Below are 72,089 nucleotides of genomic sequence, written 5' to 3'. Positions count from 1 at the left end.
CTGGCAAGGCGGGTGTCCCCTTCCTCCCTCATCAATCCATGTGTGTCCCTCCTGAAGCTGTGCACTTGGTTGAAGAGAGTGACAGGGAAAAAGAAAGATTTCCAACTTCATTATTTCTCCATCTGGATCATTTTATAATTCACTCCATTTTTTTTCACCTGCTTCAAGTATTAATCTAAGTTTCTATTACAGATGAACAAAAATAACAACCCCAAAAGAGTAATCTTGAGAAGTATACAACTTGTTCTTCACATATAATTGATTACATGACCACACATTTAATTTATCTAATTTTATCAATTTAAAAGTTATTCAAATCTGTTAATTTTTATGTTTGGAAGCTATTCAAAAGTGATTACACATAACCCTTTCTGTGCTTGCAACAAATCCCCACTGTTTAAAAACATTCACAAGGGACAGACTTGGAGCTAAGTACATAAGGTCCCTTCACCAGTTCCCCAGGCTTTGCAATCTTTCATCCCCAGTGCATAAAAATGAACATGATGACTTTGTTCCCTATTCCTTCCATTAATTGTTAATTGATGCTTATTACATTATGGCTATCTTCAAGTCTCTTTAGAGAGTCTAAAATACATGAAGTAATTCTATGGCTACCTGTAAAAAAGATGAAAATCAAGACCATGACTATCATGGACCCAAAGTACAAAATGGTGCTTATAATGCTCATGATTTAAAGATTGGTAAAGAAGTAATAAACTCTATTCATAAAAGGATAAATAGCTGTAAAACCACTAGTAAAAATGGTTCTCCACCACCAATGATAATCCTGCAAAAAAAGTAGGAAAAAAAACAACTTTTAGATGAACTTCTAATGCTAAATGTGTTAGCACTTATGGTAATAACAATATAAAGTAGGCTCTGTAAATTTATGGATTAGAAGAAATCAAGGGAGCAGTTTTAGAAGAAATTTAATATAATATTACTGTCTGATTAATCTATGTTCCACTTGGGGTGCCCTAAAAACTATAAACTCTTTTTATCTAGGACCATATCTGCACTTGAAGATTACACTTCTAAAGTATGCATCCTCTCTATCATGAGGCTGCCTCAACCCTGGAAGTTTCCAGGTCAGTTTTAATATACTCACCAGAATTGTGCTGAGCCTGAATTGATGTGTGCTAGGTAATGAAGGTTAGTATAGAAGCTTAAGATAGACATTTTATGGTTAATAGAATTCATTTTAACCATCTAAATTCAGGACCCACGGAAGCATGACTGAAGTCAATTTGCAAGTTAGTCTCATCCTGGCCCAATGGCTCCTGCGAATAATAGTTTTATTATAAGGGTACTGTGGTCAAGGGCCAAGGAGATAGACAGTATAGAAAACAGTTATCATAAAAGTTCTCAAGTGCTATTTTTAGAAGGACCTGCTTGCAAGGTAGACCCTTGGGTTACATCTGGGAATTTGAAATTTAGTCGTTCCCTGACTGATAAGACTGATCTGCTATACCTAGACTGTACAATGTGATTTATGGTGAATACTTGCTTTCCTTTTGAGAGTCTGGAATGTTATAGTTGCTAGGCAGAAGGTGCCTAACTGTAGATGCTGAGTCTCTAATGAGCTTCCCTGGGTAGAAACAATGCACATATATTGCGGTACTTTTTACTGCTGGAGAAAGAAGCACACTTGGTATGTCCCCTCATGGGAGAGAGAAAGCATAGGAAGACTGCATGGATTTCTTCAGAATCCACCTGTGTCTTTTTCCCTTGCTGATCCTGCTGTGTATTCTTTTGCTGTAATAAACCTTAGTCGTGACTACATCTATATGTTGAGTTCTATGAGTCCTTCTAGTCAATCATCAAACACGTGAGTAGTCTTTGGGTCCCCCAAAACATTTTCTAAGAAATAAAAGTACAGGCATTATATGCCTATTACTGTATGTCTCATTAAAGACTGTTGCAGATTTTCTTTCAGAAAATTTACCACAGAATTAATAAGTAGCTAAGTATGATTACATGTAATTATATTTTTTTACCTTTATACCTATAGCTCAAGAAGAAAATGCTCTAAGACATCATGTATTTAATAATCATCCCCTAAACCCTCTTTGTCACCTTTAGAGAATCATTTTTAACGGTCAAAATAAGAAGGATTTATAATATTTAAAAAAAAAAAAAACTTCACTCCCACCTCAGTTATCCAGAGAGATGTCAGTGAAAAAAGTGAAGATGGAGTGGGGTACAAAGAACTATTTATGCCCATGGTAACCAAAAGGCAATGAAAATAAGGTAAGAGAAACTGCCTTTAGCTGCAACCTCAAACCCATAAAAATACAACTCTTGTCTAAGCTACAAGAAAATTTTAATTGTTGAAAATGCTGACTGGCAAAATGGCAGAGGAGTGAATAGAAGTCACAGTGACATCCTCCCAGGAGCAATCTGGAATTACAACTAAATTGTGGGGAAATCACTGGGAACAAACATGTGAACAAGAGCAAGAAAGAAGGCTTACAGCTTTCGACAGCAAGAAGCATCTGTTTTAGCACAACCTGACCAGAAATGAGTGTGGTAGAGACTTGAAAAGGTGGGCTGGGTGCCCACGGGCAGCAGCACCAGGTGGACACTTAAACAGACAGTTGGATCCCTTTCAGAAGAGTGAGGTCTAACCCATAAGCGGGGATCTCCAGTCTACAGCACCAGAGCCCAAAAAGTACACAGGTAACAGCGAGCTGCGAAAAGCGGGAGGGTTGCTCTCTGCTAGAGATGGGTGGTAGGAGATGCAAAGAGCCATTTACAGGGCCAACACAAAAATTTTTATTTGCAGCCACTTACCCTGCTCTCTGGCACGTGGGGGCAGAGTGGATTAGAGACGCTTGAAGAGAGACTGGGGAAGGATGCTTCGGGGAGAGAACGGAGAGGAGTCAGTAGGATCCCAGTGCTAACTCATCCCCCATACAGCAGCAGCCATCTTGCTTGGGCAGACCACTCCCCAGAGCAGCAGAAGTGTGAGAGGAAACAATAGTCCGACTACCAGAAGGAACCCTACCCTGGCTCACTGATGCTTCAGCCTGACTGCTGAGTACAGAGTGGAAGCCACAGATACCAGATCCCTGGCCAAACGGGGTGCAGAGTGGTCTAGAGGAACTTTAGGAGAAACTGCTGACAGAGGCATTGGGGAGAGAACTGACAGAGTATCCAAAAGGATCCTGGTGCTGACTCCCACCCCATACAGCAGCGGCAATCTTGCTCAGACAGACCACTCCCTTGTGCAGCAGCAACATGACAGGACATAATAACCCCGCTCCCAGGAGGGTCTCTGCCCCACACAGCTGAGTGCAGCTGAGTGCTTAAACCTGACAGCTGAGTGCAGAGTGATTAGATAAACAACTGAAGGAGACCTCACAGACAGTAGATTCCTGGAAATCTCAAAAAGACTGCCAAAGGGCAGATGGAGTCAACATCTGACATCATCAGAGGCAAATCTAGAAAGAAAAAACAGCGGTCTCCTTCCATAGAAGTTCATACCACAAAGTCAGGAGGTCAAGATAGATCAATTTAAGAAGCAGAAGCAAAAGAGTCTCAAATAATGGGAAGACAAAGAAACACCCTCCAGTCAAAGGGAAAGGAGGAATCTCCAGAAAGAGAACTAAATGAAGAGGCAAGTAAACTATCAGATATTGAGTTAAAAACAATGGTTCTAATGAAGCTCAGTGAAGCTCAAATATTTTATATTTCTAAATATCAAATCAGTTTCCCATATTTTCTATGTTAACTGAGTATTATGCAGCATTTATAGCAACTAGCCAGAGAAAAATTTGCTTTATGTTTAAATTTTCCATCAAATTAGCATTAACTTGATAGCTGCATCAAAATCAAAATGTCATTATGAAAATAAAATATAAAACCAATCCCAAGCTGTAGAAACAATGCAGTTAATATTTATTTCCTTTCTCAATACAGACTTCTAATTCCAATAATGCGAGTTTAGAAAACTTAAGATGCATTTGTTTCTTATGTCTTTACCTCAGCACATAAATGATAATAACACAGAAAAACTGTGGCTTCTGAATAGGCAATCAGAAAAGTATAAAAACTAAGAAAAGGAAGCCAAACAAAGTATATCTGATGAGATCTGAAAATAAAAATGATAGCTTTAAAATAAACTTGAACTAATAACAATGGAGCATCAGTCCAAATCTATTCAAAAGACACATACTTCCCTACTAACCCTTAACTCTTCATTCCAAACCTTCATCTGTCGATCTAATATCAAAAAATATACATTCCCTTACCTATGCAGCTTCAGAATTACACCATATCTTCCTTGGTCAGAATCAATGTTACTACTTACCCATATTATTTGGCTCATATAATTTAGTTTTCATTTAAGACCCACCAATATCTCTATCATTTTCCTAATACACATTTGAAAACATGCTTTCTCTTTAGAAATGGAAGGTTGTAAATTCTATAAATACCTGTGACTACAATACACAACAGAAAACCACAGATTCAAATGCCATTTTACCTTTGAACATCTAATGACAAGCAGCTTCTTCAAGTAGGTCTTTATAGCATGGCACACATAATTCTATTAAATATATTTTCAAACATCCATTTAAAAAAATCTGGGAGAGAAGATGGCGGAGGAGTGAATGGGAGTCACGCTGACCTCCTCCCAAGACCAAACTGGAATTGCGACTAAATAGTGGAGTAATCACCTGGAAAACAACGGAACAATAGTGGGAGAGGAGCCTTGGTGCTGCGGACAGTGGATTCGACTCTCACACATCCCAACAGGTAAGAAGTGCAGTGGAGGCTCGAGAGGGTGGGCTGGGTGCCCACGGGCACCAGCACCAAAGGGACATTGAAATGGCCAGTTAGCTTCCCCCGAGAAGAACGAGGTCTGAATCATAAACAGGAACCTCTAAACTACAGCAGCTAAAGCCAAGAAAATACAGAAAAAACGCAACCCCGAGAAATTTAGGGGCGCTCTCTGCCAGAGACAGGTGGCTGGGGATGCAAAGAGACATTTAAACGGCCAATGCAAAAATTTCAGTGGCACCCACCCTCCTTGATCTCTGGGTAGAGGCGGCAGCAGGGTGGGCTGGTGCCTGGGAAGACTGGTGAGGAAAACTGTGTGAAGAGAACTGACACAGCGGCCAGTGCAGCCCAGGTGATAACACACCTCCCACTCTGCAGCTCCCATCTCACGCAGGCATAAGGGAATCAATTAACCTGCCTTTTTTGCGCTCCGCACACAGCTTGTATGCAAGTGAGCTGCAGGGACTGAGTGCAGACTGGCTGGGAGAGCCTTGATGAGAGACATTGGGGAAAGAACGGGAGGAGGAACCGGGGAGTCCCGACTCCCTCCCCGTCCTGTAGTCTCCATTGTGGGCTGGAAAGGCGCGACCCCAAAGAGGCAGAAGCAGGTTGCGCATGAGCCAGACTGCCTGCGATTGAAACGCAGTCCGCACAGGGTGTGGATCCTTGGCCGAAGGGGTCACAGAACTGCCCAGAGACCCCTGAGGAGAGACTAGAAACAGAGGCACTAGGAAAAGAATGGGAGGAGGAACTGGGGAGTCCCGACTCCTTCTTGCCGAAGTTGCCATTGCATGGGGAGAGGCCACACCCCCAAAGAGCCAAAAGCTGAAAAGCACACATAGACACCCCAAAAACACCCAGTGCAGCGGCGTACAATTGCGCCTACTTACCGGCGAGGGTTGGCGAGCGTGTGTGTGACTCGCGCGGGCTGGCGAATGCTTGCAACGGCCGGCAAGGCCTCCCACAGATTGGCACAAATACGGCCTGCGACGGAGTGCACAGAGCGGCAAGGGCAGGCATAAATTGAGCCGCCCGCCCGGGATTGCAGAGCGGCCCACAAAATTAGTAGAGCTGCCCAGAGTCCCTGGAGGAGAGACCCGAGACAGGATTAACCGGAGAGTCTTGGAGCTGACTTCCTCCCATTTCCGTAGTCCCCATTTGGCGAGGGCAAGCAACACACCCAAAGAGCCAAAAGCGGGGAAAATACACAATAGAAGACCCTAAACTGACCAGTGGCGTGGAGCTCGCCAGCCAGGGGACCAGATGAGTACGCGAGGTCTCGCATAAGCCCCCTGGTCCGGGGCAAGCACATGCCAGCCCAGGCTGGCGGGGGATCCTGCTGCGCTGGGAGCGCGCTCAAGGAGCCTGCATGAGAGTGCAGAGAGATCCCAAAATATAGCCCACCCTGACCGAAGGGGTCACAGAGCTGCTCCAAGCAGGAGTCAGACACAGGCATTAGACTCCTGGAAGGCTCAAACAAACAACCCAAGATCCTATAGGGTCAACAACTGACATCATCAGAGGCAAGCCCAGAAAGAAAAGTAAAGGACAAAAATATTTAACAGACTCTCACAAAAATGGGAAGAAAAAGAAGTTCCCCCCAAATGAGTGGAAAACGGGACTCCTCACAGACAGAGCTAAATGATATAGAGGCAAAGGAACTATCAGATACTGAATTCAAAACAATGGTTCTACGGAAGCTGAATGAGCTTAGCTAGCTGAAAGATAACTATGAGAAACTGCAGAGAAACTATCAGGATCTTACAGCAAATTATATCAGCCTGGAAAAGGACATAGAAACTATCAAGAAGACACAAGAGGATATGAAGAATACCGTTTCTGAATTGAAGGACACAGTAGAAGGAATCCAAAGCAGGCTGGATGAAGCCGAGGATCGAATCAGTGAGATGGAGGATAAGGTAGAAAAAAGCTCCAAGAAAGAACAAGAAATAGAAAAAGACTCAAAAAGAATGAAGAAGCATTTAGGGAAATGCAGGACAACCTGAAAAACAATAATATCCATATAATAGGGATACCAGAATGAGAAGAAGAGGAGGAAGGGATAGAGAACTTCCTCGAAAAAGTAATGATGGAAAATTTCCCTAATTTGAGGAGAGAAAGGCTCTCATGGCTCCAGGAGGCACAGAGGACCCCACACAAGAGGGACTCAAGTAGGTCCACTCCAAGACACATCATCATTAAAATGGCAAATGTCAAAGACAAAGAGAGAATCTTCAAAGCAGCAAGGGAGAAGGAGAAAGTAACATACAAGGGGGCCCCGATACACCTAGGAGCTGACTTCTCAATAGAAACACTACAAGCCAGAAGGGAATGGCAACAAATATTCCAAGCCATGAAAAGCAACGGCCTACAGCCAAGGCTGCTCTACCCAGCAAGGCTCTCAGTAAAATAAAAGGGGAAATACGGAGTTTCCCAGACAAGAGAAGACAAAAACAATACATCTCTACCAAACCAGCACTCCAAGATAAGCTAAGGGGACTGTTTTAAGCAGATGAAGGAAAAGAATGAGACAGAGAGGAACACAGGTACAAAGAGAAAAGATGAGTAAGTTTCTATCAGTAATATCTCTCAACGTGAATGGACTAAATGCCCCAATCAAGAAACAGGGTAGCTGAATGGATAAGAAAACATGACCCACACATATGGTGTCTAAAAGAGACCCACCTCAGAGCAAAAGACCTACACAGATTAAAAGTAAAGGGACGGAAAAAATATTCCAAGCAAATGGGCATGAGAAAAAGGCCGGGATTGCCATACTTGTATCAGACAAAGTAGATTTCAAAACAAAGGCAATAAATAGAGACCCAGAGGGGCACTTTATAATACTTAAAGGAAGAATCTATCAAAAGACATCAACATTGTAAACTTATATGCTCCCAATATAGGAGCCCCCAAGTTTATAAAGAAATTGTTGGATGGCTTCAAAAAAGATATAGACAGCAACACACTGATAGTAGGGGATTTCAACACCCCACTGTCAAAAATGGACAGATCTTCCAAACAAAACATTAGTAAACATATTGTGGTGCTGAATGACACACTGAATCAAAGAGACTTAACTGACATATATAGAACTTTACATCCCAAAGAAGAAAAATACGCATTCTTTTCAAATGCTCATGGCAGTTTTTCAAAGATAGACGACCTGATAGGACACAAAGCAAACCTCAGCAAATTCACAATAATTGCAATAATACAAAACTTTTTCTCGGACCACAAGGTCTTGAAACTGGAAATCAACCTCAAAGAGAAACTTCAAAAACCTGCAAACTCATGGAGACTCAACAGTACACTATTAAACAATGAATGGGTCAATAATGAGATAAGAGAAGAAATCAAAAAATTTCTGGAAACCAATGAAAATGAACAGACAACAGTCCAAAACCTATGCGACACAGCAAAGGCAGTCCTGAGAGGGAAGTTCAGAGCAATACAGTCTTACTTAAAAAAGATAGAAACATTTCAAATAAAAGACCTAACCCTACAAGTTCAGAAACTGGAGAAACAACAACAAATAAATCCCAGAGCAAGGAGAAGGAAAGAAATAGTCAAGATGAGAGCAGAACTGAATGACATAGAGACGAAAAGAACAATTCAGAGGATCAACCAATCCAGAAGCTGGTTCTTTGAAAAGATTCATAAAGTTGACAAGCCTTTAAGCAGACTCATCAAGAAAAAAAGGGAGAGGACCCAAATTAATAATATCAGAAATGAAAGAGGAGAAATAACAACTGATACCACAGAAATACAAATGATCATCAGAAACTATTATGAATAATTATATGCCATGAAATTTGAAAATCTTGATGAAATGGACAAATTTTTAGAAAAGTATAATCTTCCAACACTGAAGGAGGACGAAACAGAAAGCTTGAACAGACTGATAACAGCTGGAGAAATTGAAGCAGTAATCAAAAAACTCCCGGCACACAAAAGCCCAGGGCCGGACGGTTTCCTAGGAGAATTATAGAAAACATTTAAGGAAGAGCTAACCCCTCTCCTTCTCAGACTATTCCAAAAAATTCAAGAGGAGGGAAGACTCCCAGACTCTTTCTATGAGGCCAGCATCACCCTGATTCCAAAACCAGATAAAGACCCTACAAAGAAAGAAAACTACAGGCCTATTTTGCTGATAAACATAGATGCTAAAATCCTCAACAAAATATTGGCAAACCGCATCCAGCAATAGATTCAAAAGATTATCCACCACGATCAAGTGGGATTCATCGCAGGCATGCAAGAATGGTTCAATATACGCAAATCAGTAAACTTTACACATCACATAAATAAAAGAAAAGACAAAAACCACATGACCATCTCGATAGATGCAGAAAAAGCATTTGATAAGGTACAGCACCCATTTATGATCAAAACACTCAGCAAAATGGGAATAAATGGGGCATTCCTCAACGTAATAAAGGCCATATATGAAAAACCTACAGCTAATATCATACTCAACAGGCAAAAACTGAAAGCTTTCCCACTAAGATCGGGAACATGACAAGGATGTCCGCTCTCACCACTTCTTTTCAACATCGTATTGGAAGTCCTAGCCACAGCGGTCAGACAAGAGAAAGAGATAAAAGGCATCCAAATAGGAAAGGAGGAAGTAAAACTATCATTGTTTGCAGATGACATGATAGTGTACATAGAGAACCCTGCAGACTCTACCGAAAAACTTCTCAACCTAATAAGTGCATTTGGCAAAACAGCAGGATACAAAGTCAACATTCAGAAATCAAAGGTATTTTTGTACACCAGCAATGAAATAGACGAAAAAGAAATCATAAAAAAATACCATTCGATACAGCAAGTAGAAAAATAAAGTACCTAGGCATAAATTTAACCAAAGACGTAAAAGACCTGTACGCAGAAAACTATACAACATTGAAAAAAGAAATGAAGGAAGACACAAATAAATGGAAGCATATACCATGCTCATGTATTGGAAGAGTTAATATCATCAAAATGTCCATACTACTCAAAGCAATATATAGATTCAACGCTATCCCTATTAAGATACCAATGACGTATTTCACAGAAATAGAACAGACATTTCCAAAATTTATATGGAACCATAAACGACCCCGAATAGCCACAGCAATTTTGAGAAAGAAACACAAAGTAGGAGGGATCACAAGACCCGACATCAAACTCTACTACAAAGCCACTATACTCAAAACAATCTGGTACTGGCACAAGAACAGACCCATAGACCAGTGGAACAGAATAGAAAGCCCAGAAATAAACCCAGGTCTCTATGGGCATCTAATATTTGACAAAGGGAGCAGAAGCATAAAATGGAGCAATAATAGCCTCTTCAACAAATGGTGTTGGGAGAGCTGGACGGCCACATGCAAAAAATTGAAATTGGATCATGAACTGACACCATACACAAAAATAAACTCAAGATGGAGAAAAGACTTAAATATAAGTTACAATACCATCAAAGTCCTAGAGGAGAACATGGGCAGGAAACTCTCAGATATCCCATGCAGCAATTTTTTCACTGATATGTCTCCTAAAGCAAGGGACATAAAGGAAAGAATAAACAAGTGGGACCTCATCCAAATAAGAAGCTTCTCCACAGCTAAAGAAAACATCAGCAAAATTAAAAGGGAGCCAAACATATGGGAAAATATATTTGCTAATGATACATCAGATAGAGGCTTGATCTCCAAGATATATAAAGAACTCATTCAACTCCACTCCAAGAAGACAAACGATCCAATCAAAAAATGGTCAAAGGACCTGGCCATACGCTTTTCTGAGGAGGAGATACAGAGGGCCCGGAGGCATTTGCAAGGATGCTCAGCATCACTAGCCATCAGAGAAATGCAGATCAAAACCACCATGAGGTACCACCTCACACCGGTCAGAATGGCCATCAGAAACAGATCCACAAACAACAGGTGCTGGCGAGGCTGTGGAGAAAAGGGAATCCTAGAACACTGCAGGAGGACCATTGCAGGAGACAGACACACACAGTAGATTCCTGGAAGTCTCAGACTGCCTAAGGTCAGACAGGGTCAATAACTCACATCATCAGAGGCAGACCCAGAAAGAAAAGAAAAAAATGTGACCTGCCTACTATGATAGAAGTTTAATCCACAAAGTCAGGAAATTGAGACTGATCAATTTAAGAAGCAGAAGCAAAAAAAAGAGAGAGAGAGAGAGAAGATTCTCACAAATAATGGGAAGGAAAAGAAACACTCCCCAACTAGGTGAAAAGAGGAATGCCCACAGAGAGAATTAAATGAAATAGTGGCAAGTAAACTATCAGATATTGAATTCAGAACAATGGTTCTAAGGAAGCTCAATGAGCTTAACAAGCTCAAAAAGAACTATGAGAAATTCAAGGAAACTATCAGGAACTTACTGCAAACTATATCAGCCAGGAAAAGGACATGGAAGTTATCAATAAGACACAAGAGGAAATGAAGAATACCATTTCTGAATTGAAGAACACAGTAGAAGGACTAAAAAGCAGGCGTGATGAAGCAGAGGATCGAATCAGCAAGCTGGCTGACAAGGTAGAAAAAAGCTCCCAGAAAGAGCAAGAACTGGAAAAAAGACTCAGAAATACTGAAGAAGCATTTAGGAAAATGCTCGAGAACCTGAAATGTAATAATATCCGCATAATAAGGATACCAGAAGGAGAAGAAGAGAAGAAAGGGATAGAGAACCTGTTTGAAAAAGTAATGATGGAAACCTTCCCTGATTGGAGGAGAGAAAAAGTCACACAAGTCCAGGAAGCACAGAGGGTCCCATTAAGAGGAACCCAAAGAAGCCCACTCCAAGACACATCATCATTAAAATGGTAAATATCAAAGACAAAGAAAGAATCCTAAGGCAGCAAGAGAGAAACAGGTAGTAACATACAAGGGAGTCCCAATACAGCTAGCAGCTTTCTTCTCAACAGAAACACTACAAGCCAGAAGGGAATGGCAAGAAACATTCCAAGTAATGAAAAGCAAAGGTCTTATAGCCAAGAATTCTCTACCCAGCAAGGCTCTCAATTAAAATGGAAGGTGAAATGAGGAGTTTCTCAGACAAAAGAAGGCTGACAGAATACATCTCCACCAAACCAGCACTGCAAGATATGCTAAAGGTACTGAAGGGACTAAAAGGGGTTTTAGGAGATGAGGAAAAAGAGTGAGAAAGAAAAGAACACAGGTACAAAGGGAAAAAATGAATAAGTTCCTATCAATAATAACTCTAAATGTAAGAGGACTACATGCCCCAATCAAAAGACACAGGGTAGCTGAATGGATGAAAAAGCATTACCCATACATATGCTGCCTACAAGAGACCCACCACAGGACAAAGGATCTACAAAGATTGAAAGTAAAGGGATGGAAAAAATATTCCAAGCAAATGGACAGGGACAAAAAGCAGGAGTAGCAATATTTATATCAGAAAAAAAAATTTCAAAACAAAGGCCATAAAAAGAGACTCAGAGGGAGACTTTATAATACTAAAAGGAAGAATCCATCAAGAAGACATAGACATTGTAAACTCATATGCACCCAACATAGGAGCCCCCAAATATATCAGGAAAACCTTGGAGGACTTCAAGAAAGATATGGGCAGCAACACACTGATAGTAGAAGATTTTAACACCCCACTGTCAAAAAATTAATAGATTTTCAAAACAAAAAATCAACAAGGATTTTTTTTGGAAGCAAATAATGCATTATATCAAATGGACTTAACTGAGATGTATAGAACCTTTCATCTCAAAGAAGCAAAAACACATATTCTTTTCAAATGTGCATGGAACTTTTTCAAAGAGAAACCACATGATAGGACACAAAGCAAGCCTTAACAAATTCAGTAAAACTGAAACTATAACAAGCATTTTCTTGGACCACAGGGCTTGGAACTGGAAACAAACCTCAAGGTAAAATTCAAAAATATCGCAAACTCATGGAGACTGAACATCACACTATTAAACAATGAATGGGTCAGTAATGAGACAAGAGAAGAAATCAAAAAGTTTCTGGAAACAAATGAAAATGAACATACAACAGTCCAAAACCTATGGAACACAGCCAAGGCAGCCCTGAGAGGGAAGTTCATAGCAGTACAGACTTACCTTAAAAAGATAGAAATATTTCAAATAAATGACCTAACCCTACAAGTTCAGAAACTGGAGAAACAACAACAAATAAATCCCAGAGGAAGTAGAAGGAAGGAAATAATCAAGATCAGAGCAGAACTGAATGACATAGAGACTAAAAGAACAATACAAAGGATCAACCAACCCAGGAGATGGTTCTTTGAAAAGATAAAGAAAATTCACAAGCCTTTAAGGAAACTCATCAAGAAAAAAAGGGAGAGGACCCAAATAAATAAAACAAAACAGGAGAAATAACAACTGCTACCACAGAAATACAAAGGATTGGAGTGGGAGAGGAGCCTTGGAGCCGCAGACAGTGGATTCAACTCTCACACATCCCAACGGGTGAGAAGTGCAGTGGAGGCTCGAGAGGGTGGGCTGGGTGCCAACGGGCAATAGCACCAGAGGGACATAGAAATGGCCCGTTAGCTTCCCCCGAAAAGAACAGGGTCTGAATCATAAACAGGGACCCCTAAACTACAGCAGGTAAACCAAGAAAATACAGACAAAACGCAACCCAGAAAAGCTTAGGGGCGCTCTCTGCCAGACACAGGTGGCTGGGGATGCAAAGAGACATTTAAAGGGCCAACGCAAAAATTGCAGTGGCAGCCACCCTCCTTGATCTCTGGGTACAGGCGGCAGCAGCGTGGGCTGGTGCCTGGGAAAAGACTGGTGAGGAAAACTTTGTGAAGAGAACTGACACAGCGGCCGGTAGGCCCCGGTAATAATGCACCTCGTAAGCCGCAGCTACCATCTCACTCAGGCATAAGGGAATCAATTAACCTGACTTTGGTGCACTCCGCACACAGCTTGAGCATGTGAGCTGGGGGGCTGAGTGCAGACTGGCTGGGAGAACATTGAGGAGAGACTGGAGACAGAGGTGTTGGGGAAAGAATGGGAGGAGGAACCGGGGAGTCCCGACTCCCTCCCCATTCCGTAGTCTTCATTGCGGGATGGAAAGGCGCTCCCCAAAAGAGGCAGAAGAGGGGCGCGCATGAACCAGACTGCCTACGACTGAAACAAAGTCCGCACAGGTGGTGGATCCTTGGCCGAAGGGGTCACAGAACTGCCCAGAGACCCCTGAGGAGAGACTAGAAATGGAGACGTTGGGGAAAGAATGGGAGGAGGAACCAGGGAGTCCTGACTCCTTCTCCTTTCCCTAGTCTCCATTGTGCAGGAAGAGGCCACACCCCCAAAGAGCCAAAAGCCATAAAAGCACACATAAACACCCCAAAATCACACAGTACAGGCACGCACACTTGCGCCGAATGACTGGCGAGGGTTGGCGAATGTGTGTGTGACCCACGCGGGCTGGCGAACGCTTGCACCGGCCAGCAAGGCCTCCCAAAGATTGGCACAGATATGGCCTGCAAGGGAGTACACAGAGCAGCAAGGGCAGGCATAAATAGACCCGCCCGAACCGCGATTGCGGAGCGGCTCACAAAATTAGTAGATCCCGGGCCGGAGGGGTCACAGAGCTGCCCAGAGTCCCTGGAGGAGAGACCGGAGACAGGATTAACCAGAGAGTCCGGGAGCTGACTTCCTCCCATTTCCATAGTCTCCATTTGGCGAGGGCAAGCAACGCAATCAAAGAGCCAAAAGCGGGGAAAACACACCATAGAAGACCCTAAACTGACCAGTGCCGGGGAGCTGGCAGGCAAGGGAGACCACACGAGTACGCAAGGTCGCGAATAAGCCCCTGGTCTGGGGCAAGCACTCGCGAGCCCAGGCAGGCGGGGGATCCTGCCGCTCCTGGAGCGCACTCAAGGAGCCGGTGTGAGTGTGCAGAGAGATCCCAAAAACTAGCCCAGCCCTGACTGAAGGGGTCACAGAGCTGCCCCAAGTAGGAGTCAGACAGTAGACTCCTGGAAGGCTCAAACAAACAACCCAAGGTCCTATAGAGTCAACAACTAACATAATCAGAGGCAGGCCCAGAAAGTAAAGGGAAAAATAAATAAATAAATAGATAAATAAATAAATAAATAATTAAAAAGGCCCACCTACTACCCGAGAAGTTCAATCCACAAAGTCAGGAAATCTAGACAGCCAATTGAAGCAGAAGCAAAAATAAATAAATAAATAAGTAAATTACTTAACAGACTCTCACAAAAATGGGAACAAAAAGAAGTTCCCCCCAAAAGAGTGGAAAAGAGGACTCCCCACAGAGAGAGCTAAATGAAATGGAGGCAAGGGAACTATCAGATATTGAATTCAAAACAATGGTTCTAAGGAAGCTCAATAAGCTTAGCCAGCTCAAAGATAACTACGACAAACTGCAGAGAAACTATCAGGATCTTACACCAAACTATGTCAACCTGGAAAAGGACATAGAAACTATCAAGAAGACACAAGAGGATATGAAGAATACCATTTCTGAATTGAAGGACACAGTAGAAGGAATCCAAAGCAGGCTGCATGAAGCCGAGGATCAAATAAGTGAGATGGAGGATAAGGTAGAGAGAAGCTCCCAGAAAGGACAAGAAATGGGGAAAAAAATCAAAAAGAATGAAGAGGCATTTAGGGAAATGCAGGACAACCTGAAACGCAGTAATATCCGCATAATACGGATCCCAGAAGGAGAAGAAGAGGAGCAAGAGATAGAGAACCTCCTTGAAAAAGTAATGATGGAAAATTTCCCTAATTTGAGGAGAGAAAGGCTCTCATGGATCCAGGAGGCACAGAGGGCCCCACTCAAGAGGGACTCAAGGAGGTCCACTCCAAGACACATCATCATTAAAATGGCAAATGTCAAAGACAAAGAGAGAATCTTCAAGGCAGCAAGGGAGAAGGAGGAAGTAACATACAAGGGGGCCCCGATACGCCTAGGAGCTGACTTCTCAATAGAAACACTACAAGCCAGAAGGGAATGGCAACAAATATTCCAAGCCATGAAAAGTAAGGGCCTACAGCCAAGGCTGCTCTACCCAGCAAGGCTCTCAGTTAAAATAAAAGGGGAAATACGGAGTTCCCCAGACAAGAGAAGACTAAAAAAATACATCTCTACCAAACCAGCACTCCAAGATATGCTAAGGGGACTGGTTTAAGCAAATGAAGTAAAAGAATGAGACAGAGAGGAACACAGGTACAAAGAGAAAAGATGAGTAAGTTTCTATCAGTAATATCTCTCAACGTGAATGGACTAAATGCCCCAATCAAAAGACACAGGTTAGCTGAATGGATAAGAAAACATGACCCACACATATGCTGCCTACAAGAGACCCACCTCAGAGCAAAAGACCTACACAGATTGACAGTAAAGGGATGGAAAAATATATTCCAAGCAAATAGGCAAGAGAAGAAAGCGGGGGTTGCAATACTTTTATCAGACAAAATAGATTTCAAAACAAAGGCCTTAAAAAGACACCTAGAGGGGCACTTTATAACAATTAAAGGAAGAATCTATCAAGAAGACATCAACATTGTAAACTTATATGCCCCCAAGATAGGAGCCCCCAAGTATATAAGGAAATCGTTGGATGACTTCAAAAAAGATATACAGAAACACACCAATACTAGGTAATTTCAACACTCCACTGTCAAAAATGGACAGATCTTCCAAACAAAACATTAGTAAACATATTGTGGCGCTGAATGACACACTGAATCAAAGAGATTTACCTGACATATATAGAACCTTACATACCAAAGAAGAATAATACACACTCTTTTCAAATGCTCATGGCAGTTTTTCAAAGATAGACCACATGAAAGGACAGAAAGCAAACCTCAACAAATTCAGGAAAATTGAAATAACACCAAACTTTTCTCGGACCACGAGGGACTGTAACTGGAAATCAACCTCAAAGAGAAACTTCAAAAACCTGCAAACTCATGGAGACTCAACAGTACACTATTAAACAATGAATGGGTCAATAATGAGATAAGAGAAGAAATCAAAAAGTTTCTGGAAACAAATGAAAATGAACAGGCAACAGTCCAAAACCTATGCGACACAGAAAAGGCAGTCCTGAGAGGGAAGTTCAGAGCAATACAGGCTTACCTAAAAAAGATAGAAACATTTCAAATAAAAGACCTAACACTACAACTTCAAGAACTGGAGAAACAACAACAAATAAATCCCAGAGCAAGGAGAAGGAAGGAAATAGTCAAGAGTAGAGCAGAACTGAATGACATAGAGAAGAAAAGAACAATTCGAAGGCTCATCCAATCCAGAAGCTGGTTCTTTGAAAAGATAAATAAAATTGACAAGCCTTTAAGCGGACTCATCAAGGAAAAAAGGGAGAGGACCCAAATTAATAATATCAGAAATGAAAGAGGAGAAATAACAACTGATACCACAGAAATACAAAGGATTGTCAGAAACTACTATGAACAATTATATGCCAGGAAATTTCAAAATGTTGATGAAATGGACAAATTTTTAGAAAAGTACAAGCTTCCAACACTGAAGGAGGAAGAAACAAAAAGCTTGAACAGACCGATAACAGCTGGGGAAATTGAAGCAGTCATCAAGAAACTCCCAGCACACAAAAGCCCAGGGCCGGACAGTTTCACAGGAGAATTTTACAAAACATTTAAGGAAGAGCTAACCCCTCTCCTTCTCAGACTATTCCAAAAATCCAAGAGGAGGGAAGACTCCCAGACTCTTTCTAGGAGCCCAGCATCACCCTGATCCCAAAAGCAGATAAAGACCCTACAAAGAAAGAAAACTACAGGCCAATTTCGCTGATGAACATAGATGCTAAAATCCCCAACAAAATATTGGCACACTGCATCCAGCAACATATTCAAAAGATTATCCACCACGATCAAGTGGGATTCATCCCAGGCACGCAGGGATGGTTCAATATACGCAAATCAGTAAACTTTACACATCACATAAATAAAAGAAAAGACAAAAACCACATGATCATCTCGATAGATGCAGAAAAAGCATTCGATAAGGTACAGCACCCATTTATGATCAAAACACTCAGCAACATGGGAATAAATGGGGCATTCCTCAACGTAATAAAGGCCATATAAGAAAAACCTACAGCCAATATCATACTCAACGAGCAAAAACTGAAAGCTTTCCTACTAAGATCGGGAACACGACAAGGATGTCCGCTCTCACCACTTCTTTTCAACATCGTATTGGAGGTCCTAGCCACAGCGGTCAGAAAAGAGAAAGAAATAAAAGGCATCCAAATAAGAAAGGAAGAAGTAAAGGTATCATTGTTTGCAGATGACATCATACTGTACATAGAGAACCCTGTAGACTCTACCAAAAAACTCCTCAACCTAATAAGTGAATTTGGCAAAACAGCAGGATACAAAGTCAACATTCAGAAATCAAAGGCATTTTTGTACACCAGCAATGAGATAGAAGAAGAAGAAATCAGAAAAAAAATACCATTCGATATAGCAAGAAGAAAAACATAGTACTGAGGGATCAATTTAACCAAAGAGGTAAAAGACCTATATGCAGAAAACTATACAACATTGAAGAAAGAAATGAAGGAAGACACAAATAAATGGAAGCATATACCGTGCTCATGGTTTGGAAGAATTAATATCATCAAAATGTCCATACTACCCAAAGCAATGTATAGATTCAATGCAATCCCTATTAAGATACCAATGACGTATTTCACAGAAATAAAACAGACATTTCAAAAATTTATATGGAACCATAAATGACTCCAAATAGCTGCAGCAATTTTGAGAAAGAAACACAAAGTAGGAGGGATCACAATACTGGACATCAAACTCTACTACAAAGCCACTATACTCAAAACAATCTGGTACTGGCAGAAGAACAGATCCGTAGACCAGTGGAACAGAATAGAAAGCCCAGAAATAAACCCAGGTCTCTATGGGTATCTAATATTTGACAAAGGGGGCAGAAGCATAAAATGGAGCCATAATAGCCTCTTCAACAAATGGTGTTGGGAGAGCTGGACGGCCACATGCAAAAAATTGAAATTGGATCATCAGCTGACACCATACACAAGAGTAAACTCAAGATGGATAAAAGACTTAAATATAAGTCGCAACACCATAAAAGTCCTAGGGGAGAACATTGGCAGGAAACTCTCAGATATCCCATGCAGCACTTTTTTCACAGATATGTCTCCTAAAGCAAGGGACATAAAGGAAAGAGTAAACAAGTGGGACCTCATCCAAATAAGAAGCTTCTTTCTGCACGGCTAAAGAAAACATCACCAAAATGAAAAGGGAGCCAAACAAATGGGAAAGTATATTCGCTAATGATACATCAGATAGAGGTTTGATCTCCAACATATATAAAGAACTCAATCTACTCCACTCCAAGACGACAAACGATCCAATCAAAAAATGGTCAAAGGACCTGGCCATACGCTTTTCTGAGGAGGAGATACAGAGGGCCCAGAGGCATTTGCAAGGATGCTCAGCATCACTAGCCATCAGAGAAATGCAGATCAAAACCACCATGAGGTACCACCTCACACCGGTCAGAATGGCCATCCGAAACAGATCAACAAACAACAGGTGCTGGCAAGGCTGTGGAGAAAAGGGAACACTAATACACTGTTGGTGGGAATGCAGACTGGTGCAGCCTCTATGGAAAGCAGTGTGGAATTTCATCAAAAAGCTGAAAATGGAACTGCCTTTTGATCCAGTGATTCCCCTGCTGGGACTGTACCCTAAGAATCACAAAACACCAATTCAAAAGAACCTATGCAACCCAGTGTTCATAGCAGCAGAATTGACAATAGCCAAGTGTTGGAAGCAACCTAAATGCCCATCAGTAGATGATTGGATCAAAAAATTATGGTACATATACACAATGGTATACTACTCAGCAGAAAGAAGAAAAGAACTACTAAACTTTGTGACAGTATGGATGGAACTGTAGAGCATTATGCTAAGCGAAATAAGCCAGGGAGCAAAAGACAAATACCATATGATCTCACCTATATGTGGAACCTAACCAACAATACAAAGATGCAAGGAAAATAAGACCAGCAACACTGAAAGGAAAAGAAACCAACAGAGACAAGAGGGAAGGAGGGATTGGGGGGAGGGCAAAAGGAAGGGAAGGGGAAAGTCAAGGAACATATAGCAAGGACTCATGGACAAAACCGAAGGGGAAGAGCTGAGGGAGGGAAGTAGGGAGGGGACAAGGGAAAGTGGTGGGCAGTAGGCAGAGACAAATGTATTTGAAAAAATAAATTTTAAAAAAACACAAGAAATACAATTACCATATCAAGTTGTTCCTGCTGATGTGTGCTCAAATTCAAACTCTCAATAGCTTTCTTATAAAATACTCCTAATAGATGTGACCTTAACTGGTAGTCCCCAATAATTATTAAACCATAACTACACTGTATTAACTTCAAATTTATGACATGTTTGTAGCAAACAGAAAACAATGGTACAGAAGAGCAGCACTGTTTGAAATGACTTATTATTTAAAATTGGGTATTTTAAGTGCTTTTTTTCTGTAATTTGTGGGTAGGGTATGAGGAAAATAAATATATACTTTTTTAAAAGAAAAACAGGGAAAATCAATTTGGTGAAGGAATGAATGGAACTCACACTGACCTCCTTCCAGGACCAATCTGGAATTACAACTAAATTGTGGAGAAATCACCTGGAACAAAAAACAGAACTATAGTGAAAGAGGTGCCTCATAATCTCGGACAAACAGAAGAATTAGCTTTAGCACAACCTAACTGGTATAGACTTGAGAAGGTGGGTGGAGTGCCCACAGGCAGCAGCACCAGAAGGATATTGAAACAGCCAGTTGGATGTCCCTGAGAAGAGTGGGGTCTAAACCATAAGTGGAGATCTCCAGCCTACAGCTCCAGAGCCAAAAAAAGTGCAGATAACAGCCAGCTGTGAAAATCGGCAGAGTTGCTCTCTGCCAGAGACAGGCGGCTGAAGACCTAAGGAACCATTTAAAGGTCCAACGCATAAATTTTTATTTGTAGCCACTTACTCTCGTCTCTGGCAAAGACGAGGGCAGAGTGGGCTGGAAACACCTGAAGAGACACTGGGGAAGGAGGTTTTGGGGAGAGAACTGACAGAGTATCAAGCAGGATCCCATTGCTGACTCCTCCGCCATATGGCAGCAGCCATCTGGCTCAGGCAGACCATGGCCCTGAGGGGCAGCAGCATGAAAGGACACAGTAACCCTGCTCTCAGGAGGGATTCTGCCCCACCCTGTGGTGTCTAAGCCTGACTATTGAGTGCAGAGTGACTACATTAATAGCTGAAGGAGACAGCCACAGACAGTAGATTCCTGGAAATCTTGAATTGACTGCCTAAGGACAGACAGGGTTAACATCTGACATCATCAGAGGCAGATCCAGAAAGAAAAACAGCAGTCTCTTACCATATAAGTTCACACCACAAAGTCAGGAAATCAAGACAGATCAACTTAAGAAGCAGAAACAAAAGTGTTGGAAGCAACCTAAATGCCCATCAGTAGATGACTGGATCAAAAAATTATGGTACATATACACCATGGAATACTACGCAGCAGAAAGAAAAAAAGAACTACTAAACTTCGCGACAGCATGTATGGAACTGGAGAGCATCATGCTAAGCGAAATAAGCCAGGGGGCGAAAGACAAATACCATATGATCTCACCTATAAGCGGAACCTAACCAACAATGCAAAGATGCAAGGAAAATATGACCAGCAACACTGAAAGGAAAAGAAATCAACAGAGACAAGAGGGAAGAGGGGGCAGGGAAAGGGAAGGGAAGGGGAAAGTCAAGGAACATATAGCAAGGACTCATGGACAAAACCAAAGGGGAAGAGTTGAGGGAGAGGGGGGAGGGACGGGGCAAGGGAAAGTGGTGGGGGGAAGGCAGAGACAAATGTATTTGAAAAGTAAATAAATTTTTAAAAAAAGAAGCAGAAACAAAAAATAAGAGTCTCGCAAATAATGGGAAGACAAAGAAACACCACCCCAGTCCAAGGGAAAGGAGGAATGCCCAGAAAGAGAACTAAATGAAATAGAGGCAAGTAAACTGTCAGATATTGAGTACAAAATAATGGTTCTAAGGCAGCTCAGTGAGTTCAGTGACCTCAGAGAGAATTTTAAAAACTATAGGGAAACTATGAGGAACTTTCTGCAAACTATATCAACCTGGGAAAGGACATAGAAACTATCAATAAGACACAAAAGAAAAGGAAGAATACAATTTCAGAATTGCAGACCACAGTAGAAGGAATCAAAAGCAGGCTAGAAGAAGCAGAGGATCAAATCAGTGAGCTAGAGTATAAGGTAGATACTCTCCCAGAAAGAGTAAGAAAATAAAAGAGACTCAAAAAGAATGAAGAGGTGTTTAGGGAAATGCAGGACAACCTGAAACGTAATAATATCTGTATAATAGGGATACCAGAAGAAGATGAGCAAGGGATAGAGAACCTGTTTTAAAAAATAATGATAAAAAATTTGCCCAATTGGAGGAGAGAAAAATCACACAAGTCCAGGAACCACAGAGGGTCCCAATCAAGAGGAACACAAGGAGGCCCACTCCAAGATACCTCATCATTAAAGTGGCAAATATCAAACACAAACAGAGAATCCTAAAGGCAGCAAGGGAGAAAGAGGTAGTAACATATAAGGGAGACCCGGTATGGTTAGCAGCTGACTTCTCAACACAAACACTACAAGCCAGAAGAGAATGGCAAGAAATATTTCAAGTCATGAAAAGCAACGGCCTGCAACCAAGACTTCTCTACCCAGCAAGGCTGTCAATTAAAATGGAAAGCAAAATAAGGAGTTTCCTGGACAAAAGAAGGCTAAAAGAATACACCTCCACCAAACCAGCATTGCAAAATATGCTAAAGGGACTTCTTTATGAAGATGAAGAAAAAAGTCTATGAATACCCAGTTCCTTTCACAGTTGCCAATACTTGATATTACCAATATTTTAATACTTATTAATCTGATTGTGACAATGATGTGTTATTTGTTACTTCATTAGTTGTTAAAACTAAACCTGTTTTTGTGTATTCCTGCCTATTTCTATTATTTTTTAAAAGCTTTAAATGACTTTTTGGTATTCTTTATTTTTTTATTAAGTGTTTGTATAGTTTCCCCCCCAAAAAAAACTATTAAAAAAAAACTGACAGAGTATCAGTAATGTTTTAGATGTGTTGCAAATACTTTCATATTCTATTATTTGTTCTTTAACTTTTTTATACAGATATTACTATATCATGCTAAACGTTTAATATAGTCATATTGTCAATATTTTACTTTATAGCTTCTGGGTTTGAATATTTTACTTCAGGGTAAGAAAAATATTATTTTTTATTTTCTCCTAAAACTGCTTAGATTTTACCTATTGATTTTTAACTCACCTGAATATTTCTTGTATAATGTGTGAAATAGGGCTCTATATTTGTTTTATTTCAAGTAATAGTGGTCCATGCACCTTATTTATTGAATAAGCCTTATTTTCCCCATTGATTTGAAATATCAATTTAATCATATAGTACAGTGTTAGATATATACATTTGTTTCTAGAATGCTCATTTTATTTCATTGATCTACTTGATTATTTATGTGCTGGTGTTATGTTGTTTTAATTGCTGAGACTTTATAATAAATTTAAATTTTTAAATATTTTATAATGGATTGTGACATTTAAAAAATAAATAATAAAATCAATCTGCATACAAAAAGGAAAGAAAGGAGGAACTCCTACCTTTTGCGACAACATGGATAGAAGTGGAGAATATTATGCTAAGTGAAATAAACCAGTCAGTGAAAGACAAATACCTTGTGATCTCACTTATAAGTGGAAACTATTCAACAAAATAAACTAATGAACAAATTAAACCACAGGCAAGGAAACATGGAGCAGACTGAAAGGGACCACAGGAAATGGAGAAAGAGAACAATGGTGGAAAGAAGGGGAAGGGACTAGACAGAGAACATATATGAATGACCCATGGACATGGACAACAGTGTGGGTATTGACTGTGGGAGTGGGGGGTGGGTGGAGGAGGGCAAAGGGGGAAAAATTGAGACAACTGTAATAGAATAAACAGATTTAAATAAATAAATAAAAATTTAAAATAAACAAAAACTGTTCAATGATAAACTTGATTCTTTTTAAAGAGCCCTAACACACTTTTAGAACTTTTATACCAGAGCTCTGATAAATTTATAGACAATAAAAAAAAAATTCTAAGTTTTTATGAAAATGGGTTTTAATTTAACAATGGGCTTTAGTTAAAATCTGATGACCAGGTAATCATGGTAACATTACCAGTGACAGGGCAGGTTGATACCATGTGCCTCATAATGTAAGATATCACTTCTGCAGTATTCCTGCCAAGAATGAATGGCCTGAGCCTGATTGTGAAGAACCATCAGACAGACCCAGGTTCGTGATCATCCTACAGAATCTAAGATCCATACTTTAAAAATGTTAAGGATATGAAAGACAGAGAAAAACGAAAGAACTGGTCCAGATTGGATTAGACCAAAATCTAAGCACAACATGTAACCTTGGAAATGATAATGACTTAGAAAGGTGAAAAGTGACAATGTGTCCAGCTGACACATCAGATATGGATATGCATCATATGATAATATGATACCAATATTGATTCCTGATTAGGAAGGTTGTATAGAAGTTATGTAGGAAAGTGAACTTATTTTGTAGAAAGACACTCTGGAGTCTTTAGAGGTTATGGGACATTCAGCTCTCAAACAATTCAGGGAATGCTAATGATAATAGACACAGAAAATAATGAACAATGGAGTAAATGAGGTAAACTTAGCAAATGGGGTGTCTGGTTAAAGGAACTACGGGACTTCTTTGTATTATTCTGGCACTTTTTCTGTCCCCTGAAATTGTTTCAAAATAAATTTTCTTAAACCTATAAGGAAATCAGAATTTATAGAACTGATACATTCAGAGATAAATATTCATTGCATGAAAGGACCTACCTTAGCCATTCTATTGAAATATTGTTCCTGTAGTAAAACGTGACTTAATTTGTCAAAATTTGAATAGTATGCATTTCTTCACCAACCTATCCATTGCCTTAAGCAAGTTAACTTATAAAGTCTTTTTAAAAGGATACTTTCAGCCCTGGTTGGTGTAGTTCAGTGGATTAAGTGCTAGCATGTGAACCAAACTGCCACCAGTTTCATTCCTGTCAGAGCATGTACCTGGGTTGTGGGTCATGTTCCCAGTTGGGAGGCATGTGAGAAGCAACTAATCCATTTTTCTCTCCCTCTCTGTCTTCTCCCTTCTTTTCTCTCTAAAAATAAATAAAATATCTTCTAAAAATAAATAAATAAAAAGGATACTTTCAAATACACACTATGAAGTTTGAATTTTAATACAAAGAGAGTCTTGAAAATCTACAGTCGTGAACCAAGTAGTTTTTGCACCAAACATTGCCATCTGCTGGAAATAACAGAACATAATACATATTACTCTTCCTTAAGAAAATAAGAAATTATTTTAAAATCCTAAGGTACATTTAAGTACAAGATAATAAATGCAAAAATGATAACTAAGTGGTATAATGTATTTTCTAATCCACTTCAAATTATTCTGCATTTTCATATCTTAGAGTTTCAAAATTTTTATAAGACATGATTCTCATAAAATCCTAAGAGGCAAACAAACTGTTAATGTTGTTTATAACGAAGTCACAAGCAGTAAAAGTAGAAACAAAAACAGGACTTCTTGATTCATGACACAATAAAACTCCATGATGAGTCTCACTTAGTAAAAATACATAGACTCAAAGAACCAAGTTGGCAAGCAACTTGAACTTCTTCTAGTTCAGTTTTTTCAAGAGGGGAAGCAGCACCCGCTAAGGGGCATAATGAAAGTGTGTGGGGATGCTACTGGCATTTAGCAGCATAGTAGAATGCCAGACGTGGTATAATGCACTTTGAGACCCTCACAATGAATTAAGAACTTCCAAATGTCCCATCCAACATTTGTGTGAGTTAAAAACTGCTTATGACTACCTGAGCCTAAATTCTAACTTCATTTTACAGATAAACAAAGTATTTTTACACAGTTTTAATATACATTAATTTTTTTTCCTGGAAATCAACTACCATGGAAATTGAGGGAAAATGGTACTATGCATTTTACATGTATGGCTGTCAGAACTTAGCATAATTAACCACATTAGAAGATGATTGCTCTGTTAAGGCATTATAAACCTTTTAAAACTATCAAGTTGTTATTGCTGTTTCCATATTGTTCTCTTCAAGAGTTTTATTAATGCTACAGCTGTTATTCTAAATAATTTAGCTAATATTTAACTGCATTGGTGACCTGGGATTGTTAAAGATGTAATTAAAAGTGATCAGAACAATAAAAAATAATGACTAGAAAAAAAAAGAAAATGGTACCATGTTTGACTTGAAATTTTCCCAAAACTGATCAATACTTCATAAAATTATGTCATCATTTGGAAAGATGTGGTATTTGAGCCACCAATGTAAACATTCTTTTAACAACCTGCATTCATAGCTGTCACATTTAAAATGATGACATGCATAGGTACAAGCATCTGGTAACTGAAATATATATTATTTTATTAAAAGTCATTTTATTTTTCACTGTGTTGTGCACCTGAAACTAATATGATGTTGTATGTAAATTATACTTTAATAAAAAAACAAAAAAAGAGAAAAGCTCTTGCAAAAAAAAAGTTTCTTCTTATTTCTCCTTTATATCATAATTAGGATGTTATAGTGATCTTTATTATAACTATGTGTATAGACAGGTTTATTACCTAGAACATATTAATAGAATTTTACAATAAGAAAGGGAAATTATAAAACATTTGTTATTGAAGGAGAACATCAATCATATAGGGTTGATAACTGCTGATCCAGTTCAACTCCATCACTTTATTATGAAAAATCTGAGATCCAGAGACAAAAATGAATTTGCTCAAGGTCACAGTATGAGTCTGAGGCAAATCAGAACCAAAATTTTCTGATTATCAATCCATGCTGCCTGAATATCAGGAATGCATTTTGCACGAGGCAGGGGGCAGCTATAAATGTGGCTAGTGGCCTAAGGTAACCCACAAATAAAGCTTATATAACTATCATACATAGCTAAAATTAAAGTGATTAGACTTTGGTTGGTGGTATAAAAACAGTTTCTAAGTAAAAGTGTAAGTATTGTGAATGAAAACACTTTAGCCTAGCATTCAAGGCCATTCAAAATCTGGCTCATATCTATCTTTCTAACCTTTCTGCCATACATTAATTAAACCTTTTTGGCCTCTATATACCTCAGCACCTAATAGCTGACACATAGATTGCATTTATTATCTGTTGATGAATGAATAACCAAATGCAAAAATTTTGTTTCAATCAGACAAGTTTATTCCCTGTTCCTCACATATATCATGTATATTCTTACCTGGAAAACCCTACCTATAGCTCCTCTCTCAAATCCTAAAATCTAGCCAGGTAACTTAACTAAGTCCATAGGCCTTCTGAACAAGCATCACACACCTCTGTTCCTGCTATCCAAATTGTCCTCAGCATCCTTCAAGACCCAAATCAAGGCTCCTCTCTTATACAGCCTTTTTGGCCCACTATAATTCCTTCCCATTCTAAACTCACCCTATGTATTAAAAAGCCTGTGTTAAGAGCCTGGATTCTGCAGTCAAACCCACATGGGTTTATAATCCTTTACATATATGACCTTGAGAAAGTGACTTTACTTCTATGAGTCTCAGTTTTATTTGCTTTAAAATGGAGGTTTAAAATAGTACCTGCCTTCAGAGGGCTATTAGGAGAAGTAAAGGTAAACCAGGTATTTCATAAAAATTCCCATGTTAGGCACATAGCAGATACTCAGTAAATATTTGTCATGTAAATGGATGAATAAAAGGTCTTCAGTCAAATCAGTTTTAATCTTTATGACTATTCTTTCAATAACTTCTGAACAAAATTGTTACAAAAGCTCCAAACTTTATACCCATTTTGGAACATATATCATTTTCTGAAAGCATAAAATACAAAGATACTTAATTAAAAGTAAAAAGAGAAAACTTTTTAAACTAAAAATTATTATATTGCTTCTAAACCTTTCTGTAACCACAGCTCAGGCCCACAACTCAGCTGATGACCACAGGCTCTGCAAACAAACAGCAAGTTGCTGGTGGCTGCCCTAAGGTGGTAGAGAAGATCCAGGAGGATGGAGCTCACAACCCAGGTGGCTGAGGAGCCCCAGCTGCTCCCTGGAGCTGACATCTGTAAGTAATTTGATGTAAGTATGGAGTTTGGCTTTCTGTCTATGTCCTCTACCTTATCTCTATGTCAGGATTGTGCCTACCCATTTCCACCCCAAGAATGTCTTTGTGTTCCAGAGGCATATGGAATGTTTCCATCATCTGCAGGAGGGCAAGACAGTGTACTTCAACCAGCCAAGGATCTGGATTCAATCCATGTCACAGGACCTGGTGGGACTTTCTGTATTGGGAATGAGAGGCAGCAAAAGGAAAAAAACATGTAGAAGCACAGACCAAAGGGGAAAGGCACTGCAAATGAAAAGGTCTAGATCTTTGCCACGATTGCAGCTGCTAGTTACATGTGGCTCTTCAGCAGTGGAAATATGGCTGATACTGAGATAAGCCGTAAGTATAAGATACACACCAGATTTCACAGACGTTGTATAAGTAAAATAATTTAAGATATTTCTTTACCAAAAAAGCATAATCCAAACACTGTATTCTAGTTAATAAATTTGTTTCTCAAATTTAGCAGTTATGACAATACTTTGCATATATGTTAGAGTTGAACAAATAAGTAAATATATCAAAGATAATAGGAGCCAGGTTTCTCAATGTCAGAGAAATAAGTTAAAAATAAGGAAGACAGAGGGCTAGCATGAATGCTGCAGTACTGGATTATAGTCAAAGATATCAGCATGAACCCATTTTTATTTATATTTATATCTACTTACCTTTATACTTTCCCATTTAAATTAGCAGGTAATCTGTGGGGTGATACTTTGCCACCGTGAGACTAACCAGTTTCCCCACCATTCATTCACCTACAATATTAATATCCATTGATAATATTGACCTGAATCAATTATTTACTTGGAGAGTGAAAACAATAGTGATTTTCAATTTCTGTTTTTCCCACTAAGGCAATTCAATTAATAATGATTAGGTAACCAGCTATTGACAAAATTATTCATAACCTACAATGTAGTTTGTTATGTTATAGTTACACTTACCAACATATGAAGTTTTGCTTCTCATTTGTCCACTGAAAATTCAAACTATGTTATGGGTTCAATAGGACTTTGTGAGCTACACTAAGACACAACAACCATGTATACCTTGGATAACTAAAGTGGGATTAGCAATGCAATATAAATGTTACTCCATAGTCAGGTAGGGTTGTAAAATGCTGAGTTAGGCTCAGTCAAAAATTTTCTTTACTCGTGGGCTTTTAAATGTTTCACTAACATCCTTTGTGAAGCTAAGAGACAGAAGAAAGTAGCATATTCCAAATTTACTTGACTAGTGTTCTAGTGAATGTTCTTTAGGAGACTTTGATATGTACCATTATCACTGAGTTAAAAAAGCATTTTCAATTTAAGATGGAAAATAAAGGAACAGCACCATCAGAGATATACATCATCACTCTTCCTTGCACCTCCACTTATAACAGCAATTTTCTAGTATTTGTAGTAAAGGATTTTGTGGCTTGGTGCAGTCTCACTGCATAATACCATTATTAGCATGCATGAGCTACTATTGTGTAAGATGCTTGTAAATCAAGTGTTTCTGTATCTGAGAGAAGGAATAGGAAATCTGTGGGTCTATATTGGGCGAGGCACTATGCTAAAAATTTTACATGTTGGCTCACTTGTCTCTGATAGCAATCACGTGAGGTGATTATTTTATCCCCATCTTACAAATTAGGAAATAGTGGCTCAAAGTAATTTGCCAGAATTCACACAACTAGTAAATGTTTGAGCCAAGGTTCAACCAGTTATGTATGATTCTTTCCATTGCAACATTTTTGGAAGCCAAACGCTGTCTAAGAACCCTAAATGAGTTTCAGAGGGAAAGAGAAATTCTCTCTTCTGGTATAGTTTCCAGGATTTAGATATGACTGTTAAGGAACAAGCGGTTAATACCTAACCCTAAGTAAAATGATTCCCCAAATTCTCCCATTTGGTATAAGTGCATCTGAATTTGTGCTTCAGCTTTTTTGCTAGCCACACTTGCTTCCTGACAGGGAGACAGACCATTAACATCATACCATGTGGTCTCCAGGTATAAATATAAACTTAAATTTAAATGTGCTTTCCCCTGGCTTTTATTGTTAACATAGGTGTTCCTACAGTTAATGTTTTTTAATTTTATTCATTTTTAGAGAGAAGGGAAGGGATGGAGAGAGCGAGAAAAATATTGATGTGGGTGTGAGAAACATTGATCATTTGCCTCTTGTACACACCCCAACCAAGGACCTGGCCCACGACCCAGGCATGTGCCCTGACCAAGAATTGAACAAGTGACCTTTTGCTTTGTGGGACAATACTAAACCAACTGAGCCACACCGGTCAGGGCTACATTTAAAATTTTAACAGCCAACTAATAGATGATAAAAATGTAGAAGGACATCAGCACTTCAATCAAATCCTGATAACAGCTTACACTTTGAATAGTATTTTCAATCATTAAGGAAAGTTTATTTTCATTTCTTCAGGGTGTATTTTATTCTTTTCCCAGATTACACTTCTGCATTTCATCCAGAGCTTGTAAGTTTGGAATATACATATTGGACTAGTAAATTGCCTATTTTTGTCAACTGTACTTCGGGTAAACTACAGGATGTAGGATTAAATAATACTGACATCTAGCTGGATGATTCAAGGTACACACAAACATTTCTAACATAAATGTTTCTCATTTTCTTTACAGAAACTCTGTGGGAAGAAAATATAATAGACTTTTAATATAGAAAGTCTAGTGGAAAAACTGAGTTTGAGGGTCAGGCAGACCTGAGTTTGAATATCACTACCACCTCCTGCTAGCTATGATCCTGAGAAAATTACTTCAGCTCACTGGGTTTCAATATACTCATTTATAAAATGGAGATAAGAACCATAGGTGATACATAAGGACAAAAGCAAAGCATCCCCAATCTGGAATTACTTTCAGAAAAAGATGAGGAAAAATCATATTATTATGGCTGTTCAGACCATCTTTAGAAATGGTACAAACCAAGCAGAGTTTGTAAATGTTTGAAGAGATTTGACATCTAATACCAAATAAGGCGATCAGCATTTGGTCTCATGAAAGCACATCTAAAATTCTACAACATAAAGCCTCAGCCCTGGCTGGTGTGACTCAATGGATTGAGCGCCCTCCTGTGGACTGAAAAGTTGCTGGTTCAATTCTCAGTCAGGGCACATGCCTGGGTTGTGAGCTAGTTGGTCCTCAGTTGGGGGCATGTGAGAGGCAACCAATCAATATTTCTCGGGCACATCGATGTTTTTCTCTCTCTCTATCTCCCTCCTTCTCCCTCTCTCTAAAAATAAATAAATAAAATATTTTTAAAAGAAATAAGCCTTAACAAAATCAAATACAATCAAAGTTAAATTAAAAAAATTGTCTGAAAAAAGCTAAAAAGGGAAATATATAGATCTATATAGTCATAAAAGATTTTCCCTATAAAAGGAAAGCCCCGAAGTTACTCTTCATGTCGGTGAAGCACTTCTAATACTGTTCATGGCTAAATATACTAACTCATGAATACAAAGATTTGGTCCATAGGCAAGCATAACAATAAAGTGCTTGGTATTTTAAAAGGTGTTATGTTTTCTAATATAAATTCATCATAGAGTCCTTTTTTCACATAACATATTTTAAAATATAAGTAAATTAAACAATCAAATATGAAGCAACTAGTTCCCAGAAAACCCTTGGCAAACATGAGAGTCAGAGAGCTGGGAGATTATTCACCAGAATGTTAATAGTCAGTCTATCTACCAAAAATATACCCCATCTTTAAAAAAAAATAGCAATTTATGAAAGAAAAAAATTCCAGCTGTACAAACAATACTGATGACTGTCATATGTTGAGGACCTACTCTATGTCATGCTAAGGGTTTTACATGTTCTGAAAATTAGAATGAAATTATATGAAAAGAAATTATGCCTCAGAGACCACATGACTTACTTTAGCTCATGCAGCTAGTAAGTTGCCAAGCCTCAATTTAACTCATTAGTCTGAGTACAATATGTGTGCTCTATTGTATCTCTTCCACAAGATATTATTCCTTTAAGGTTTGACTTGAATAGCCAGCCTCTAACACTAAAATGATGCTCAACATACTACCCAAAATGCAATACTTAACCTGTGGGTATATTTTTAAAAATCCTTTTATTAACAAATGGATTTATTTTTCATCTTTCATCTCATCTCTCTTCTGTATGCTAAATAACTTACCTTGTAACCTTAGCTGTAGGGTTAAAAATCAAACAGATATAGCATAAATCATATTTACCAGCACCCAGAGATTTAAGGGTCTAATGTGCATAAAATACCATTCTCAGCAATAACGGGTACAAAGGACATAATCTATGTTAATCTCTTGTGCCTGAAAAAGAGAATGATTATTAAAAACAGAAGATGGAAAACAAAAACTAGAGAAGTTTGAAACTAGACAGAACTGATGAAGCCAGCAAATGCTTAGCCAAGAATAAAGACTCTTATATCACTTGAAAAGTAGAATAATAAAGGGGAGATAGAAAAATCTAAAGGTAAAACTGTTATGCTGTATTTACACAACATACAATTTATCTCTTTGCTTCTGCCTAAAGAATAATATACAATCTTTATGGGATTGTTATCTCCACATGTATATGCACAATAAAACCATTCACTCACAACTGTGAAGGTTATTAATATGCCCTTTTTTCTCTTCCTTTTTATAACCCAAGTGTCTTGAAGATAATATTCCCTTACTAAGAGTTTGTAGGATGAACATATTCTATTTAAAGTCAATATACATTTCAAAACAGTTAGAGATCAAAACTTAATACTAAAAAGAAAAATTAGACTGCCTCATAATGCATATCAAAGTTTACTGTTTAAGTATGAACCTTGAACCCAGTACAGAAAATAGATGCATTTCATATGAGAGAAATTGTGTTAAGATCTGTAACCAAGGTGGAAAGCAAGGTGGAAGCCTTATTTTAAACCACTAGCCTTATATATGGGTTATATAAAACCTTATAGGCAATTTTCAGAACTCTGGTTTTCTCTCTAAGTGAGATGGGAAGTCACTGAAAGTTCTGAGAAGAGGATTGACATGAGCTAACATTTTAAAAGGAACACTCTGAATGCTGTATGGAGAACAGACTGCTAGAAGACAAGGTGACAGCAGGCAGATCAACTACATTTTTGCAATAATCCAGGTGAGATATAATGATGTCTTGGAGCAAGTGATAGTGGTGGAGGTGATGAAAATTGATGGATTCTGAATATATTGTGAAAATAGAGCCACATGATCTGCCAGAGAATTGGACTGTATATAAGTTATAATTGAAGAATGATAAAGAGGAATCAGGGATAATGGCATGGTTCTAGGGCCTGAGCAAATGGAAGGATGCAACTGCCATTTTCTGAGACAGAAATGATAACATGAGAAGCAGGTTTGGAGGGAAGATTAGAAGTTCATTTTTGGACATGTTAAATTTGAAATGCCTGTTAGACATGCCTCACTGGACAAGGTGAACATGTCCAGTGAATAGCTACATATACAAGTCTAGAAATCTAAGTCATCATATTATTTAATGCCATGAGACAGGATAAAAATCACTAATGTGTGAGTATAATAGATTCTTCTATAAAAAGTTCAAAGACTAAGTCCTGGGCCCTCCAACATTAAGAGGATGGAAAAATGAGAAGAGTGATAAGCAACCAGTAAGATAGAAGAAAAGCAGGAAAATGTGATAACCCAAAAATCAAATGAAGATAGTGTTTTAAGGTGAAAGAAATGTTCATGACATCTCATGGTTGTCCACTTCTCTGAACTATGTCACGTGGCCTCCTGAAGGTGTTGCTCAGAGTCTCCTACTTGGAGCTGAGCCAGTACTGGGTCCAGAACTTCCGGAGTGACAATGAAGAACAGGAAAAATTAACAAGGAAAGTGGTGCATTGTATGTTGGAAATATTTCCTTTTACACAACTGAAGAACAAATCTATGAACTCTTCTGCAAAAGTGGTACCATAAAGAAAATCATTACCGGCCTGGATAAAATGAAGGAAACAACATGTGCTTTCTACTTTGTGGAATACTATTCAAGAGAAGACGCAAAAAAAAAAAAAAAAAAAAGTCATGTGCTACTTAAATGAAACTGGATAACCAGATCATTTACACAGACTGGGATGCAGGCTTTTAGGGTAGGCAGTACAGCCATGGATGGTATTTGGGACAGGTACATGAGTACTGACATAACTATAATGCTGGGAGAAGAGTCTATAGAAAACTGGCCCAAAACCAGTGAGCAATAAGAACCCCATCATGAAAAACTCACTCCTTTGGCCTGTTGAATTTTACATACATTACCCAGGGTCTGCAAACTTGCCATTTTTACCAAGCTTTGACTAATATCTCTGCTGAGCCAGAAGCTGCTTCATGGTTTTCCTCTGAAAATTATCAAAGGACAGAATCCAAAAAAAAAAAAAAATTGCTTTTAATCCTAGTCTTAGAATATTGGCCATGTGTCAGGTCACCAGAATGATTTTCTTACCAAGTCAGAAACTGCGTTCCTTGGCAATAGATTTTACCTAAATGGTCATCTATCTGCCGTAAACACCACACTTAGAAAAATAGGAAAAATTTTAAATTTTGTTTGCCATATGTGTGTCTAAGTAGGTTGATGGTCTACATTGGGGCCTGGAATTATTATTTTTAAAATTTTAAGTTTCCTTGAAATAAAGTTCAATAAATGGAATTTTGTGATATTGTATATCTTTGCTCTAAATTAAGAACAGATGTTTGACAACTGAATTTGTTCCTATGTTGAAATCTAATCTCTAAAGGCAAACTTAGAAGTCAAGAGAACTTTCGAAATAGTTGGTATAAAAGTAAGCCTTAGTCCCAGGGGATACCACCTTGCCTACATGCTTTATATATCAGGAAATTAGGTACAGGACTTGAAGGGTATTTACTAACACAGTTTTCAAAAGATGTGTTTTTCCTAAAGCAAAAAAAAAAAAAAAAAAAAAAAGCAAAGATTGGTTTGTATTACAGAGAATCTCAAGTACTCTAAGGAAAGTGGGGGACACTGTCAGTAGGAAATAGGATGAAATATCAGAAGACATGAGTTAAAACATTGCATTGATATGTTGAAGGCTATTGTGAGGGCCATCAGACTTACTCCCTTCATTTTCAGAGTGATCTTGGAAATGGAGTAGGTTTTTAAAAATTGCTGGACGACCAAGAGACTGCCTTACAAAAATGATCAAAAATACTTCCCTCAGGAAATGTGTTTTGGCCCATTTTCAGGTTGAAGTCTGTCTTGGTTTTCTTAGTAATTTACTGAATTTCAGAGCCTCAATAGCAATGGTCTCCACTGAGAGAGGAGTCTAGAATATTTATTTTGCATTTGTAAGGCAAGAGGCAATTTCTCTCTAACAACATATTAAACTATTGTTCATTTAGAACTGCTAATCTAGAATGACAGCTAAGGAGCAGGGGGAGGAAGTTAGGGGATAGAGGGATTGAGCAAAAAGCAAAAAGACCTCATGGACATGGACAACAGTGTGGTGATTAAGAGGGGGAAAGGGAGTATTAGGAACTAAATAGTAATGGAAAAAAATACAATAGAAAATTTTTAAAGTAATTAAAACTGCTAATCTAGTATAATTTCCCTGACATGTGACTTTTTTTAATCTAGCAACAAAGTATCTTCAAACTTCCTATACTTTATGAAACTTGTGACTGAAGTACTCAAAATGTGAACGTTTCATATTACAGTAAGTAGAGTTGTTTTCTCATTAAATTGAAACTGGCTATTTGAATTTTTAAAACAGTTATAACTACATGTAAGTGTTTAGAAAAACTCATTTGCAAACAGTTAATTTCATGAGGACGTACTATTCATTTTTAAATTTCTTTTTATACTATAGTTTGAGCTTAATGTATTCTATATTCTTTTGTAGTAAAACATAACTCAGATTTCTACAGGCCTTAAAACCACAGAGAGTGGTTCTATTTGTAATTGTGTCTTCTGTAATAACAGATTTCAATATAGTTGGACCAACTTTAAAAATAAATAAATAAAATAGAACAACTGAAGGACACAGGTACAGGCAGTAGATTCCTGGAAGTCTCTTAAAGACTGCCTAAGGTCAGATGGGGTAAACAGTTAACATCACCAGAGGCAGATCCAGAAAGGAAAAAAAAAAGCAGTCTCCTACCATAGAGGTTCACACCACAAAGTCAGAAAATCAAGACAGATCAATTTAAGAATCCGAATCAACAGAGTCTCAAAAATAATGGGAAGATAAAGAAACACCACCCCAGTTGAAGGGAAAGGAGGAATCCTCAGAAAGAGAACTAAATGAAATAAAGGCAAGTAAACTATCAGATATTGAGTTCTAAGCAACAGTTCTAAGGAAGCTCAATGAGCTCAGTGACCTCAAACAGAATTACCAAAAACTACAGGGAAACTATGAGAAACTTACTGTAAACTATATCAGCATGAAAAAGGACATAGAAACTCAATAAGAGATAAGAGGAAATGAAGAATACAATTTCTGAATTGAAGAACACAGTAGAAGGAATCCAAAGCAGGCTAGAAGAAACAGAGAATCAAATCAGCAAGCTGGAGGACAAGGTAGAAAAAAGCTCCCAGAAAGAGCAAGAAAATGAAAAGAGACTCAAAAAGAGTGAAGAGGTGTTTAGGGAAATGCAGGACAACCTGAAATATAATAATATCCATATAATAGGGATACCAGAAGGAGAAGAAGAGGAGGAAGGGATAGAGAACTTGTTTGAAAAAGTAATGATGGGAAACTTCCCTAATCGGAGAGAAAAAGTCACACATGTCCAGGAAGCACAGAGGGTCCCATTCAAGAGGAACTCAAAGAGGCCCACTCCAAGGCACATCATCATTAAAATAGCAAATATCAAAGACAAACACAGAATCCTAAAAGAAGCAAGAGAGAAAGACGTAGTAACATATAAGGGGGCTCCGACACGGCTAGCTGCTGACAAGGCAGAAGAGAATGGCAAGAAATATTTCAATTCATGAAAAGTCATGAAGAGCGAGGGCCTGCAACCAAGACTGCTCTACCCAGTAAAGCTCTCAATTAAATTCAAAGGCAAAATAAGGAGTTTCCCAGACAAAAGAAGGCTAAAAGAATACACCTCCACCAAACCAGCATTGCAAGAGAAGCTAAAGGGACTGCTTTAAGAAGATGAAGAAAAAGAGTCTGTGAATACTCAGTTCCTTTCACAGTCACCAATACTTGATACTACCAATATTTTCAATGCTTATTTATCTGATTGTGACAATGATGTGTTATTTTAATTGTTCCTTTAATATTTGTTGAAACTAAATCTGTTTCTGTATATTTCTTGCCTATTTCAATTATTTTTAAAAAGCTTTAAATGACTTTTTGGTATTATTTATCTATTTTTTGATTAAATGTGTGTAGAATTTTTTCCCTGAAAAGAAAAAAAAATTAACCCTTTTTTAGATGTGTTGCAAATACTTTCCTATTCTATTACTTGTCCTTTAACTTTTTTATATGTATATTACTATATAGTTTTAAATGTCTAATATAGTCATATTGTCAATGTTTTACTTTATAGCTTCTGAGTTGGAATATTTTAATTCAGGGTAAGAAAAATATTATTTTGTATATTCTCCTAAAACTCCTTAGATTTTACCTATTGATTTTTAGCTCACCTGAATATTGCTTGTATAATGTGTGAAATATATTTGTTTTATTTCAAGTAATAGTGGTCTATACACCTTATTTGTTGAATAAGCTTTCTTTTCCCCATTGATTTGAAATATCAATTGAATCATATATTACACTGCTAGATATATATGTTTGTTTCTAGAATGCTCATTTTATTTCATTGATCTACTTGATTATTTTTGTACTGGTGCCATGTTGTTTTAATTGCTGAGACTTCATAATGGGTTTAAATTTTTTAGTATTTTAGAATGGATCTTGACATTTAAAAAAATAAATAAATAAATCTGCATAAAAAAAGAAAGAAAGAACTCCTACCTTTTGCGATGACATGGATGGAACTGAAGAATATTATGCTAAATGAAATAAGCCAGTTGGTGAAAGAGAAATACCATATGATTTCACCTGTTAGTGGAATCTATTCTACAAAATAAACTAATGAACAAAATAAACCACAGGCATGGAAACATGGAGCAGACTAAAGTGACCAGAGGGGATGGGGAAGGAGGACAATGGTGGAAAGAAGGGGAAGGGACTAGACAAAGAACATGTATGAATGACCCACGGACATGGACAACAGAGTGGGAATTGACTGTGGGAGTGGGGGGATGGGTGGAGAGGGGTACAGGGGGAAATATTGAGACAACTGTAATAGAATAAACATGATTTAAAAATATAAAAATTTTAAAAAAGAATAATCATGGGAATGTAAAGTACAGCATAGAGAATACAGCGAATAATATTGTAATAAGTATGTATGATGCCATACGGGTAGAACTTTTATTAGGATGATCACTTAGTAAATTATATACAATGTGTAATCACTGGTGTTTACACTTTAAACTAATATAACCTTGTATGTCAAGTATAATTGAAAAATAATAAATGATTTAAATTTTTAAAACAATAAAAAGAAAATTAAGGCTGTAAAATTGTAAGACCACAGGAGCCAGGGGTGACAGAAGTATGGTGGAGACAATGTATCTAAGAAATATCACAGTAAGTGTGTGAGTCTTGAAAGAGAGACTGTATAAGGGAGACAATAGGGAGTCTTGAGAGGAAAATAAGAGAGGGAGTATGTTGAATGGGAGAGGAAAGAGCCAGGAGGAAGGAGGAAGAAGAGGAGCTAAGAAACGGAGGAGCATTCAATAGGGATGGGGAGAGGGAGGAGCTGAGAGTGGTGAAAGAGTAACCAAGGCTCTCTTTGCCTGGTGAAGATATAGAAAGAACATGGCCCTCTGTGGGCCAGGAACAGGGCTCTCATGACACTCCAATTGTGCTGGCACCCTGATCTGGCCCCCACTAGCATTCTTGTACTCCATTATCTTATTCTACTCTTTTCTATATAATTTATTGCCCTCTACTACATTATAGAATTCACTTACTTTTAAATCTGTTTTACCCACAAGAATTTAACTCCATAACAACAGGAATATTTGTAAGCTTTGTTTATTAATATATTCCACAAACTTGGATCATTGGCATGTAGTTAAGCTCTATAAATATTTGTCGATTTATTCAATCTCAGTCTTTTTCTCCCTTCTTTCTAATACGTAGAAATACATAGCTCAACATTTACAATACATTTTATCCTTTCTGCCCATCTCTCTGCCAGTGTATGAAAAGCTATATAATTCTTATAACTGAATAACTTTTTCATTTAAAAAAAAAGCAACCATGGGGGGGGAGAGACTAAGATAAGGGAAGAGGGTGGGACCTAGGGAAGGGGCGGATCCTAGAAGAAAAAGGGGAAGGGAGAGGGAGCGGAGGGTGAGGGTAAGGGGAGTAGCAAAGGCAGAAGGGAAGGAACCTATAGAAAAGAGGGAAAGAAGGAACAGGTGAGGGAGGAGGCGGAGCTGAGGAGTGTAAGAAATCAAAAGGGGGAGGAGCCTAGTGCGAGGGAAAGAAGATTAGGGAGAGATGGGGCCGCCCAGAGCGAAGCTCAGAGTTTGAGACCCTGAGACACACCCACGGAGAGGGATCAGGCATACTGGGTCTCAGTCAAAGAGCCACCAATCCTGGCCTGCCCCTGTGTGCCCCACTCCCCTGCCTGAAGCCTTCCCCTCACATCTCCCTCTTTCCCTGTGTCCTCACCTTTCAGGTTGCAGTCTTTTGGTCCTCGTCGCAGTAGTTTACGGAAGCCAACCTGGGGAGGTATAAAGCGGGGCAGCGGGCAGCCTGAAGCCCGACAAGCAGCCCCAGCAGCCACCTCAATCCAGGGACAGGTGGGCAGAAGTTGGTTCCCAAGGTGAAACCCCAGTATTCATTTTAGGAGCCGGCTCAGTACTCGGGGACACACACCATGGAGCAAGATCGGAACCGATGGAGGGGAGAAGTGGAAATGATAAAGAAAAACCATGGACGGGGACGAGCCGTGGGACTATGGCACCCGAGAAGGCCACTTATCCTGGCGACACACTGGCTTGGAACCGGGTTGCTAGGTGCCTGGCTGTATATCCATTGACACACAGACGCATGCGTGTGGGTCACTGCTTGACTTTCCACTCCCGCCCCTCTGCCACACCCCCCACTCCCACCCAACTGCTCTCAGCCAGGCGCTTTCCAACGGTGTAGGCGGGGCCTCGCCCACTGCCTTCAGTGCTACCTTGCAGACAGGGGTTAGGGGTAAGAGAGGCTGTGTAATAGGTCTCAACATCTCAATATCGCAAGATTAACTGTCCTCCGTAATTTGCCTTTCTCAAATGCTTTCTCAAAAGCAGTGTTCCCGCCCCCATCGTCTTCATTTCTTGTTGCTGGGGAGTGGGGGAGGGGACAAGGAGAGAGAAGAGAAGGAATTTCAGAGCCTTACTGCCCAGTGCGGTGGCTATTAGAAGCTTGAAATGCAGCTAGTCTGAAATTAATGTTTTGTAAGTGTCAGATGCACACCAGGTTTCAAAGACTTTGCAGGGTACAAGGAATGCAAAATGTCTCCAATTTTATATTGAGTACATGTTGAAATGATATTTTAGATTTATTAAGTTAAAGAAAACAAAATTAGTTTCAGCTGTTGTTTTTTAGTTTTTCAAATGTGGCTACTAGAACATTTAAAATTATGTGGCTCTCATTAAATTTCTATTGGATAGCGGAGGTCTGGGGAAGAAGGAAGGAAGGGGATAAGACTAAAGAAGAGCGGGGGACGAAAGGGTTTCTCTTAGATTTTGAAAGGAAGTTTCTCTTAGTGTCAGGGATCTTATTTTTGCAACCTCCATAAGAATCCTTGTTGCCTTTACCTTCTGCTCTTCATGCTCTCCTATAATGCAAAATGCATGTATTAGGACCAAGAGAGTATTGTCTGTCTCATTGGACAACGATAACAGAAGAGCTTATTATTTTTCCACCTTATGTCTCAGAAATTTGGAGAACAAGAGGTCATTTGTTTATGCTGAGACATGTGTGCTTCCCCAAGTGCCTTTCTGCCTAAATTCCCTCCCTCTAAGAGGTCTGAGTTTTCTGCTGATTGGCAGGCCATTATTCAAGACAGGACAAAGGCAGTGAGCTGGCCATTAGCAGAGGCGTGTAGAAATTGAGTTAACACTTGGACAGGAGAAGTCTGCAAAGTTCTAAGAAAAATAAAAGGAGAAAATGTACAATCAGAATTAGGGGAGCTGTGAGAGTGAAAAGACTGAACTTTACCAAAAGAATTGGAAAAACCCATATAAAGATTTGGAGGACAGGATAACATGATCCTAAAGGGCACTGTCTTTGTGAAGAAGGACACGAAAACAGAGCTAGAAAGGTCACTGTTGGAGGTAACCAGAGCTTGAAAAAAAATCTTGTGTTTCACCACTGCATTACAATAGCTCTCTGGTCTGCATTTGGAAAGAAAGTTCCCTTCCCTACCTAGTTTGCTGAGAGTTTTTACCATGATTGGATATTGAATTTTATCCAATCTTTAGCATCAATTGATACGATCGTGTGTTAAAATAAACGAGATGCTCTGCCAACCTCCAAGGCCAGGGCCCAAGCATCTAGTGGTTGCGTTAGGACTGGGCAGGCCAGGACCAATGCAGGACTGGGCAGCCTGAGGAGCAGAAAGTCTATTACCAAATGAGGGGATCATGGAGTGTCAGTGCTTCCTGGGGCAGATGTGCCACCCAGGTCACCTACAGGATGCCAGTCTTGCCCCTTTGAAGATGCTAGAGAGAGATGAGAAGCAGGAAAGACAAGTGGTCAGCATGTTTGTGATCCTTTTGGCCTTCATTACCATCCATCCTCTACAATTCCAACATTGCCATTTAGGCCTTCCATTAAGGCTCCCTGCAGCGCCTTACCTGTTAATCACCAAATGCTACATCCCCATTTTCAACAGCAAAACACAGTCCTGGTGTCACCAGTGTATGATTGTCATCAGCTCCAGCCACCTGCTTGGCCTAGAGATCAAGGTGACCCTAGGAGTTTGTCTTCCGACTTCCTACCGCCCCCTCTGAGAAGCAGAAATCCCAAAGCAGCCTTGTGCAAATCATCCACCCGGCAGGCCTGGTTTGGCCCAACACCAAGGCCTCCCCTCCATCATGGACTAATCGGAAGACCTCTTCTTGAGTGAGCCCTGCCTGCCACCTCTGGCCAGCCCTGTACACCTTCTCATGGTGTATGCAAATAGGGACAATTTTATTTATTTTCCAGTTTGTATGCCTTTGTTTCTTTTTCTTTCCTTGTTGCATTGGCTAAGATTTCCAATATGATGTTGAAAAGAAGTGGTGAAAGTGAATACCCTTGCTTTGTTCTCCATCTTAAGGGGAAAGTATTCAGTCTTTCGCCATTAAGTATGATATTAGTTATAGGCTTTGTATAGCTGCCCTTTATCAGTTTAAGAAAGTTCCCTTCCCTACCTAGTTTGCTGAGAGTTTTTACCATGATTGGATATTGAATTTTATCCAATCTTTAGCATCAATTGATACAATCGTGTGTTTCTTCTTAACACTATATGGTGCATTACATTGATTTTCAAATATTGAATCAGCCTTGTGTTTCTAAAATTAACCTCACCTGATTGGTTGCTGTGTAATAAAAGCAACAACAAAACAAATGGGGCTATATTTTGGTATGGAATACAAAGTCTGCAAGTCTCTTAAAAGATAAAATTCAAAGAAATTAATTTCTTAATGTAGGCTATGCCCCAAACTCCAGGGAGATATGGGTCTCCCTCCTGTACCATTAGTAGTATTTTGGTGAAGAAGTGAAGAGCACATTGTTTTATTTGCTCACTTTCCTGTCTCCTACTGAAAGTAAACGTCTTGAGCATAGGATCCATTTCCTGCTTATCTTCGTATCCTTAGCACAAACCCAGACACTTAGTTAAGAGCATGGCATGATTCAGAATGAATGAAAAAGTGGATAAATGAATACCACATAATATACACTGTTGTAGGCATTTTACATATTTAACTCATTTAGAAATCAAAAGAGGATGCTATCAAAAGATAAGAGTAAGTGTAGATAAAAAGGGTAATGCCCCATTTATTTATGTACCAGTAGAGTTTGAAAGGTTTTTGCCCATCCATTATTTCACATGATTCTCCTAGTGACCATGTGGGGTAGGCAGGGTAATTCTTTTATGTGAGGTACAGAGGCCAGGAGAAGTTAATTTCCTTGTCCAAGGTCACATAGCTAATAGATGATCTAGTCAAGGGAAGCAGGTCTGTGATATCTAATATAGTTCTCAAATATAATGGCATTAAAAGGATGTGGAAAAATGTTTGATAATAAAAAATAAATTCATTTCATGAAGTAGCTGTTACATTTCCAACTACATCAACTATGAATGTTTCACACACACACACACACACACACACACACACACATGACTGAGCGAATCATGAATCTTAGGTTAGGAGCTACAGTTTGACAATGGTGCATAGAGAGAAATTTGTGATATGCAGTGTCACTCAATTTTATAAAAGGAGAGAAACACAAGGAACGGCACTTCACAAAAGTTAATGCTTCAGGCCATATTAAAGAAAGCATATAAAACAGACTAATATAACTATTAAGTCTTTAATAGTTAATATTTTCCCACATTTCTAACCATTTGGAGTTAAAGGCATCCAAGCTACTTCCTCTTTCCAGGTCACTTCAACATGTACATACCAAAATTCAGTAGTGGAACAAAGGAATACTGTGATCCAGTGGAATCATGCTCTATTTAATCTGTGTTTCTAAATCAGCATATTGGAACATCAAAAAGGAAACTAATGTGTTCTAGTAAGCTAGTATGTCAGCTTTAGGGACCACATCACGCCTTTCACAGTGTGCCAATAGGGTCAGATTAGCTTATCCCTTGGGTTTCCTGCCTTGACTCACTTTTTCCCCAGTTCCCCAAAATCTAAATATATTTCTTTCAAATAGATAGTGCAAACCTAATTGTATCACACCCTTCTTTTTTTTGTTTTTTTTTTGTTTTTGTTTTTGTTTTTTGTTTGTTTGGGGGTTTTTTTTTGGTGTCCCTGGGTGGACCCGAACACACTCTTCTTTTAAAACCTTCACTGGACAGTTCAATAGAATGTGAGGTCCTGGGTTGGATAGTGACACAGAAAAAGGACATCAGTGGGAAAACTGGGGAAATCCAAAGAAAGACTATAGTTTAGTTAATAGTATCGTACCATTGTTGATTTCTTAGTCTGATCATTATACCATGGTTATATAAGATGTTCACATTAAGTAAAACTTAGTGAATGGTATACCAGACCTCTCTGTACTGTTTTTGAATGCTTCTGTAAATCTAAAATTATCTCAAAATAAAAATTTTAAAAAACCCTTCTCCACGTACACCTTTCCAGAATCAAACTTCATGGGGAGAATCAGGGAAGGACAGGAACCCCACTCTCACAGTCATTCCACCCTCTTATCCTGCTCCAGTGAACTACTTTTTTTTTAATTTAACAGGTATTTATTGGTCATTCGAAATGTGTCCTCCCACCTTACCTCCCTCCTTCCTACTTTACTTCTTTCCTAGAGGGTAGGTAAGGGAGAAAGAAAGAAAGGCAGAGAAACATCGATGTGGGAGAGAAATATCGGTTCCATCGCCTGTCGCATGCATCCCCACTGATGACCTAACTCCCCACCTAGGCATGTGCCTAGATGAAATGGGACCGGAAGTGACCTTCCAACCTTTCACTTTGCAGTCGACACCCAACCAACTGGCCCACATGAGTCAGGGATCCAGTGAACTACTTTCATTTATACTCTAGCCTCTGAACGATTTGATCATTGGTATTCTTTGATTTAGAAGGCTCTGCTGACTCTGCCATCCCATTTTTTCTTTTTACTTTTTGCTTGGCTAAGATCTTGTTTGCAAATTTCAGCACTTAATTTGAATGTTATTTTCCCCAGAAGATCTTCCCAGGCAGCCCCCTCCACTCTATACATATACCACCCACACACACAAAGTGTTGGATTAAGTGCCCCTTGTATATGCTTCCATTGTACTCTATGTATACTTCTGGTTTGTCACTTTCACACTGTACTAGAGTCCTGTCTGCCTTCCCCATTACTCAGTTGTTAACTCTGGATCTTCTCTCCACACTCAGCACTTTCATATAGCAAAGCAGTCATTCACTGGTTTAAACACTTGAAGAGAAACATAGATAGCTGCCTCTCTCATGCCCCCAACAGGGGGCCTGGCCCGCAACCCAGGCATGTGCCCAGACCAAGAATCAAACCTGTAACCTTTTGCTTTGTGGGACAATGCCCAACCAAATGAGGCATACCAGTCAGGGCTGAGTAATTATTCTTGTAATTTATATACTATGTGATATTATGAGAGTGAAGAGTTTTAGTTTTGCCCTTGGTACTTACAATTTCTGACTGAGAATCATATTTCTGTACCAATATCAACTTATTATCAAAAGGGGGTGTGTATGTGTGTGTGTGTGTGTGTGTGTGTGTGTGTGTGTGTGTGTATCCCTGGACTCCATGGAATCATTGTGAAATGATCTCCACAATAAGTCTAGTTAACATCCATCACCACATCACACAGAGTGACAAAAAATTTTTTCTTGTGATGAAAATATTTAAGATTTACTCTCTTAGCAACTTTCAAATATGCAATACAGCACTATTACCTATAGTCAACACGTTGTACATTACCTACCAATGACTTATTTATTTTACAGCTGCAAATTTGTACCTTTTAATCCCCTTCACCCATTTCACCTACTCTTCACCTCTGGCAACCACCAATCTGTTCTCTGTAATCAACGAGCTCCATTTCTTTAGTTGTGTTTTGGGGAATTTGTAAGGGAGTGTATTTTTTTAAGATCCCATATGTAAGTGAGATCATATAGTATTTGCCTTTCTTTGTCTCACTTATTTCACTTAGCATAATGCCCTCAAGTCCCATCCATGTTGTCCCAAATGGCAAGATTATACATTTTCTTTATCCACTCATCTTTTGATGGACATTTAAGTTGCTCCCCTATCTTGACTATTGTATGTAATGCTGCAATGAACATAGGAGTGCAAATATCTTTTTGAGTTAGTGTTTTGCGGGGGGCTTTGGATGAAGAATTGCTGGGTCATATGACAGTTCTATTTTTATAATTTTTTGAGGAACCTTCATACTGTTTTCCATAGTGGCTGCACCAATTTACATTCCCACCAACAGTAAACAAGAATTCCCTTTTCTCCTCATCATTGCCACATTTGTTATCTCTTGTCTGTTTGATAACAGCCACTCTAACAGCTGTGAGGTGATAGCTCATTGTGGTTTTGATGTGCCTTTCCCCAGTGATTTGTGATATTGAGCACCTTTTCATGTATGTGTTGGCAATCTGTATGTCTTCATTCTATACATCATGTTCTATTATGTGATATATGGAATGATTCTATGCATCATGTTATACTACATGATGTATACAATAAAGTAGTTCATTATTTTAACAGATGCATTACAGATATTACATACTATGAGTACATCATAATTTATTTCGCATTCCTCAATTAATAGTCATTTAAGTTGTTTCCATTTTTTTCCCTGGTCACTAACAATTCTGTGAAAAACTGCCTCATACACACTACCCTGGGCAAAACAGGCAATAAGAAAGGTATGCTCATTTAACTTGATTGTGAATGCAAATTCACTGGAGAGCTTGTTAAACACAGTTTGCTACCCTTTCTTCCATCTGAGTTTGTGATTCTATAGGTACGGAGGTGGGGGTCTGCAAATTTCCATTTCTACCAAGTTCCCAGGCAAAGCCTATGCCACTGCTCTCGCGAAATAACTACATTTTGGGAACCACTGTCCTATGTGGCAAAAGGAAAAGAAGATAGGATGGGTAGGTATGTCTGTTTGGCAACTGGAAGATCAGGGAGTTCCTATCTAATGGCTTCTATTTTCTCCATGAAATAAGAGTTGGGATCAAGTATTGAAAGACTGGGGGCAGGAGGGAGGTGGTGCTTGGGGTATGAGGTTAGAGAAGAGTGGAGAAGGTAGAAAAAAGCTATTGCAGAAGGTAGGAGAGTGAACTGATCAAAGGGTATGAAGTCAAGTTACAGGGCAATATTGAAGCCTCACTTGAGATCTGTGGTCCCATTCTCCCCAATTGTGTGACTTTTCCCAGTAGACATGGAGAAAGTAAATTATCAGTTTCACCCAGGACTGAGGTTTTGCCTCTCTAGTGTCTCAAAAAGAGATCCACGAGCTCTTGCCAAAAACCTGGCATCACAATTGATTCCTCCCTCACTCCTCATAGCCCATCCATTATCAGTATAATAGCTAAAGCTTAATGTAATGCTTACTATGCTCCAGGAAATGTTATAAATGTGCTGTGTTGTATACAAGGTCCAGCAGAAGTAAGGTTTGCTTAAGTGTGGTTGGTAGTGTATATGAATGTCTTGCACAAGATGGACATCAATTTTGAACATTTTGCCTAAAACGTCACATGGTGTGCTTGAGTGTGATACTGTTATGTTACAGAATTACATGCTTATGATTTTGTAATAAAAGATTGTATAATAAAAAAAAAGGGGCATTATCCCTGGCTGGTGTGGCTCAGTGGATTGAATGCTGGCCTGCAAACTAAAGGGTGGCCGGTTCAATTCCCAGTCTAGGGCACATGCCTGGGTTTCGGCTGGGTTCCCAATAAGGGGCATCTGAGAGGCAACCGCATATTGACGTTTCTATCCCTCTCTTTCTCCTCACCGTTTCCCCTCTCTCTAAAAATAAATAAATGAAATCTTTTTTTTTAAAGGGGCATTAGTTGTGCTGGACTCTGTATACTAATACATATTCTGGCAATTCCTATTAAGTACTATTATTACATTCAATTTACATTCATTTTATAAATGAGGACACCGAAGCACAGAGAAATTATGGATTTTTTATAAATTGACACACCTAGGACCTAACCCATGTGGCTCACTTGGGTGGGTATCATCCTGCAAAGTGAGGGTTGCTGGTTGATTGCTAGTCAGGACACATGCCTGGGTTGAAAGTTCAGTCCCCAGTCAGGGCACATGTGGGAGGCAACACATTGAGATGCTTCTCTCTCACATAGATGTTTCTCTCCCTTTCTTCCTCCCTCACCCTCTCTCTAAAAATAAAGAAATAAATATATAAATAAAATCTTAAAAAGATCAATTTACACAGTTATGAAGTGGCAGAGCTAGGCTTCAAACCAGGCATTTCAGCCCAAGAGTCCAGTTCATAGGGTATTCTGCATTGTTTCAAATTCCTAACTATCTTTCTGATCTATCCACTTTTCTCAATTTCCACAGCCATCTCCACAACCCTAGTCTAAATCATGTCCTATCTCACTCAGAATACTGTTTTAAACTCTTGAGTAATTTTCCAGGTTTCATGTTTACCCCTTTGTAACTCATTGTCCACATTGCTACCAGAGTGCTTTCAAAAATACAAATTAGCTTGAGTTTTTCTCCTGGATTAAAGCCCTTCAGTGGTTTCCCATTGTTCTTGGCATAAACCCCCCAAATCCTAGCCATGCTTTACAAGGTATGGATGATCTGACACAGTCTTAATCTTCCAACTAGATCACTTGTCATTATTTTCCCTAAATCACTATGTCCCAGCCATAGTAGCTTCATTTAAGTTCTTAAAATACATCAACTTCTTTTCTTCAGCAGAGCCATTGCACATGCTGCTGCTATTATCTAGAATGACCATCCCACAGTTCTTTCCATGGGTGGCTATTACTTACTCTTGAATTCTCAGCTTCCATGTCACTATCTCAGAAAGATCTTCCCTGACTATTGTAAGTAGGTTTCCTCCAATTGCACAAACACACTTTTTTGTTATTCTCTATTACTGCACCTTGTTTTCTTCATGCTGGTTTTCACTAGTTTTAAATTTTGTTTTATTGTTTTTTTTCTCACACAAGCTTCCACTAGAATGTCAGCTTCATGAGGGCAGGGACCAAGTACATTGTATTCAATCAATGTATACCAGTCCCTGTCATAGTGCCTAATACATAATAGGTACCCAATAAATATCTGACAAGGCAATGTGTTAATGTACAAGGTTTGTCCAGAAAAAGTCCAGCCATTGTTTATATAATGAGAACAGTTTGCATGACATCAATGTAACCTGGCAGCCAAGGAGCGTAGACTGGAATGCACATGTGTGAACAATGATGACTTCATTGTACCAGTCAGTGGGACAGTGAGTGAGCATGTGTACTATGTGGCCATTGCATTCAAAATAACTAAGTGAGTAGAGCAACATATCTGCATTAAATATGAGTGAAGCTTGAACATTCCTCTGTGGTAACTATTCAGATGATTCAGAAGGCCACAGCTATGGGCAACTGGTGATTGGCAGCTTCATCATGACACCACACCTGCTCATTCATCATGTCTTGTGCAGAGTCTTTTTTGCAAAACATCAAATCATCCAGGTGACTCAGCCCCCCTACAGCCCAGATTTGGCACCTTGTGACTTCTGGCTTTTACCAAAACTAGAATCACCTTTGAAAGGAAAGAAGTTTCTGACCATCGATGAGATTCAGGAAAATATGATGGGGCAGCTGATGGTGATTGGGAGAACTATGTGCAGTCCCAAGGTGCCTACTTTGAAGGAGACAGAGGCGTCACTGCCTTATGTACAATGTTTCTTGTATCTTGTATCTTCTTCAATAAATGCGTCCATTCTTCATATTACATGGCTGGATATCTTCTGGACAGACCTCATATATTAGGCCACTTGAAGTTGTTATTGTTCTATGTACAATGTTTTTTGTATACGGTAACTTTAATAAATGTCTCCATTTTTCACAGTACATGGCTGGATATCTTCTAGATAGTCCTCGTGTTTCAGGCAACTAAGTGGTAATGTCACACAGGAAGCATGATATGCACACTGAGGAGTTCAAGGGAGGGATTTGGCATAAGAGTTATAGGGATATTTATTGTAGTGGACACCCTGGGAATGAATGAGATTTACCTAGCAGTGAGGATAGAATGAAAACTCAAGAGGGTCTAGCTACAAGATTGAAAAAACTCTTATATTTAAAGATCCACTTGAAAAAATGAGCTATCAAACCAGTGTGAGAATGAAGAAAAGCTTTATAGTCGAATGAATCAATTTTTTCATTCATACCATCTGGATTTTGTGTCAGGAAGTTCTTTTGACTCTGCCTTCAAAATATGTCCAGAATCTGACAAATTCTCATCATCTCCACTGCTATCCCCTCAATTCAAGACACTATTGCAATCATCTTTTGATTAGTCTCCCTGCTTTCACCATTGCTGCCTACAGTGCATCCTGGACACAGCAGTCAAAGTGATCCTGTTATAAGGTAAGAGAGATATGTCACTCTCCTTCTACTCAAGGCCCTCCAGTGGTTACTGATTTCAATCACATAAAAGGTGAAAGGGAGCAGAATTTGCCACCCTAAAATAAGTGTCTGCCATAAGAATTATTTTGAGTTGATGGCCTTTTTTTTTTTTTTTTTTTTTTTTTTTTGGAGCTGCTGGTTTTTAAGAAACAGCAGACACAGGAAAAGCTCTGAAACCAAAGTAGAAGTTATCCTTTTGTTAGAGGCATTTACATTTATAAGGGAAATCTCCATTTGTAAGGGTATCTCCTGCTCTGTAGCAAGAAAAGGAGGATTACCAAATCTCTGGAAATTGTCATTACTGGAGAAGGCCAGGGTTTAGGTCTTCAAAACAACTATGCCCCTGTTTACTGTGATTTTCCTGATAATTTCCTGTAACTGTCTCTTCTGTCCCAGTCTTCTTTTGCCTTTAATTGCAGATGATATTTAAGGGAATGGGTTGAGTCATTTTGGGTAATTACTCAGTTTCCCTGTGTCTCTCCCATGTATACAGGAGATTTACATATTATTAAACTTCTGTTTTTCCTCTTGTTAATCTGTAATTTATTACAAGAGGGTCTTAGACTAGAACCTAGAAACACAGAGGGAAAACTATTTTTCCTCCTTGACAAAGGCAAAGTCTTTTGTCTACAAAGACCTATGTGATTGGACTCCTCTGTTACTTAAGAGCCTTATTTCTTGCTGCTCTTGCATTCCCTTACTCAGTTTCAGCCATACTGGCCTGCTTGCTGTTCTTAGACCATGGCAGGGAGCAGATATGCTTCGGTCTTCCTGGCATGCTCTTCCCCCAGGTATCCACAAGACTTACTCCCTCCTCTACCATTGCTTCAGTGCCACCTTCTTAGTGAGGCCAACTTTGATCAACCCCTTTAATTTTGCATGCTTTGACTCCTGTACTCCTGACGCTTGCTACTTACTATGCTCTATTTCTTATATAGTATTCTTCATCCTCAAACATACTTTGTAATTTATTTATTTGTGCTGTTGTTTATTATCTATTCCCCCTCACTAAAATATTAGCTCCAGGTAGGCAGAGACTTACTTGTTTTTGTTCACTGATATATGTATTCCCAGAATCTAAAACTGCTGGCACATAGTTGGTACTAAATAAATATTTCCTAAATGAATGAATAGATTGTCCTCATAACAGATTATAAATGCATGGACCCATTTTTCTTCTAATATCTATCTTTTACATTTAAATCTTTGAGCTGGAATTTATCTTGGAGTAAAATGTGTGGTATAAATCCATATTTTTCCCTTTAAATGGCTCTTTAATTGTCTTGACCCAATTTATTGAAAAATCCATCATTTCCCACCCCTTTCTTTGAAATATTTCTTAAGGCATACTTTGGTTCCTTTTAATCCAGTATTAAGTTTGGTTAAAATACGTCATCTTCTTCAGTATGGAGAAAGATACGGTAGAATTATATCTTCATTCATTCAGCCAGTTCCTATATAGATATCAAAATCATATGCTTATTGAAATATTTTTATTACTTGCTTGTTGTAGCAAAGGCTATATTCTGGAGAGTGGCTACTTAATAGTGGTTTGGATAGTCTCCCAATCTCTAATCACATAAAATTCTTTCCTCCCTTCCTGTTTGTTCCTTCATACCAGATAACATACATTTTTAGAACATGTTGGCAGGATATCTTTCTGTACTTTGGAAAAGAGGCATAACTGGATGCAGAGTGACCTTACATCTGGCCTTCATGTAAAAATGCAAGTCTGACAGGGGAGCTTCAATTTACTTATCCAGAGTGATTTCTAGTTGATGACTGGAGATTATTTCTTAATCATTTAACTAGTTGATGCTTTTAAAACTATGTTTTCATTTTGTTTTATTGTTGTTGGTATTAATTTAAGAAAGTGGGCCCTCTGCAGATAAATTGGGATTAAAGACAAGACCACAAGTATTCGATATTTAACTTACTAGGTATGCATCTCATACTAAGTTATCATGGAGGATAAAAAGAACTTGCAAGTCATTCAGCCAACACTTACTTACCACTGATAATATTCAAAGGATACCTAGTGGCAAAGCAATACTGCTTGACTCAGTCTGTCAGTCAACCATTGAGATGGTATCTGGAGAGAAATAATGTGTCAAGGGAAAATTATAGTAAAGAGAAAATGTAACTCTATTTAACAATAATCCAAAGAAAGAAGAGAAAGAAGGGGAAAAATCTAGACCATCTGTAAGGAGGAGGAATGGGATTCAGCAATTAGTTTTGGGCAGTGTCAGCCCTGCTTAGTGGACTGCAGTTTGGCCAGGGTCCCTCACACTCAGCTTACCCACATGTTTTCTCTCCTGGATTACATCAGCTATACCCTGTTTCTTGCCCCTCCTTCCCCTGATACAGCCTCTGGACTGTAGCCACCACGATGTCTTTAAGATCAAATCTGGCCCTGACTGGTGTGTCTCAGTGGGTTGGTTATCATCTGACAAAGCAAAAGGTCACTGGTTCAATTCCAGGCCAGGGCACATGTCTGGGTTGCAGGCCAAGTCCCCAGTTGGGGGAGTGCAAGATAGAACAGATAGATGTTTCTCTCTCACATCGATATTTCTCTCCCTTTCTCTCTCCCTCCCTCTCTCCCTCCCTTCCCCTCTCTCTAAATATAAATAAATAAAATCTTCTTAATAAGATGAAATTTTGGCCTTAGCTGGTATGGCTAAATGGATTGAATGCCGCCCTGCGAAGCAAAGGGGGTCCCCGGTTTGATTCCCAGTCAGGGCACATGCCTGGGTTGCGGGCCAGGTCCCCAGTAGGGGGCATGTGAAAGGCAACCACACACTGGTGTTTCTCTCCCTCTCTTTCTCCTTCCCTTCCCTTCTCTCTAAAAATAAAGAAAAAAATAAAAAGATGAAATTTTATTACCTTGCTCCCCCACTTAAAGAGACTCCCCTCCCCATTGCCCTCTGATTTAAGCAGTAGGCCCCTCTGCCACCCTCTCCAGCTTCTTTGTCCTGTCTGTCCCAGCTCTATGCTACTGCCATAATGCCCCTCTCCTACAATTGTCTCAACTAGCCCTCTGTCTTCTTCCTCCCTCTCCTGGTCCTTGGACTTACTGTCCTCCAGTCTGGAGCACTCTCCTCCTCCTTCCCCCACATGCCTGGACACTAACTGCAAAGACATTAGTGATCTAATCCACAGGGATCCACATTTCCTTCTTGAGACCCATGGGCACAGGAACATCTGTTTTAGAGCTGGCCCTGTACTGCTGTAGACTAGTGAAGGCCTAGCTTAGACTCAGTGCTTAAGGAAGGTCCTGTAGTTCTGCTTTCTGGATCTGAGACAAAGAGAGTGCTGATGGCTCAGGGATGAAGAGTCTACTGACTGAAACTGGCATTACCTGGCCAATTTCCAACTATTGTCAGAGCGAAATCTTTACAGCTGTGAGTACATGAAACACAGAGTTTATTCTTTTTTTTTGTAACTTTATTTATTTATTTATTTTTTTAGAGAGGGGAAAGAAGGGAGAAAGAAAGGGAGAGAAACATCAATGTGTGGTTGCCTCTTGAGTACCCCCCTACTGGGGACCTGGCCCGCAACCCAGGCATGTGCCCTGACTGGGAATCAAACCAGTGACACTTTGGTTCGCAGGCCGGTGTTCAATCCACTGAGCCATACCAGCCAGGGCCAGAGTTTATTCTTGTATTATTATTTATTATTATATTATTTTCCACACGAACAAGTAAACCTACTTTTGCCCACACCTGTATATATATCTCATATTGTGTGATCTTGGGCTTTCTTTTGCATTGTATTCTCTTTTTGGTAGCCTCATTCATTCTGATTTTTTAAAATTATTTATTGATTTTAGAGAGAGAGGAATTGGGGGAAGAAAGAGAGGGGAACATCGATTTGTTGTTCCACTTATTTATTCATTCATTGGTTGTTTCTTGTATGTGCCCAAATCAGCTACCTGGCCAGGGCCTGATGGGTTTTATTACCTTTTTTAAATTTTCTTTCTTCTTTCTTTCTTTCCTTTCCCTCCCTTCCTTCCTTCCTTCCTTCCTTCCTTCCTTCCTTCCTTCCTTCCTTCCTTCCTTCCTTTCTATTTTTGATAGGTGGGAAGGAAGAAAAAGTGAGAGAGAAATGTCTATCGGTTGCCTCCCATATGTGACCTGTCTGGGGACCTAACCCACAACTTAGGTAAATCCTCTGACCAGGAATCAAACCAGTGACCTTTAGCTTTGAGGGACGATGCCCAACTAACTGAGCCACACTGGTCAGGGCATTTATTACCATTTCTAAAACAACAATTTAGCCCTGATCTCTGAGCATCAGATTTCTCACCCTCCACATTCCAAACTCTCTTCTCTGCAACCATTTTGGTAAATGGCCATCACCTACTACTGATTTCCTGTTTCCTCAGTTCCACCCGCCTCCTTTCCCATCTGATTCATTAGCAAATTCTGTCCATACTACATGCCATGTAAACCCAACAATTGTTCTTTTCTCCCCATGTCCCCTGCCACAACACTAATTCAAGTCACCGTCCTCTCTGCTGATCTATTTGCACTACCCCACTGTTGTCCCTGCTTCTACACTTAAGCCCTGTAATCTTTTAATGGGTTCGAAGATTCTGCCTACCATGACACCCTCATTTTATGACACTTAAATTCCTGTCACCCTTCATCTCTTTCTGTCCCTTCATAGGTAGAAATGCTTAATCGCACTTTGTGCTCTCTTAGCGCTCTCTTCTTTTCCTGAAAAGCTTTCCCCCCAGCTTTCCCGTGGCTGGTTCCTTTTTTCCCTTCAGATCTGATCTTCAAAGTCACCTCTTCAGGTAGACCTTCCCTAATGCCTAAATCAAATTTGGACTCCCAAATCCTGTCTATCGAAGCACCTAGTTTACTTCCTCTCTGCCACTAATCACAACATGCAATTGTTTTATTTAATTGTACCTATTTTTTTCTTTTAGTTTTTAAAGAAATTAGAAAATCTTTGATTTTTGTAATCCCTCCTCCATTAGGATTGGCAGATAAAATACAGAATGCCTGGTTAAATTTGAAGTTTAGATAAACAATAAATAAGGTTTCTTTGTACATCATATCGGGGCATGCTTACAGTGAAAAAATGTTCTGAATTTCAAACTAACTGCGTGTCCTATACTTTTATTTGCTAAATTTTGCAGCCTTACCCATGGATGTGTCTTACCCTTGTCTCGCTTGTTATGGGTTACATTCTCATGGCCAAGCCCAGAGCCTGCCATTTAGGTGTTCAGTTTATCTGCTGCCGTTTTTAGGTTGTTTTCTCCCCACCTGCTATTTATCAGAATTTTACCCATTCACTAAAACTTCTCGTTAAAGATATTTTGGGAAAATACATTTTATTATCTAAATTTCTTTGTTTTCTATTTCTGCAAAATTGGCATAGGAGCTATCTACTCTAATCACGCTGTTTTTGAGAATTAAATGAGGTACGGGGTGTTAAAGTTTAGCACCGTGCCCAGCTCACTAGAAGACGCAATAATTTCCGTTCTTTATTAAATGCAGCCCGTGAACCGTTTTAGCGGAAAGCAAAAACGCGGGTTTGGGGAGCACGGGTGGGGGCTGGGAAGACGGTTAGAACCGGCGCGGGCCCAAGAGCTGAGAGCCCGGAAGAGAGGTGGGGCTAAAAGTGAATGATACAGAAGATAGCCAATAGGAAGACTGGGAACTACTCCCCCCTACTCCTTGCGTTTCAAATTCTAAGCTCCGTTTTCATCCGGGTCCTTCAGCCTCGTTCCCGGGCAGTATAAAGTTTGCTGTCTCCTTTGTTCGCCCTCGTTGCGCAGTAGTTCCAGCTGGTTCTCTCTTCCGTCTTCGCAGCCTTCGGTCCTCCCTCGTGCTGAGCGGCTAGGAAGCGCTTAGTCGGCGAGCTCGTAGGAGCTTGAAACCGTCGTCACCCCTCCGGTACGTGTATTCTTTCCGCAACCTTTTTCTGGCCACTCCTGCCGTGTTAGAATTTCGGATTATCTCCCAGGAGATGGGGCTGGCGGGCGCCATTTTAAGAACCCAAAGGTGCCGACCTATTTAGATGTAGCTGAGAGGTCGGAGGGAAACAAATATAGGGATCCTTTTGGTTGCAAGACTCGAGAAAGTTTGGCTGTCGCCTGCGGGGGTGGTAGCGGAGGTTGGGGCTGTAGCGGGACAAGGAGAAACCGCGCCACCGCGGTACCTGCATTGGGATGGCGCCGGCACTGTGGATGGGCACGTGCACTTTTACGCGGGGTCCTTGTTCACTTATGGCCTTGCCCAGGAATCCCTTTGAATTTCAGCAGCCACTGCTGAGGGTAAGTTTTTTCTCTGACCGGTGTCGGTTTTTCTGGGCTGAGTCCAAGTGTCGCCATTTTGTGTTTTCCACGCGGTTTTTAGTGGGGGTTTTTAATTGGGTTCTGCTGCAGTCATGGAATGTTGAACGATACAGTGAGGCTTTTCACGCTCCGTTATTTAATATGAAATAATTTTTGACAGTTTTTAGAATTTTTGTGACCTTTTTCGGCCGGCCAGGGGCCGGGGAAAAAAGGAGAAACAGAACTTGTCTCAAACTTTAAATTTCTTAATAAATTTACTAAGGACTCCTAATAAGATAAGAGTTCTTGGGAGAGGGCTTGGTGTTACGGACCAGCACCTGTTTTGTGACCTTGAATGAGTCGATAGTATTTAGGGTAATTGTACCTTTAAAAGGCTGGAAATCTGGATTAAAACTTTTTCTAATGTTGAGTAGCTGTTACTTGACCAAAACTGCCAAGGTAGATTAAGGGTAAAGGCATAAGTTGGTCCTTTTAACCAGTTTAATGGAAACTGCGCTATGGCTTAACTAGTTAATTTGGGTTTCTCGGGTGATGCTTAGAAAGGGTTGCTTTTGATTTATTCAGTTATTAAAGAGTAATGGTTTCAGTAAAAACAAGAAAAATGGATCCTAATAAAAACATCTGTCCGATAAACTCAAGGAACTTTTCCTGGGAAGGTAATACTATATTTTTTTTCAATAGACACTCATCAGGGGGGAAAATGGTTGAAGCTGATCGCCCAGGAAAGCTCTTCATTGGTGGCCTCAATACAGAAACAAATGAGAAAGCCCTTGAAGCAGTATTTGGCAAATATGGACGAATAGTGGAAGGTGAGTTTATCTGAAAGTATTTGCAGAGCTATTTTGTAATTACAAGGGGAAGCTATGATGAATTTAATTGCGGTGATCATCTGAAATGATAATTTTGTCCTCTAAGAAGTTCTGAGCTTTGTTTTTTAAACATTTGTTTTTGTCAGTTCATTCTTACTAGAATAACACTTATTCACCCCTGAAAATAACTTTTTTAGTACTGTTAATGAAAGATCGTGAGACCAACAAATCAAGAGGATTTGCTTTTGTCACCTTTGAAAGCCCAGCAGATGCTAAGGATGCAGCCAGAGACATGAATGGAAAGGTGAGATTGTTTTTGCACGCTGATGGTGTTTCTTAGTGCATAAAATAGCACAATGTTAGCCAAGTCTCTTGGCCTAGGACATCTCTTGAATTTTGTTTGAGTGTGTCCCTTTCTAGGGCCTTGTGATTATAGCCCTGTGTGATTTTTATAACCAAATTTACAGATTTCACTGTAATAAGAGTTCGGAATATTGTGTTTATTTTATCTGGGATTTATAAACTGCTTTAGTAACTTGGCTTTTTCTTTTGGGTTATTAGTTTTGATAAGTTGATAGCTGATCTTGTTTAAAATACTGCCTACCAGTAATGCTTTATTTGGCTCAAATCATCAGTAGCAGTCTTAAAGACTAGTAGTCATTTTAAGGAAATTGAAAAGTACTATATTTTACTGCTTTTCTTAGATTAGTGAGTAAAATGTATCTGATTACATTTTGAAGGACATCAGTGTCACGGTGGCAGTGGATATGCCAGTTCTTTTTAAATGTTGCTGTAATTAACCACTTTGATATCATTTAGTCTTTAGATGGAAAAGCCATCAAGGTAGAACAAGCCACTAAACCATCATTTGAAAGTGGTAGACGTGGACCACCTCCACCTCCAAGAAGCAGAGGCCCTCCAAGAGGCCTTAGAGGCGGAAGAGGAGGAAGTGGAGGGACCAGGGGACCTCCATCACGTGGAGGGCACATGGGTAATGACTTGGGCTTACCTCAGGCTTGGTGTATAAGTTAGGAACTGCAAACCGACGCCATGTGTACTTTGGTTAAGTCTTTGTTTAGAGGTGCCAGCTTTGGCAATTGAGAACACATGCTCACTTACCAAAGTGATAATGACTTGATTGAAAACAATAGTGTTTTTTAAATGATGGAAAATACACTCTTTATCCAGGTAATTCACTCTAGGAAAACTCTTGACAGGCATAGGAGTTTGGGCGTGTTAAAATTACATAGATGTTTGGCATATTAAAGTTAAGGCTGCCCTTTAGTTTTATTTTACTAGTCTACTACATCTTCAGTTTTGTACAAATGAAAACTAAAGCGAGATTCCTCAACTAAACAAATACTCATGATCAAGCAAAGAACTTTTTCCAGCCTTTTCTTGATTCTTAAGTATTGACATATTTTTCTTTTCTTTTTTAATGTAGATGATGGTGGCTATTCCATGAATTTTAACATGAGTTCTTCCAGGGGACCACTTCCAGTAAAAAGAGGACCACCCCCAAGAAGTGGGGGTCCTCCTCCTAAAAGATCTGCTCCTTCAGGACCAGTTCGCAGCAGTAGTGGGATGGGAGGAAGAGGTAAATGGTCCATTGACAATCTTCCCTACTGCCCTAACACAATGAGATTGTAGGGAACAAAAATATCTTCATTTACTTCCATGTCATATGTCAGTCACCAGTTTTCATTGCCTCGGTGTAAGTTAACATTTTTCATTTTTTCTTTGGGTATATTTTAATAATAATTGTCTTGCCTTAAGCTCCCGTATCACGTGGAAGAGATAGTTATGGAGGCCCACCTCGGAGGGAACCCCTGCCTTCTCGTAGAGATGTTTATTTGTCCCCAAGAGATGATGGATATTCTACTAAAGACAGGTAACAGAAAAATGTAGTAGCTTTGTCTCATTAATAATTAGTGTTGAATGGGAGAGCTCAATCAAAAGCATAAACCAAGTTACTTTTGTTTTTGTAGCTATTCAAGCAGAGATTACCCAAGTTCTCGTGATACAAGAGATTATGCACCACCACCAAGAGATTATACTTACCGTGATTATGGTCATTCCAGTTCACGTGATGACTATCCATCAAGAGGGTATAGGTAAATAACTTTGCCTCCATGGTTTTGCTGTAAAATTTGATGCTCGGGGGCTTACAGGTTTTTCTCTTTAATTTAGTGATAGAGATGGCTATGGTCGTGATCGTGACTATTCAGATCATCCAAGTGGTGGTTCCTACAGGGATTCATATGACAGTTATGGTAAGATACTGGTTTAGTGTCTTTGAATATCACCAGCTTGAGTTTTTAGGTTCATGAGCCAGTTTACTAGGCTGTGTGGTGCTTGCTTTTAAGGGATGTTTGCTTGCTTTTTAAGGGGGTAACTATCAGCTGGGCTTTTCCTAGTTTTGTGAGGGGCTTTTGTTTTTTCTAATTTTTTTTGAGGCTGTTTGCTTGCTTTGGAGGGGATTTTGCTTGCTTAAATTGGCAGCCTTATGTGTTTTCCCCCAACAGTGAAAATACAATTTAAAAATTTTATTAACAACATCAAATGTTTACCATTCCAATATGAAGGAAAGTCTACAGTTCAAAATTGCAACTTATCACTGGAAAGTGGCTGAGTGTCTACTATAAAATAACAAGCTGTCTGGAATATCCTCTTGAAATACACATCGTCTTCAGTCTTTTCAAACAAACATTAAAACCCATCCATTTCCATATCTCAGCAAATGAGCAAATCCCTGTTAATGGCCAGCAATGGCAGAGTTTAAAACCTCCCAGTTGAGAAAGTAAACGTTTAATACAGAAATTCTGTAAATTCAGATTTAAATGTTGTATATATACAATTTATAGTGTTGCCATATTACCTGACCATTGACCCTGCAGGTAACTCACGTAGTGCTCCACCTACACGAGGGCCCCCGCCATCTTATGGTGGAAGCAGTCGCTATGATGATTACAGCAGCTCACGTGACGGATATGGTGGAAGTCGAGACAGTTACTCAAGCAGCCGAAGTGATCTCTACTCAAGTGGTCGTGATCGGGTTGGCAGACAAGAAAGAGGGCTTCCCCCTTCTATGGAAAGGGGGTACCCTCCTCCACGTGATTCCTACAGCAGTTCAAGCCGCGGAGCACCAAGGGGTGGTGGCCGTGGAGGAAGCCGATCTGATAGAGGGGGAGGCAGAAGCAGATATTAAAAACAAAACTTTGGACCAAAATCCCTGTTCAAAGAAACAAACAAAAAGTGGAACCTATTCTGTCATAACTACCCAAGGACTACTAAAAGAAAAAATTGTGTTACCTTTTTTAAATTTCCTGTTAAGTTCCCCTTCCATAATTTTTATGTTCTTGTGAGGAGAAAAGTAAAACATGTTTAATCTTAAGGCATTGCTTTCTTACAAGCAAATGTTAAATGTGTTAAGGCTTGACTTGTGTACTAGTGTTGTAATTTTCGAAGTAAAAGTGTCCCTAAAGGCCACTTTCTACTATTCCCAATAAATGAGGCAAGCAGTTCTAAGATTTTCTACAGACATCTAGCCATCTAAAATGGAAAGATGAATCCCTCTGCCTATACAAACAAGCTAGCTATTAGAGGGTGGTCGGGGTATGCTACTCTTAGGATATCATACTGTCATCAAAGTGAAATCTCAAATGTTCTCAGTATGAAAAACCTGAGATCAGATGCTTATGTAAAGAAAGTGCTATTCACCCAGTAAACCCAAAACAAATGGATAGTGCTGGCCATATTTTGCCTTTCTGACATTTCCTTGGGAATCTACAAGAACCTCCCCTTTCCCCCTCCCCAATAAGACCATTTAAGTGTGTGTTAAGCAACTACAGAATACTAAATAAAAAGTTTGGCCAAAACCAACCATGAAGCTGCAAACGGTGCTTGCTCTTACTGTTTCAAATTTTTGCAACTCTGTAGTGTCTCACTTTTAAGGAACAGCTTGATTGCAAAGGAGAAAATAGATAAGCAATGAAGTTATCTCCAACTTCTCAAAGGCTTATGACTTCTAAAAAGTGAATCTATCAGCATTCCACATCAGATTTAAAGCATCAAATGCCTGTGAAACAGCAAAGATGGTAAGCAAAGCAAACTAGTTTTTCCGTCTAAGTCGAAATTGAACACTTCCTCATAGTACAGTGAAACATACTGTACCTCATGGCAGTGGAAATGCTTTCTATATTAAAAAAAACTTTTGGAAAAGCAAAGTGTTCTGTAGCACATTAGAAGTCTTCCAAATTCAACTCTTGGATTTCTTTAAAAAAAAAAAAAAGCATGTATGACACTTAAAGGCCTTAATACAGCTGTTGTTTATCAATAGCCACCTGGGGCTTGGGAGGGGGGTATCTTTTTAAGTATTTTTGATGAAGACCTTTAAACATGCTTCGTATATTTTAACATTTTTAAAATTAGACTTTTAGTCAATATAGGAAATGGCTTAACTTTGGGGTCCCCCTCTTCCTACCCCTGTAAGCCATTGCAAACTTGACATTTAGTTGGATGCCTGACTTGTTTTTAGTTCTGTGAAACTACACTGTATGGAGAAAATCTATTGCAAGTGGTCTTTAAAAAGCAAAACCTGAGGCAACATGACCCAGGTCCAGCCACGGAGTTGAAAAAGATGCTCTTGAATATAGTAAACTTGAAGACCTCCAACTAAAAATCCTTGTACTGCACTTATTCCTTCAAATAAGTTTTGTCCGTTCAACTTATGGATTTAACATGGCAGTGCACCATTGGAACAGAATGAGAATCCATAAGCCATGCAACTTAACCATTTAAGCCATTCCAGTCCATCCCAAGCCAGTGACTCTTCCACCAATTAAGAGAAATAGTAGAACATGAAATACGTTAAGCTGCAAGTCTGAACTTGCCTTTTCTTTCTGGCAAAGGGGGCAGTAAGTTATAGGCAAGTTTAGAAGAATTTCCTTAAGAGAGATAACTAGTTACCGATTTAATTTTTACAGGTTGAGGATTATGGTCACAGAATGCTGATTTATTCACACTAGATAAAGCTGACAGCAAGAGAAATCAAAAACTAAGGTAAGTTTTAAGAGTCCTTTATACTTTTAAATAAGTATAGTTTTACCACTTTGTATGGCTGGAATATTAGCAAGTTATCTGTAAAGGGATAATCTTAACTTGTGAATTAGAAGGATCAAATATGTGCAACAGCTTGCATATTAAATGTTGATTTGAATGTAGGATGAAGTTATTTTAAACACAGGTGTATTTCCATTATAGCCCAGTTGTGCAATACTCTTAAACTGTTTTTGAATGTATAAAATTTCCTAGTACTGTCTCTGCATAAGCAGTTGTTGAGTAGAAATAATCTAGTTTATATTTTGGCACATGAACAAACTTTCCTTGTACCAGGTTCAAACTTGCTCCTGGGCATTTTGTATAAAATACTCTTTATGATCAGTGTGTGACGGTTTTTGGAGCCACAGTAGAAATCCACTAACGGGAGACTGATGCAGGTGCTTCTAAGCTCCCAGTTTGAGTAACAATTTTATTGGTGTAATGATAAAATTAATAGTCTGTCTTGGTATTACCAAAGTGATGCTTACAGGAATTGTACTGGGTATTTATGCATTATTGTCAGTTAAAGCAACAAAACAGTATGTATTTAAAGAACAGGTAAGGGGGTAGTAATTTTCGGCTTAAAACATGTCCTGATGTGATCACATGCTTTTCATTTTACAGAGTTGTTGAAGCAGAAGAATGCTGATTGTGGATAAGTCACAACAGTTGCATAAGCAGTGCTCATCATAATTGGTTTGGTGCAGGCAATAGATTTTTTTGCCTTCAAAGGTTCCTGTGGGTCTGAGGAAGGCATCATTGTTGGTTAGCACTCTTAACTAGGGAGTGGTAGTCACATAAAATAAGTAATGATTGACCAGATGGAGAAAGGGGAGTAATTAAGGAAATTAGTAAGTGGAGGTAGTCGGGAAGTTCTTAGAGTTTTTATGTAGATTTTATAGCTTTGGCTTTCATTTTGTTTAGCTAAAGTCATAGGAACAACTCTAATCTAGAACTTCCTAATTATCAATGTCAGAAAGTTAATTAGAAAAATGAAAGGCATAAGTGGTAGCTCTATCCAGTAAAGTGTCTGATTTTCAGCAGGTGAAGTTTATCCAGAAGTGGGACTTAGTCATAAAAAACTAAAGGGAAGAGTCAATCTGGAAACCAAAGTAATTGGAGACATGGCTAAAATGATTGAAAATACATTTAAAAACTGGAAACAAAATTGGGTCATTTGGCTTTTGTTTAAATTACTGATTTTGTAAGCTTACTTTACCCCCACCTCCTGTCTTGGAAACATATTGAGGTACAACATTATGTTGGAGACTAGAGCCAAGAGTACAGAATCTCCTGTTCAGAGGAAACATTTGAAGTGTTGGGTTAGAAGAACCAAGTCAACTTGAGAATTTTTGCATAGGAAAATAGCAATACTATCATGTCCAACATTTGTGATTGTGGAAAATAATCCAAAAAAAAAAAAAGGTAACCCTCACCTGACAGACTTAGTCACAGACTATGAGGGTATTGACCAAACTTAAGTTGCTGTTGCACTTAAATAACTGTCTTCAATCCTATAATCTAAATTACTTGGGTTTATGCTTCTGGCCCCTGAGGTTTTATTTAGATATCTTGATGATAGTTTAGAACATTGAGCATAGTAAATATGAATGTTAAATTCAAATTAAGAAGTATGCTTAAATGACCAGACAGCAGTTTGGCAAATAGTTTGCTGACCCAGCAGACTTAATTCTGCTCTCATTGGAAAAGAATTGGCCTTGATTCTTCTGGCTTTATACTGATTGTAAAAGAAGCAGAATGATAGTGTGTTCCTTGTTTAGTTGAATATAAAACGTAGGTATTATAGATCACTTTCCTCTTTTTGGAATGTTTTGTATTTGAAGCTTAATAAAACTTAATAATGCATTTTTGTGGCCCTGGTTCTGTTTTATTTTTTTGCAATAAGGAATTTATTTAGACCTAAGTATGACATTAACATGTCCCCTTCCCCCAAACAGTTCTCATTAACTGTTGGCACTTCAGTTATTAGGGAACATAGTTACTGAGGTGCCCGTGCCCTCTTGCTGTGACTAGGCCTCCTTTATTTGGGCAATGAGCATCAAATAGGCATCAAGGTGATTTGGATGATTTCCTTTAATCCTTAACCTGAAATGAAACGGTAGCAATAACACTAAAAGAAAAATCTAAGATCTAAAATAACAGATGTACCATAGTGCTTTTAATCTTGCTTGCCTGATTCTTGGGAAAATTGGTCGGGTAACTCAGTTTGGTAGTGAATCCCACTTTGGACCAGGTCCTTCAGCATTGTTAAACCATTATGTGGTTACAGTGTTTCTGTGATGGCAACTTGTTTTCTTTGCTGTGTCTACTGTTCTATATATATCTGATTCCTGATGTTAATGCCAAAACAATTCAGTGACATTTGTCCTTATTTGAGGGAAAACTGGATTGGGGGTATATCCCTGTTCCCAATATTTATAGAGCATTTAGAAGAGGCAACGCAGAAATGGCATAATTTGCTACCAGATCCAGTTATTTTAGGGTAAGGTGAGTTAGCTAAAGATACGTTGGAGGATTGTGATTGGGGTAATGTTAGATTTCCTTGACAGGTGTTCGCTGTATATGTAGGCTGACTTGGGCTTAGATTTGTGACAGGGGCCAAGCCACTGGGGCAACCTCAGTTTTGTAGATTTAATATACATTAACTTGGACCTAAAACAGGGTATTGCATTTGGCCAATAGCCAGTTGAGCAGAGCTTATCACATGGAAAGGGAATGTTAGCTGAGTATAAGGATGACAAGAAGCCCCAAGTATTGTCATAACTACATATATATTAAATCCTACATGAATGTACTTTTTGTGACTAGCTGTTTTCAGTGTTTTTGACATTGATCCATGTGGTGTGTGTATATTTTTGTTGAGTAGAATTCCAATGTATACAGTGTATAGTTTGTCCACATGGACATCTGGGCTGTTTGCAGTTTTGGACTATGAAGACAAAAGTGCTTCTGTGAATATTGTACAAAAATCAGACATTTTTTCATTCTTTTGGATAAATACCTTGGAGTGGAATTGATAATGTTAATAGGGCAAATGATGTAATTTATGAGAAACTGCCAAATAGTTTTCCCTAAGCGATTGTACCATTCAATGCCATAATACCAATTTATGAGAGTTCTGGTTGCTTTCCAACATTGTTGCTGTTTTGATTTAACCATTTTAGTGGATGAGTGGAATGGTATCACATGGTGATTTTATTTTTTTTAAATTTTATTGATTTTAGAGAGGAAGGTAGAAAGAAACATTACTTTGTTGTTTCACTTATTTATGCATTCATTGGTTGACTTTTGTATATGCCCCAACCAGGGATTGAACCTCAACGTTGTTGGCATAGCAGGACGATGCTTTGGTCAACTGAGCTACCTGGCCAGGACTATTTTTATTTAAGTATAGTTAGCAAACAATACTGGTTTCATTTCGGGTATAATGTTTAGTGATTCAATATTTATGTAGCTTACGATGTGAACACCACAAAGTCTAGTAACCACCTGTCATGCAAACTTTTCACAGTATTGGTTATATTCTCCTTCACCGTTTTCATCCATTCTTCTTACCCTGTGCTAACCATCTGTTTCTAAGTTTTTCTTTTGTTGAGGGATTTTGGGTTTTATTTTTTAAGATTTAAATTTTTTAGAGAGATGGGAAGGGAGGGAGGGGAAACATCGGATGTGTGAGAGATACATCACCTGGTTGCCTCTTGCATGCCCCCATCTGGGGACCCAGCCTGCAACCCAGGCTTGTGCCCCAACTAGGAATTGAACCAGCAACCCTTTTGTTAAAGTTTTTTACTCTGTACATAAAGTGAAACCACAGGTCCATAGGTATTTGTCTTTCCATTGCAATTATAACTTGCATTTTACTGACAACTAATGATGATAAGCACTTCCTTAAGAAAAAAAACAAAAAAACAAAAACTGGGGAATGCAGACTGGTGCAGCCACTGTGGAAAGCAGTTTGGAATTTCCTCAAAAAGCTAAGAATGGAACTGTCTTTTGACCTAGCAATTCCACTGCTGAGATTATACCCTAAAAATCCCGAAACACCAGGTTCAGAAGAACTCCCATGTTCATAGCAGCACAATTTACAATAGCCAAGTGCTGGAATCAACCTAAGTGCCCATTAGTAAATGAGTGGGTCAAAAAACTATGGTACATTTACACAATGGAATACTAGTCTTCATGACAGCATGGATGGAACTGGATAGTATTATGCTAAGTTAAGTCGGGGCGAAAGAAATACCATATGATCTCAGCTATAAGTGGGACCTAATCAACAAAAACAAGAAAAATATAACCAGCAACATTGAAAGAAAACAGTAATGAGAGGGAAGGAGGGGGGGGGTGAAGTCAAGGAACACAGGATCCATGGACAAAGCCAAAGTGGGGAAGGATTGAGGATGGGAAGTGGCAGGAAAATGGAGACAAATGTCTTTGAACAATTGGGATTTTAAATTTACATAAATTGCAAAAATAGCATAGAGTTCCTATATATTTTTTCACCCAGTTTGCCCTGAGTTTAATCATAAATATGGTATATAGGTCAAAAGAAATTAACATTGGTATATTAAGTCCAGATGATTCAAATTTCAGTTTGTCCACTACTGTCTTCTTTCTGTTCCAGGATCCAGTCCAGAATGTTGCACTGCATTTCATAATGGATAGTTTTTCATGTTCTTAACATTCATCTGCATATCTTTACAAACTGTCCAGGTCTTTACACAATGGAATAAATCCAAAAATTGGATTTTTTTTTTCAAGATTTTAGAGGGCAAGGGAGGGAGAAAGGAAGAGAAACTGATCAGTTGCCTCTGCAACCCAAGCATGTTCTCTGACCAGGAATCAAACCAGTGGCCTTTCAAGATTTTATGGTAATTTCTTCCAGTGACCTATGGAAACTGCCTATTTGGAGGTGACGCTTTTTTTCTATCTTCTGCAAGTCTGGTGGAATTTTATTGAAGCTATTGGTGTGACATTGGTTAATAAAACCATACAGGTTTCAAGTGAACTACTCAATAAAACATCTACATACTGCATTGTGTGCTCACCACTCAAAGTCAAGTCTCCTTCAGTCCCTGTTTATCTCTGCTTTGCCCACTTTCACCTCCCTCACCCTCCTTTTCCTCTGGCTGTCACTGTACTGTTGTCCTTGTTTATGTGTGTCAAACTATACAACAAGGCCATTGCACTCAGAACAACCTGGTACTGGCATAAAAAAAGACATAGATTAATAGAACAGAACAGACCCCAGAAGCAAACCCACTGCTTTATGGTAAACATTTGGCAAAAGGCTAGAACATAAAATGGAGTAAAGACAGTCTTTTCAATAAATGGTGTTAGGAAAATAGGACATGTATTAAAAAAAACTAGACCACCATACACAAGAATACACTCAAAATGGAGGAAAGACTTAAATGTAAATTGTGAACAGAATCAGACATCTCTGGTAGCAATATTTTTGCTGATATAGAGGAAAAAAATGTGACTACATCAAACCAAAAAGATTTTGCACAGCAAAAGAAACCAACAAAGTGAAAAGGTAACCCACTGTATGGGAGAACATACTGTCCAATGAAATGTGATGAGTTAATTTCCAAAATGTGCAATTTCTACAATTCAAGAAGAAACAACCCAATTAAATGGGTAAAGGACCTGAATAGACATTTCTTCAAAGAGGATGGACAGATGACCAATAGATACATGAAAAAGATACTCAACATTACTAATCAGAAAGATGCAAATTAAAGCCACAATGAGATACCACCTTATAACCCATTTTTAAATGATTTTTTTTATGGTGAGATAAGATTTGAAACTTTGGAGAAGGGAAGGGAGGGAGACATCAGTGTGTGGTTGCATCTCACAGGCACCCCACTGGGGACCTGTCCTGCAACTTAGGCTGGTGCCCTACATTGGGAATCAAACAGGCGACCCTTTGGCAGGCCAGCACTTAATCCACTGAGCCACACCAGCTAGGGCGGAAACATTTTTAAAAATATGGATATCCATTTATTTTGGTATCTTTGTTGAAAAAGCTACTCATCCTCTGACCTCAGTATCTTTGTAAGAATCCTGTATTATTAGGTACATTCTGTACTTTCTTATGAATATTCTACCTTGATTACTGTAGCTTTAGAGTTAAGTTCTGTACAGATAATTTTTTAAGTTTTCTTCCTGCAGTGTTTTTTCCCTCTTGATGTTAGTGCTTTTTTGTTTTGTTTTTTTCTTTTCTGTACTTCAAACTCTGTCTTCCATGTTAGAAGCTTTCCTGAAATAAATGGAAAATTTTGGTTTCATGCTCATGATTATAAGAGTAGGAGATTAAAATATTTGTAAACTGAGGGCCTTTTGACTTTGAGCTTAACTGTGGAGGTGGGTGGTTGGGGACACCCTGAGTCCAGTGCCTTTAGGTTTTTCCTCTAGGGCTGGTAAGTTTCCTCAAGGAAATCTTGGCCAAATTCCTGCCTTGAGGGTGTAAGTTGTTTTTACTAGCTCAAGATGGAGTTTTGGGGTTTCAGTGTATGTTTGGTAAGGAGGTCGCATGGCCTGTATGTCTGCACATGTATTATGCTCCCCTCTCCCAACAGCTCCTGCTGACTGGGAACTGCCATTCTCTGTCTTGTCATGGAGATGAGATAGAGGGTGATCTCAGCAATGTTGGGGCAAGGGGAAAAGGGTACAATTAGAAATTTCTCCTGGCATCTCTGTAATGGTGCCTGCCCCGCTACCCTTTTAGGCCAGTCTCCCCTGAACTTTACCCCTGCCCCAGACTCATCTCTCTAAGTGTTAGAGACTGACTTCAAATTTCAGCTCCAGCCTTACCAGGTGTATAACCTTAGGCAAGTTTACTTAACATCTCTATACTTGTCTTCTCATCTGTGAAATGGGAAGGATAATATTTAATAGGATTGGCTGGGAAGATTGAGTTAATAGTGCCTGTCACATGGTTAAATGCTACATAAGTAGTTGATTTCATCTGTCAATTTTTTTCTGTGTGTCATCTTCAGATCTGGAACTGGGAAAGGAGCCTGCACCTTATTATGTTAGATCAGCATTTTGTCAAGGACTAAAAGTCCCTACTGCAAGCCAAGGCTTTTCCTTTTTCTCCTAGGTCATATTGCTCCATTTTTTGGTACATTATTGTGATTAGTCTTCTCAGGGCTTTTCTCATTTTATTTTCACTTTCAATTTGCATTCCCCTACCCCCCAGTGATAACCATTCTAATGCATTAAATATATTCCTTTTGTGTTTTTTATTGCATATTGATACATTATATGCATATATTTTTAATTTACTTAAATGGTATGGTATTATACATTGTTTTTTCTAGCACCTTATTACAATGTTTTGAATATTTACCTGTGTTACAAAATATGCATCTAGTTCAATCTAACTATAACATAGTATTTGATGGTGTGCATCCTCCATTATTTGCCCATCTACTTTGCCAGTTGGTATGTAAGCTATTTTTCCTGGGTTGTTTATTACTTGGCTACCTGGAGTATGCTGAGTTTGGACCATAGTTGTGGGTCTAGTGGCATTTTAAGATGGTTGTGGTAGATCTTAAGAATAACATCCACTTTCAAGGAATCTGCCCCAGGCAAGGTAATCAAAAGATTTTTTAAAGTTTTCTTACACTTTTATATTATTTCTTTTTTTCTTTTCTTTTTTCTTCCTTTCTTCTTTCTTACCCTCCCCTTTCCCTCCCGTCCCCTCCCCTTCCCTCCCCTTCCCTCTCTTCCTTTTTCTTTTCTTTCTCTCTCCCTTCCTCCCTCCCTCCCTCTCTCTTTTTCTTTTTTTCCTCCTCCCCTCCTTTCTTTCCTCCTTTTTTCCTTCCTTCTTTCTTTTCTCTCTTCTTCCTTTCTTCCTCCTTTCCTTTCCCTTCCCCTTTCCTTCCTCTTCTCCTCTTCTTTCGAGAAGGGAAGGTGTTGTGAACTGTCCTGCGTGGTTTCAGCGACTGTAGCCTCACTGACAGGCGAGAGGGCTCCAAGGCTGGAGCTGAGCAAGGAGGCCTTGGGAAAATTGGCCACTGAGGAGACAAAACCTGTTCCCCTGGCAGGGGCGCAGCCCTCGCCTCCCTCACATCACTCTGCTTGGCCCCGGAGGATGGCTGGTTAGTCAGTGATGGGTAAGACCACTCGATGGCAGAGGCAACCTAAGACAGGCACAGTCGTATAGGGGCCATCAGGGAAGGACTTGGGGGGCATGGAGAAGGGGCAAAAGACCCTCATCCCTCGGCTTTGTCATGGCCAGAGTCCTCATTCTATCTGAAAGAAGTCTCCTTATCTCTTGGCTACTCTGCTCCACCCACCTGACTGGGTCAGTGAGACAATACTAAAGGCAGGTACAGCCCTAAACTGGATCAAGCGATTCCTAGGGACAATTAGGCTTGGGAGAGAAATGCATTAAATCCTATGAAACTTATTTTGCTAAGAATGCCCTCGAGTTAATGGAGTACTGATGTTTGGGGTCAGAGCATAGGATGAGATCAGTTTCCCAAGTTTCAGGGCCACATGGGTGCTACCCTGTCTACCAGATCCTGACCTGAGGCAAATCTCTGTTTCTTCAATTGTTACCTATGATCTCTACCTGTTTTCTGTAAACATAGCCTTTAGGCATTGATTGTTAAGCTTTGCATGCATGCTGTATACCCCTATGCCTATCCTCAATTATCCTCAACAAAAGCCAGTTCAAGAGAAGGGCTGGGGCATTCTCCACTAGAGGGGATTGCCACCCCCTTTCTTCTGGCAGACTGAGTGTCTAGCATGACTTATTTCCTCATCCATAGTGGCCAGGGGGACTCTGTGGGATGAGGTACCCCCTTAGGAAGGGAGGGAGAAACGAAAAGAAACATCAATGTATGGTTGCATCTCATGTGCCCCCTACTGGGGACTTGGCCTGCAACCCAGGCATGTGTCCTACACTGGGAATTGAACTGGCAACTCTGATTCGCAGGCCAACACTCTGTCTACTGAGCCACATCAGCTAGGGCTATATTATTTCTTAAATATATAGTCTTTATTTTTTCCATTATGATTTAGTCCCTTTATACCACCCTTCCCCCAGCAATCACCACCCTGTTGTTCATGTCTATGAGTTCTTTTTCTTTTTTGCTCAATCCCTCCACCACCTAATCTCCTCCTGTCCCACTAGCTGTCATCTGTTCTCCATCTATGAGTCTGTCTCTGTTTTGCTTGTTCAGTTTGTTCATTAGATTC

At 39.2% G+C, this 72,089-nt stretch overlaps 1 protein-coding gene, 1 non-coding gene and 1 pseudogene across 2 annotated transcripts; all 3 read left to right on the top strand.

Annotated features, from left to right (window-relative positions):
- Positions 1-33,949: 33,949 nt before the first annotated feature.
- Positions 33,950-34,421, top strand: LOC129075432 (nuclear cap-binding protein subunit 2-like; annotated as a pseudogene).
- Positions 34,422-56,364: 21,943 nt separating this feature from the next.
- Positions 56,365-64,717, top strand: RBMX (RNA binding motif protein X-linked). The gene is made up of 11 exons (XM_054579557.1): positions 56,365-56,542; positions 57,625-57,752; positions 57,950-58,056; positions 58,572-58,743; positions 59,197-59,349; positions 59,529-59,643; positions 59,741-59,866; positions 59,943-60,025; positions 60,650-61,849; positions 62,738-62,813; positions 63,477-64,717. The coding sequence occupies exons 2-9, from the start codon at positions 57,644-57,646 to the stop codon at positions 60,958-60,960; spliced, it is 1,176 nt and encodes a 391-aa protein (XP_054435532.1). The 5' UTR covers positions 56,365-56,542; positions 57,625-57,643; the 3' UTR covers positions 60,961-61,849; positions 62,738-62,813; positions 63,477-64,717.
- Positions 57,804-57,871, top strand: LOC129075557 (small nucleolar RNA SNORD61). The gene has a single exon (XR_008529656.1). It is a non-coding gene; the product is annotated as a small nucleolar RNA SNORD61 (small nucleolar RNA).
- Positions 64,718-72,089: the final 7,372 nt, after the last annotated feature.

This window comes from Pteronotus mesoamericanus, unplaced genomic scaffold (genome assembly GCF_021234165.1).
Source record: "Pteronotus mesoamericanus isolate MK-2021 breed Mesoamerican mustached bat unplaced genomic scaffold, CSHL_Meso_final contig_55, whole genome shotgun sequence".
In the NCBI taxonomy this organism is placed as follows: Eukaryota; Metazoa; Chordata; class Mammalia; order Chiroptera; family Mormoopidae; genus Pteronotus; species Pteronotus mesoamericanus.
The sequence above is the reverse complement of the archived record's forward strand: the minus strand, read 5'-3'. Positions and strand labels throughout refer to the sequence as shown.

Coding starts and splice junctions, on each gene's coding strand:
- RBMX (XM_054579557.1), top strand. CDS start 57,644: ATGGTTGAAGCTGATCGCCCAGGAAAGCTCTTCATTGGTGGCCTCAAT. Junction 59,350..59,528: donor TAGTGGGATGGGAGGAAGAG/GTAAATGGTCCA, acceptor TCTTGCCTTAAG/CTCCCGTATCACGTGGAAGA. Junction 59,644..59,740: donor GGATATTCTACTAAAGACAG/GTAACAGAAAAA, acceptor TTGTTTTTGTAG/CTATTCAAGCAGAGATTACC.